General features: G+C 38.5%; 2 protein-coding genes and 1 non-coding gene across 6 annotated transcripts; 1 reads left to right on the top strand and 2 right to left on the bottom strand.

The window, feature by feature from the left end:
- On the top strand, window positions 9,288-9,359 carry TRNAW-CCA. Its single transcript has one exon. It is a non-coding gene; the product is annotated as a tRNA-Trp (tRNA).
- On the bottom strand, window positions 16,363-27,381 carry LOC109227288 (E3 ubiquitin-protein ligase RKP). 4 transcript variants are annotated; one of them, XM_019392395.1, is made up of 11 exons: window positions 27,063-27,381; window positions 24,945-26,646; window positions 22,930-23,745; window positions 21,646-21,806; window positions 21,365-21,503; window positions 20,619-20,702; window positions 19,841-20,125; window positions 19,586-19,717; window positions 18,605-18,804; window positions 17,625-17,826; window positions 16,363-17,205 (listed from the first exon to the last, which is right to left on the bottom strand). In XM_019392395.1, exons 2-11 carry the CDS (start codon window positions 26,445-26,447, stop codon window positions 16,903-16,905), a joined length of 3,825 nt encoding a protein of 1,274 aa, XP_019247940.1. In that variant the 5' UTR covers window positions 26,448-26,646; window positions 27,063-27,381; the 3' UTR covers window positions 16,363-16,902. The 4 variants fall into 4 exon arrangements, with proteins under 4 accessions (XP_019247940.1, XP_019247942.1, XP_019247941.1 ...); XM_019392397.1 differs by having other exon boundaries at window positions 27,083-27,381; XM_019392396.1 differs by having other exon boundaries at window positions 27,112-27,381.
- LOC109227287 (glucose-6-phosphate isomerase 1, chloroplastic) lies at window positions 50,883-57,699 on the bottom strand. Its single transcript, XM_019392394.1, has 14 exons — window positions 57,025-57,699; window positions 56,490-56,606; window positions 55,511-55,609; window positions 55,323-55,406; window positions 54,877-55,020; window positions 54,221-54,286; window positions 53,943-54,011; window positions 53,737-53,844; window positions 52,741-52,793; window positions 52,447-52,585; window positions 51,854-52,010; window positions 51,545-51,623; window positions 51,357-51,423; window positions 50,883-51,262 (listed from the first exon to the last, which is right to left on the bottom strand). The coding sequence occupies exons 1-14, from the start codon at window positions 57,562-57,564 to the stop codon at window positions 51,128-51,130; spliced, it is 1,857 nt and encodes a 618-aa protein (XP_019247939.1). The 5' UTR covers window positions 57,565-57,699; the 3' UTR covers window positions 50,883-51,127.

The raw sequence follows: 72,089 nt of genomic DNA, 5'->3' as shown, positions 1-72,089 counted from the left end.
GCGCACCATTCAGATATTGGAGGATATGTTACGCGCTTGTGTTATTGATTTCGGCGGGTCATGGGATCAGTTCCTACCACTTGCGGAGTTTGCTTATAATAACAGCTACCAGTCGAGTATTCAGATGGCTCCATATGAGGCTTTGTATGGGAGATGGTGTAGATTTCCAGTTGGTTGGTTTGAGCCGGGCGAGGCCAGGCTATTGGGTACAGATTTGGTGCAGGATGCTTTAGACAAGGTGAAGATGATTCAGGAGAGACTTCGTACAGCGCAGTCGAGACAAAAGAGCTATACTGACAGGAAGGTTCGTGATGTGTCCTATATGGTTGGTGAGAAGGTTCTATTGAAGGTTTCACCCATGAAGGGTGTTATGAGGTTTGGAAAGAAGGGTAAATTGAGTCCACGGTTCATTGGACCTTTAGAGGTACTTCAGAGGGTTGGGGAGGTGGCATATGAGCTTGCTTTGCCACCCAGCATGTCAGGTGTGCACCCAGTATTCCATGTTTCTATGCTCCGGAAGTATATTGGAGACCCGTCTCATGTTCTGGATTTCAGCGCGGTTCAGTTGGAGGGTGATCTGACTTATGATGTGGAACCAACAGTTATTTTGGAGCGTCAGGTTCGTAAGTTGAGATCAAAAGATATAGCTTCAGTGAAAGTGCAGTGGAGAGGTCGGCCCGTGGAGGAGGCTACCTGGGAGACCGAGCAGGAGATGCGGAGCAGATATCCTCACCTATTCGAGGCTTCAGGTACGTTCTTGACTCGTTCGAGGACGAACATTTGTTTAAGAGGGGGAGGATGTGACGACCCGGCCGGTCATCTCATGAGTTACCGCCCCGTTTTCCCCATTTCTGCTTCTATTTGCCTTAATTATTGGTTTTATATATGATCGGGTTGGTTGGCTCGGGTTCGGAAAGGTTTTGAGAAGGTTTGAGACACTTAGTCTCTTTTAAGAAGGCTTAAGTTAGAAAAGTCAACTGGATGTTGACTTATGTTTTAGAGGGCTCGGACGTGAGTTCCGACAGTTCGGATAGCTTCGGGAGATGATTTGGGACTTAGGAGCGTGATAAAAATGTGTTCTGGAGGTCCGGAGTAGATTTAGGCTTGAATTGGCGAAATGGAGTTTTTGGCATTTTCCGGTTGATAGGTGAGATTTTGATATAGGGGTCGGAATGGAATTTCGGAAGTTGCAGTAGCTTCGTTATGTCATTTGGGATGTGTATGCAAAATTTCAGGTCATTTGGACGTGGTTTGGTTGGGTTTTTTATCAAAAGCGGAATGAGGAAGAATTTAGAACCTTAGGCTTGAATTTGATGAGTTTTCGTGATTTTTGATGTGGTTTGAGGTGTTTTGAAGAATGGTGCAAGTTTGAATAAGGTTATGGAATATGTTTGTGCTTTTGGTTGAGGTCCCGGGGGCCTCGGGGTGATTTCGGATGGTTGATGGGGAGTTTGGAGAATTATGCAGCTGCTGTATTTTTGCTGCTTCTGGTATTTCCGCACCTGCGGATAGGTGACCGCAGGTGCGGCACCGCACATGCGAAGGAAGAGCCGCAGAAGCGGCTAGAGGCACGATTGGTCAGGAACCGCAGAAGCGGCTAGGAGTACCGCATCTGCGACTCCGCAGATGCGGGAGTGTAACCCCAGATGCGGGCAACGGGGAAACTTAAGTGATTTCCGCAGAAGCTGACCATGAAACCGCAAATGCGGTACCGCAGATGCGGTTGGAGGACTGCAGATGCGAAAATGTCTGGTCAGATTATATTAAATTCTTCCTTCGCGATTTTCAGAGGGTTTCTCACTTTTAAAACGAAATTTTGAAGCTTTGGACGATTTTGAAGAGAGGAAATCATTGTTCTTTGTTGAGGTAAGGATTTTGGACCCTAAAACTTGATTATTTGTGATTAAGGAACGAAAATATCAGTGTAAATTCATGAAAATCAGTAGAAAAAGGTGGAGTTAGGGCTTGAGATTATGAGACCTTTCAGGGATGATTTGAGGGGTCAAACGAACTCCGATTTTCGAGTTCTTTATATGTACGGACTCATTAGATGATGAAGAACATTTTGGTATAAAGTTTGTCCAGTTCCGGAACATGGGCCCGGGGGTCGGGTTTTGATTGATTTCGGGTTTTGTGCTTAAAATCGATATTTTTCAATTGGAATTCATTCGTTTAGCATAATTTAATGTAAAAATCTGAACTTGGTAGATTTGGAGCACTCGGAAGTCATTTCGAAGGGAAAAGGCGTTGCAAGCTAGATTTCGGGCCGGATTGAGGTGAGTAATGATTTTAAATGTTGTTCTGAGGGTATGAAACCCCGGAATTTCACAGCGTACGGCTATGTTGAGGTGACTTACACGCTAGATGACGAGCGTGGGGTAGAGCACCGCTGGGGATTGTGACCTAGTCCATCCCGAATGATTATTTTACTGTGTATTTGATAGTTAATTATTTAATATTATTATATTTTGGGCTAAATGCCATATGTGGGCTTCGTGCCAGCTGTTTGAACCCGTAGGGGATTTTTAAATGATATTTTCCTCACTGATTGATTTTCTACTGGTGCTCAGTCATACTATATTTTACTATTTTAAAGACTCAGCTATATTATTCTGATTTAAACACATTAAATGATATTTTTAAAGGTATTTGAGCTGAGCTTCATATTTTACTGTGGCCCGAGGGGCTTATGAGATTCTGACTGAGTAAGGCCGAGGGCCTGTGTTGTGAGGATACATTGGGGTCTGGTTGTACGCCGCAGCAGTGATACATTGATTATGATAATGAGGCCGAGGGCCTGAGATTGTACGCCACGAGGTGACTTGAGATTTATATGAGGCCAAGAGCCTATTTATGATGCCACGAGATGGCTTGATTATGCGCTTGGGCCGTAAGGAGCCCCTCCCGGAGTCTGTACACCCCCAGTGAGCGCAGGTACCCATTGTGATTTGAGATATAGCCCGAGGGGCTGGTATTGTTCTGTGACATTGCCCGAGGGGATGATTCTGTTGTTACTGTGCCTGAGGGGCAGTTATTATGTGTTTACCTTTTTTAGTTGTTTTTCTTGTATGTTGTTTAACTGTTTAAAAGAGGTTATGAGATTTCACTGCTTAATTAATTTACTGATTTATTATGCCTCTTGTAGCTTAATGTTGTGCCTTACGTGGTTTCATATTACTCAGTCTTCATTTATTTTTATTACTCACTGAGTTGGAGTACTCACTTTACTCCCTGCACCCCTGTGTGCAGGGCACTACAGGTCCTGCTCCTGAAGTTTGATAGTTCCAGCAGGTCTTCGGAGATTACTAGGTAGCTGCTTGGCAATTCGCAGCCCAGTGCATTCTCCCTCTATTTCATTTTCCTTTTGATTCAAATTTGTAGTAGTGGATTAGACTCTAGAATTTTAGTATTATTTTAGATGCTCATGACTGGTGACACCCCGATGTCGGGCTGTGTTGGTTTTTATTTCCGCAACTTATATTGCTATTTTTGGGATTTATTTCTATTAAAGACCTTGGTTTATGATTTTTAACTGCTTTACGTGAATTGGAAGTGTGTCGGCTGGCCTTGTCTTCACGAGAGGCGCCATCACGACTGGTTTAGGTTTAGGATCGTGACAAGATATTTTCATTTTTATGCATGTTAATGTGTCGAGAAAGAAACTTTAATGGATTTTCTTTTCAGAATTTCGAGTATAATTCTTCTTTTGCTACTTGATATCATCTTATGACTCCAAATTTTTTCAGTTGATGTTTCTTATTGGAAAATTTATGCTTCTTTTCTATTCTTTATGCACAAATTTATTCATCTTGCACTAAACTTTGTGGAAGTACTGATACTTAAATTTGGATGTGCAGTAGGACAAACTAGCTCCTTTTTGCAGAAGTACAACAAATTGTGTTATTTCCATGTCTGCATGTTGTTCTTTTCTCTTGAAATTGCTTTGTTTATTGTTAATATACAGGATTTGTTCATTTTATCCATTTCAGGTCTTCTTAATCATAATCAGACGCACTATCAATTCATTTTAGGTCTTCTCTCAAAGTTTGATTATGTAATTATACAGTATATTGTATGTTTACATAAGTTGTTTTGTTTGATATATGCCAATGAAATTCATTTTAACTTTTATGTATTGTATATCCATACTAATCAATGTTAAAAATGCAGTTAAAATTTGAGTTTAGCATCTTTTTCAAGCCTTGATCTTTAGAAAAATATTCGGGGCTTGAAGCAGCTAATAGGGCTTTTTTAACACTATTTTGTCGCGAAAAAATGGTCACTTAGTTGAATTTATTTTTATAATGTACAAGTTCAGTTGTATGTATTAATGATGGTAACTTATCTGGCAGTACTTCTTTCTGCGTATGTATTATTTTTTAATATTTTCTGTTTTTATCCAATTCTACTATCTTAAAGGATTAGTACTAAAGGGTGCATGATCTATTCCGAGTCCTTTAGAAATCGGCCCCTCTCTATGCTAATATAGACCTAACTGAATCTAGAAACTTTTGGGTTCTGTTGATGTGGTGATTGCTTGTACAGCTCCATCTAAAGTAAAACAGAAATTCTCCACAAGTTGAAATTTCAGAAACTTTTATAAAGATGGAAATATTTATAGAAATGCAACGTAAGTCAAACCTAGGACTCCAGCGGCAATTAGTAAATGTTAGGCACATAAACAGAACACCCAACATGTTAGCCTAATGAAAGTTAGCACAAGGTGATAGCACTCTGAAAACCCACCAAAACCTAAAAGCATTGTCTTAAAATTTTGAGATAGACCCATCCTATGCTAAAACAAATGAATACCGAAATTCCCTCTATATGATTTGCTAAACAATCTTGCTGGTTTAGCGCTTTCTTTCTAGAATCGAGAAAATAAGGTCACATCAAATTGATTTATTTCTTGTTTACTAAAGTATATAATACTCCTTAATGAGCACTGCAATTGTTTTGGAGGAGAGGGAAGAGTTAGAGTTTTAAAATTCCCTTTTTGGTTAGTGTACGTATATTTTATTTCTGTGATCATGTAATTTATTTTTGACAGTTCTAGCCATATCAGCAATACCCTTGTGTCGTTAAGTCTGTTTGGCAGCTATTTTAGCTAAATAAATAAAAATTCGATGTTAAATGTGTACAAGGATAAAGATGGTCTTAAGTCACCATCTATGGTTATGTCTTAAATAAAAGGTGGACAAGAACAACAAGGTGATTGTGCAGCCAGGGACTAGGATTCAGCAGCTCGTGGATGACAGATCAAGAAGTCAGGTATTCTGATGATATCTGCATTTGAAACAAGTATAGGAGTTTCACTATTTTATGATTCACGTCACCATAATCCTCAGCTTGAATATCTCGACCGGATCTTTAATTTATCTACATTGTTCAAAATGCGCTATAGATTATAGAAGTAACTATATTGAAGTTACTCATTTTTAATAGAGTATTTTTGCTATAACTGCAAAAAAAAAAATTTATTTTATGATCATATACTTTGTTTAAAAGGAACAAAGCACTCTCTTTTCCTTGTTTCCCCTGTCTTCTTTTCGCCCCTTGCCCCAAACTTTAGTCTTAGCATTCTTTGGATCTTCAATTACTTACATTGTGTTGAGGTTAATCTTTCTTGAATTTAACAGCGATTGACTTGAAGAGAATAAGTTGCAAACTAGAGAGACTTTGTCTGATTTGATGTTTTGGCCAGAATACCAAATGGTGAGCGATTAAATGAATTTCATATTACTATTTTTATTAATTATTTAAATTTTATTAATCAATTTATTCATTGAGTCATGTACTAATTTTCTGAGTATTAATTATAGGTAAAAATATATCGATGTATAATTTTTGAATGAATAATTTCAGAGAAGAATGAAATTTTACTCTCGGTTTCCCACTATCCGCTATGAAGCTGCTTGATGAGGATTTTCTTGTCCAGGGTCCCTCCCATCTTTCTTTCTTTTCTGTCCTGGAAGAAACTTTGCCAAACTGATATTGTAATTTTTACTGGATCCTACACACTAATCAAGATGAACATTTGGGCATCCTATTTACTAGATATATCTGTTCTTGGCTTCTTTTAGGTATGCTCCAAAACATACAATTTCTTAACTGATCAAAGAAAAACATAGAGTATAACTTATTAACATGTCGTATTCTGAGCTGTTGTTGTCCAAACTAAGCTGCAAGACGGATACTTGAATCTATTTTATATAAATGTAATGTATATTAACTTAGTATTTATCTTTCACTGTATTTTTCTAATCATTATTTAACTGGCAAAAGGCGCACGTCACTGGTAAGTTATTTGTCTAGCTTTTGACATGACATTTCATTTTCATTTCTTAACTTTTACAAATTCCGACTTACATGACAATATACTGCATAACATGTTACTTTTTTGTTCTCTGCTTTACCAAATTCTATATTGGTGGTTTGCTGCAAGTTCTCTACTCTGGCTATATTATGTGACAAGAATTGAGTTGGGCTAATGTGAAGAAAAAAAAATTACAGGTGACAATCAATCAAAATCTTTACATATCAATCTACATTGAATGATTAGTACAATTTGATTTCTACTTTTGATGGCAACTTTAAATACTTTCTGATTTTGTTTGATTGGTTGGAAAGTCTGTGTGACATTTGTTAGTATTCTTCCATTACGTAATTTCATTATTTTCTATCTTTATAATTCTCAACATTTTATTTTCTATCTTTATATTCTCAATTAATTTTCAACCATTTTTCAATCAAATATAGATTTAATTTTTGCTATCTACGTTTTTTTATTTGTTGGACTCTTCCACTAAGACAGTTTCTAGGGAAAAGGCAAAAGGTCTATATTTTAGATATAATATTCGTGTTTTTTTTATGTGAGGAGGTTTAGTAATTTTCTGGAGATCATAGCTATCCAGCAGGTGAAGTTTTGTGTTAATTTTAAGAGATTTAATTTTATATGATTATGTTGTCCGTGATTCAATGTATAATAATCTGAGTACCAAGAACTTAGTACGGGTCTGTGTTTAAAAATATGGTAACTGCATTATATACAGTGCAGTAATCAAATAGCACTTATAGGTAATTTATTTTTTCTTTAATTGTTATAATAAGAGATTGTGTGTGCGTTCCTAGCATTCTACTTTGAATTGTATGTGGATATGAATCTTAGGCTACAGTAAGGTCTGTAATTCATTTGCTACTTCTAAGAATTTCACTGGAGAAAATAGAGGATAAAGAAAAGTTACAGGTATCATTGATGATGGAAATAATGCCTAATTAGCAACATTGAAATATTTGTACTTCTTGAAAGCATATAGGTGTGCAAATGATACTTACATCTGCAATGAGATGTGACAAAAAATCGAAATGAAATTTATTAGCTTCAAGAAATAAAATTGTATGCAACAGATGAAGATGGACCACATAATACTTGAAGAATGGCTGAATATATATATATATATATATATATATATATATATATATATATATATATATATATATATATATATATATTAAACAGGCATATAAATGCTTAAAGTTTTCGAGCATGATTGGCCAAGGAAAATTTAATATTTAAGAAATACTAACAATTTTTATGCTTTTTTTAAATGTTTTGCAGGGAAATGGACAGAGGGCGAGGCTAACTTATGCCAATTCTGGAGCATGTCTTGAGTGCTAGAATAGAGTCGTTGATGCATATGATTTTGTATTATGCAAGTTAAATTGGACTGAACAGGGTGTAATAGTGGTTCCTTTCTTTACCTATGCACGTTTCCTCAAGGAAATCTCATGTTTTTGACATTCTATGTTACTTTTATGTGTTCTTGTATTACTTTATCATATCTGAATTTACATGTATTTTTCACTTTTTTTAAAGTAAAAATAAAACGTACCAATATATTTCATATGTCATATTTTATGAACCAATATATCGGGCTGGGGCCTAGCCCGGGCAACACAAATCTAGTAGTAAAATAGTTAAAGATTAAAGTTGGGCTTACTGAATGAACCTATGCTCTAGTTTCACTTGCTCCCCGGGTCCTTTTTTACAGTAAAAATACCACGGGCTGGCCAGTTTTCGGACTGGTCATTCAAAAATAGCCAATATTTGCCAAGTCATTGAAAAATAACCACTATTTTGCTGCAACAGAGACCGGTCCAGCATAATATGCTGGAGTTCGGTGCACCTGTGTAGGAACTTCCAGCATATTATGCTGGAACTCCAACACACGAAAAGTTCCACCATAATATACTAGAGATTCGAGCACTCGTGTATGAACTTCCAGCATATTATACTGGACCAGTATACTTTGCTGGAACTCCAGTATATTATGCTGGAGTTCTAGTGTACTTATGCTGGAACTCCATCATATTATGTTGGAGTTCCAGTATACTTATCCTGGAACTCCAGTATAACATGCTGGAGTTCAAGTATACTTATGCTGGAACTCCAGCATAATATACTGGCGTATTTTCCGAATTTTGAACAGTATTTTTGCTCAGATTTATCTTTACATGAAAAGTGGCTAAATTTCGATTACTTTTTAAAGCGTGGCTATTTTTGAATGATTGCTTGTAAATCTGCCTATTTTTGAATTTTTCCCTTTTTTACACGTGTCACTAATGGGCTAATTCAGGGGTCAGTTTGGGCAACTACTTGTTTGGTGGGTTGTTTTGGGCTAGCACAAATTAGACCATCAATAAACTGTATTGTGCTCAAATTCATTAAATCTTGGGTGGGTTGGGCAGGTTAGATGGATCTGACCTCGCCATCCTTAGAGGTCGTTTGGTATGCGGAATAAGCTGGGATAAAGTATGGCACTAAAACTATATCATGTTTGGTTGATGGTATAAATTTATTCCGGGACAAAATTATACCGTCAACCAAACATGATATAAACTTAGTCCTAGACTTAAACCTGGATATCCCATCAAACTTTGTATTATTTTATCCCACCTCCTAAGTGGGACAAATTAGTCTAGGGATTATAATCCCGTAATAATTTAATCCGTGTACCAGACGACCCCTAAGGGTAGCAGTACGGATACGTATTCCGGGTAGCAGTAAGGATACGTATTCCCGGTAGCAGTCACTTCCTTTTTTTCACTTGAACAATATATATAATTTAAGAAGTAAATATATAGATTCATACGTACTCGGTAAGAAGAATACCCCTCCTCCCAACCCCAAACACACCCACCATAAACCATGGAAAAAGTCAATGTTTCATGGGAAAGTATCAGACGAAAATTGATAAATACTTTTGGCAGCCAAAGTTGTCCATCCAGGATCCGTGGCGCAATGGTAGCGCGTCTGACTCCAGATCAGAAGGTTGCGTGTTCGATTCACGTCGGGTTCAATTTCCCCGATTCGATACGGATTCATCTTTTTTGTTTTCGTTAATCTCTTTTACTCTTTTTTTATTGTACAAATAAGTAGGCAAACCCAGAAAGGACGAGACTATTTTAGTCCTACCATCTAACAAAGAACTTGTTCGTAAATTCAAAAAGAAATATAAAAATAATCTAAGAAAAGGACATCAAACAATTTTACTAAAGAAAATCAAGTATATAATGAGAGAAGGGCAAACCCTCCCTAATCTATCTATATCTATATATATCTATATATATATATATATATATATATATATATAAAGCTGGGAATGAGAAAGGTGATGTGGCGCTACCTATGACCAGCACTGGTATTTATCTATTTTCTCCCTTTTTCTACAATTTCTTATTCATTCTACCACATATAACAAACATTCGGGAAAAGACTACAGTTTTGCTTCTGAAGGGTCGCATTGGTAACGTAAAACACTAACCATTTGCTTCTGAAAAGTCGCATTTGTAATCAATTCCATTTACGCTTCCGTTTCCAAAAGATAATTAATGGCCCCCCGATCTTTCACTGTCTTTTGTCCTCCTCTAATATCTACCCATGCAAAGTGCAACAATTATATTCTAAACAGACCGCACTATGGGTATGCCTCCAGCTTATTCTGTCTTGCAATATCCTTCTTCTTCATTTCCTAGAATTATTAACAATGATATAATTGGTTAAATTTATATAAGTATATTGCTATTATTCTTTGTTGCGCAGTTTTACTTTTGAAGAAATGAAGAGATTTGACCACCACCGGACATAAATTTCGTGGCAGATGCCCCCTCAGGTTCCGGATGCCCATGATACTGTTTTGACGTCTATTTATGGATACAACAATCATGTATGCGTATTCTCCCACTTGAGAATTCATGTTGCCTTAAAAATATTATAAATTGAAGTGTTGTTTGGAGAAAATTCTGTTTTAAAAGGCTAGATAAGTTATCCAGAATGATAATTGTCCGCCTCATTCTGTTGGAAAAATTGATAAAAAGGAAGTATCAGAAGTTGAAGTTAAAAAAATTGTGAAGTTAATGATATATATGCAGATATGAAATTCACCTGGCAATAGGATTCAAAAGAATCTCTCTCTTTTCTCTCTCTCTTATTTTACTGTTTCCTGGATAAGTGTTATAGCAAACTGAGTTTGCTCTTTTGTCATTGATGCATTCACACAGTGACTGGCAGAGTGGCAGTTGAAGAACTCGGAATATGAGATATGTGGGTGAAATTCTTTTTGCTTTAGTAAAAAATTTTCTTCTTCTTTTTTTCAATGTGAATTGAATAATTATTAACCTTCTTCATCTTTCTACTCTTTATTTAACCGTTTAATGTTTTTTTATTTTCAAGTACAAAATAATACTTAGGTAATGTATCAGTTATGGTGAGCCAAAAATCAAAAAGTTTTTGCTGTTCTCCTGCGAGATTGAACACATCTATTGGGATATTCAGGAACGACGGTAGCTTAAATTTTGGCCTACGTTGCGAGAATTATATTTGATCTAATTTTTTTTTCGTATGGAATGAATTAATCATACAACTTTTAGCCTACTTTGCGAGACTTATGGTCTCATGTGGAGTGTGACAAAAGTCTTAAGTTGATCAGAATTAGGAGTAATTAAGGTATGTTTTTACGTTATAAGAATTCCATTTCTTTTTCGTTCATGATCAGATAATTGAACGAAGAGAGATACTACATGTTCGGCGAGTGTATTCATCTTCAACAGTTATCTTTATGAAATTGTCTTGTATCCACTATAACTGGGAAGCAAGCCATCAAAGACTTATTCTTCTGGCACATTAACTTCTCATGCCTGTGTTGATCCTCCAATTTATGGTAATTTCTGGAATACATATATAGTTGGGTGCTGAGAGAAAAGGTCGTTAAGTTTTTGCATCTGAACATTTCTTCAGCACATGATATATAATGCAATCCTACATACATGACAAGACGATTCATTCAAATTCTTTTGCATTGAAAAATGAATAAATTAAATTATATCGCCAATCAATTCCCTGTATCGGCTCATTAGTTCTTTGAGTCTCTTTACTTGCATACTATTTTTGTGCTTAAGTCTCTTTAGTTACTTTCATTACTGGGAAGTTACCGAGGAAGAAAGAAAAGGAAGATTTGGAAAAAGCAAAATATTCTCAAGTGATTAAAATTAGAGAAACAAGTTATAAAAAGAATTTAAACTTGAAATATATTCCGCATTTGGACTTAAGGACTAATTTTTTTAAATACTCAGATATTATAGAAAAAAAATTTTTCTTTTTACGATCGCGCGAAGCACGGACAAATTTGCTAGTTCTCTATAAAAGAGTTTATCATGGGCTCTTGTGGGAGATGGTTAAGACATAAATTAAAGTAAATTGATATGTGTTTTATTACTATTAATTAACTATGATTCAATTTAATGGTTTGTGCAAGCATCGGATGCGGATAAATTTTTACTAGCTAATCCACAAACAAATGACACCTTGATAGTTAACATTCTCGAGCGTGCTGTAATAATTAACATACTATAGTTTAAACCTTAACGCCATTATCGTTAGCCTGGTCTCTCTCTATATATATAGACCATAACTTACGTCATAGCTTTGATGTACATCCTTTTTTTCTTTCCCTTACGCCATAAGCCTACACCACTTCAAAGGGGTGGTTTGTCTCTCCTTTTCTGTTTTTCTACTTGGAACTAGAAAGAGCCCGAGTCACACTTATTTCGGAAAAGGGTTAGATATGTTTCTGTACTATTACAAATTAGTTATAGATACCCTCCGTTATACTATTCTTCATTATCTAGCCCTGTCGTTATACTTTTTAATATTTATGCCCCTACATCTAACGGGCCTATTTTTAAGTACACGTAGTACGATTTTAAACAGTCTAACCATCTATCCTTTTACCCTAGCCATTCATCCCCAACCCAATAGCCTCCGAACGCCCACAAAAAGACCTGAACTTGTTTTTTTCTCCAAAACTAGGGGGTTGCCTCACCTGTTGCGAGTTCCCTCTGTTTTCTCTCTTCACCTCTATTTTTTTTTCAATTAGCTAATTGTTTGTGTAGCTTTCAAACAATCCAACACAAGTCCTCTGCTGCATTTTATTTACTCCTTAAATTCTTTCACGTTCTGAAGAGAAATACTCCCTCCGTTTCATATTAAATGAGGTACTTTCCTTTTTAGTCTATTCCAAAACAAATGACTCATTTCTAAATTTGGAAATAATTCAACTTTAAACTCTTCATTTTACCCTTTTTGCCCTTAATGAAAAGCTTTTATAGCCACACAAATTGCAGGCCCGACGAACCTTTTACCCTTAAGCTTTTAAGACCACAAGTTTCAAAAGTCTTCTTCTTCTTTTTTCTTAAACTCCGTGCCGAGTCAAACTATCTCAAATAATATGAAACGGAGGGAGTATTACTTTTGTTCGAAATGCATCTTAGATTTTCCTCTGTTACTCCCTATCCCTTTCTCAACTTTATGTTGGTCGACAATTTATTCCTTCCCTAAATTATCAAGGGGTGCCTGATATTAGTGCTTTGAATACCTTGTTAATGCACATATTTTTTCTTATCACCCCCCCGAAACTTGTCACGGGCTATTAGTTACAGCCTTAAACTATTCATGGTCTTAGTTACCCTGCTCAACTAGGCCTTTTGGGAGCCATTACCCCTCTGGATGCTGATGTGAAAAATTATGTGGGTGCACTCACCTGCCACGTGAATTTTTCTGTAAATGTGGCATTTTTTTGAAAAATAAAATATATTTTTACCTTTTTAAGTATGTTACTTTTTAGATAATTTTTTCCGAATACAATTTATAATAGAACTTGGATAGAACTACATTATTTAGGCTAAATTTTTTTATTTGGCTAAAAGTAATAAAGTTTTAGTTAATCTTTTTTTTTCAATTTGACCTGAAAATAAAGATTTATACAATTGAAATAAATAATCAAGGCATCTAAAAAGTTACAAAAATACATAGTTTGAAATTAATTATTTTGGCTATAATTTTTTATATACTCTAAATTATGGTGCTCTAAAAATATAATTTTAACTTTACCTGAAAAAGTAAAATACACAATTGAAATAAATAGTCATTGCATCAAAAGAAGAAATAAAAAGAGTGAACAATTGCAAGAAATGACTTATTATTTCTAACATACTTATTTTTCTAAAAAATACTTATTGCAGAAATGCATGGTAAGGCTGTGTAAGATAGACCCTTGTGGTCCGGCCTTTTTCCGGACCCCGCGCTTAGCGGGAGCTTAGTGCACCGGGCTCCCCTTTTTTTTATTGCTCAAAAAATTTATCCATAGAGTAAGTTATTTTTTGTAATTGTACACTCTTTTAATTTCTTCTTTTGATACCGACTATTTATTTTAACTGTGTATTTTTACTTTTTTCAGGTAAATCTGTATTTAAAAAAAATTAGAGCACCATAATTTAGAGCTATATAAAAAATTATAGCCAAAATAATTAATTTCAAACTATGTATTTTTATAACTTTTTAGATGCCTTGACTATTTATTNTTCTTTTAAGTTTTAAGGTACTAAAAAATTTAAAAAAAAATTAGCACTTTAAAATTTTATTATTTTTAGCTAAATAAAAAGATTTAGCCTAAATAATGTAGTTCTATCCAAGTTTAATTATAAATTATATTCGAAAAAAATTATCTACAAAAGTAACATACTTAAAAAGGTTAAAATATATTTCATTTTTCAAAAAAATGCAACACAATTTGCCACATCAGCGTCCAGGTAGGTAATGGCTCTCAAAAGGCCTAGTTGAGGGGATAATTAAGACCACGAATGTCTAAGGGTGTAACTAATAATTCGTGACAAGTTTGGGGGGGGGGGGGTTTAAGGGGTTATTTGCCCTCCTTTTTTGTTTTTCTACTTGGAACTAGGAAGAGCTCGAGTCATACTTATTTCGGAAAAGGGCTAGATATGTTCCTATACTATCATAAATTAGTTATAGGTACCCTCCGTTATATTATTCTTCATTATCTACCCCTGCCGTTACACTTTTTAATATTTATGTCCCTGCATCTAATACGCCTATTTTTAAGTACACGTGGTACGACTTTAAACAGTCTAACCATCTATCCTTTTACCCTAGCCATTCAGCCTTGACCCAATAGCCTCCAATTCGCCCACAAAAAGACCTAAACTTGTTTTCTTCTCCAAAACTAGGGGGTTGCCTCATCTGTTGCGATTTCCCTCTGCTTTCTCTCTTCACCTCCATTTTTTTTCAATTAGCTAATTGTTTGTGCAGCTTTCAAACAATCCACCACAAGTCCTCTGCTGCATTTTATTTACTCCTTAAGTCCTTTCACGTTCTGAAGAGAAATATCACTTTTACTCGAAATGCATCTTAGATTTTCCTCTGTTACCCCCTATCCCTTTTTCAACTTTATGTTGGTCGACAATTTATTCCTTCCCTAAATTAAAGGGGTGCCTGGTATTAGAACTTTGAATACCTTGTTAATGCACATATTTTTTCTTTTACGTACTACATATCTGATACAGATGTGTAGTATCTCATATTTGACATTCAAATGAATTTATAAGACCTTATTTTACTGTACTCAATTATTTAATACTCAAATAGTTTCACAATGTGCTTTATATCTACTTTTAATTATGAAATTTATGGTTTAAGAATGAGTGATCCCGAAGTAATAACAATATTTCATCGAACTTGACACTTTTTTAGCCTTTGATCTTCAAGACAAATTAGAAGATCTGGATATGGTTCTTTTTGATAATATTTTTTGTATTAACTGTTGAAATCAAAAGAAATGAATACTATGTTATATCAACGTCATCCTAACCTTTTAACCAAACAAAGCACTGCAACTTACTTTCCTCTCTTCAAAGCCATGACAGTGTTCACCGACACTAATGGAGCCTTGACTTGACGGTCATCATCGCAAATGAAAGAATTAAAATTATAAAGTGATATGAAAAAAGAATTGAAATAAATGTAAAGAAGAATAAGTTTCACCTATGAGTGAGAAAAATCGTTTTTATCTTTTAATAGAAATATATGAAAAAGAAATTAAAATAAGTGTAAAGAAAATCAGTTTCATCTATTGCTGAAAACATTATTTCCCTCTTCCGCTAATCAAATACCAGTAAAGTTTTCTTTTTTAAAATGATGGGGCCAAACCCTAGTTTTGAAGAAGAAAACAAGCTTAGGTCTTTTTGTGGGCAAATCAGAGGCTATTGGGTCGGGGCTGGACGGGTAGGGCAAAAGGGTAGATGGTTAGGCTGTTTAAAATCGTGTCACGTGTCCTTAAAAATGGGTCCGTTAGATGCAGGGGCATAAATATCAAAATGTGTAACGATAGTGGTAGATAGTAAAGAATAGTATAACGGAGGGTACTATAACTAATTCCTGATAGTACAAGGACACATTTAGCCCTTTTGCGTACTTATTTAGCAAACTCATAGCAACATCATCATCGGTAGCCTGGCTTTTCGAATCTCTTAGTCCAAAAGCATTTTTCTCCAAAATTAAAAGACACTTACCGTCTTTTCAGAGAAATACAAGGCTAAGGGGAAGCCAAAAGGATTTACATGGTTAAACACCCACATGGTCGTTCGGCAGAATGCAGGAGGCTTCACAAACCACGGTTCTAAGCAATCCTTCTTAATCCTCTTTGCAGAAACCAAACATGACTTAGAGCCTGTTTGGATGGACTTGTTTTAAGTGACTTTTAAGCCAAAAATAGCTTTTAAGTCATAAGTTAGGAATTCTAACTTTTGGCTTTTGGCTTGTTTTTGCCATTTTAGCTTAAAAACAAGTGCTTAAAAGTACTTTTTTACTTTATCCGAACACTACAAAATGGCTTAAAAGCTATTTTGCCTTAAAAGCACTTAAAACAAGCCAATCCAAACGGGCTCTTACAATGTTCAGATTTTTCACCAACCTTTGCTGCTGAAAACAGGTCTTAGAAAGAAGCAAGATGGTTAAAAATACGAACATAATTTTACTCCATGTGTGTCTTTCCTTGTGAACCCTTGAAGTTTTCTATGCTTTGTAGCTCTACCTACCCCCTCTCTTGTATAAATTATTTCCCAGCTTGTACAAACAAGCTCGAGCCAAAATTGTGCAAAAGTGCAAAACAAAGGAAAAAAAATTGAACAAAAGAACATGATTTTCTTCAAATTGACACCTCATATATTCACAAAACAATGCCCTTGCCTCCACTACAAAAACTTTTACCCAGAGCGACGCTGCCCTACCATTCCATCTTCTCTGATAGATATATACCTAGCTTATGACTTCTATTCTAAATTGTAGAGCCTAAAAAATAACTTACCTGAAGGTATACGCCTTATACTAGGATCTTTCTTGCATCTCTATGGAACTTATCCAGCAAAATTCACAGCTCGGAGCCCTCAGCTGACAGCTGAGTACTTGCCTATATCTAACCAAGTCACCAATCACCGGGAAAAAGAAACCCACCTATTAGTCCGTCCTTGCTTTTCCAAGTTCGAGAAATGACCTCAATCTGCATTTACATCAGTCCTCAGAACTTCTAAAACTGATGCATTGCAAAAGAAACATCTCTCACAATTCAGGAGGTGTCTGGAAATGCAGCCGAAGCAAGAAACATGAGAACAGGGCACAAATTGAGCATTTGCTTGACATGCATAACAGATGCAGCAGATGCTGTCATCATAATCTGTTTCGTCCCCATATCCTATTCTCTCAAGTTCTACTACCTCTGACTGACAGATTAGCAGACTTGAAAATTTCTCCAGTTGCCTGATTTTCTTCAGATAATCATCTCCCCTGAATAAGCTAGCCTGAAATTCGTGAAAAGAAAGTTAGAATACAGATTAGGCAACCCAACAATTAATATTGAAACCCTTAAAAACACATTCGCATATATAAGCAGTCACCAAAAACAGCAAATGAGCACAGAGATGTCATTTACTTCAGGGACTTTAGTAGGGATATCTAGTCAGAGAAGCAGAAAAAGCCACCTAATCTTTGGATCTTCGATGCAAAATTATCTCATGTAGGCCTAGGTGATTTCTCCCTCTCTCCCTCCCTTCATCCCTCCCTTAGTTTTTTGCTTTTTAATTTCCAAATCTAAAACCATAGACCCAGGACAATAAAAATGTAAGCAATTTTGTTGGCTCTAAACCCATTTTTCATACCAGTGTGAAACTGGAAGTAGCCTAGGGAATTATCAAATTAATGAAGTGGAATAGCGACTAACCCAATTGTACTCCAAAAGATACTGGAATCCAGAGACTACAGTATCAGGGCAGTCCATACTGGCAAAAATCCCAACCATGTCATTCTGTCCAGTTTCTGATTCCCTGCTAGCATCGATCAAATTAAGAATGATTCCAGCAAGGGGTGCTAAAATCATCCCTTTACTGACTTTCTCTGGGGACTGACCTGGACGCCTTAGGAATCTGCAAGAATAACACAACTGAATACCAAAAACAAAAAAAGGAAACAACACACAAGCACACACACACATAGAGAGAAGGGCTCAACAGTCAATACCATGCTAACAGGCAAACATCTCATTTTGGTGAAAATAAATGCAAAGAACCAACTACATTTTGATAATGCAGAGCTAAGATGAAGGCAAGCACAGAATTTTTAGGTCAACGCAAGTCTGCAAATTGAAAATTATTTTTTTCTTGTCAGAAGTATCGTGTTTCAGTCTTCTCTCTCCTAATATCAATCTCATTGCTCGGCCCACGGTGCTTTGATTCAAAGGTAAAGCAAGTAAAGCGTTAGATGTGCGATAAAAGCACAACATCAATTCAAACCACGCCGCTGATTAAGGCCTAGTATATAAATAGGAGAAGGGTCGAGGGACGGGCGATACTCCACCGAGTTCCATTCCAAAATGCCAACTAGCGATGGGCCAGCTAACCCATAGGGATTTCTCGGTTATCGAGAAAAGGTATCAATCTCATTACTTGAGATGGTGGCTGCCAATTTACTATTTGTAGGTGAGTCAACTAATTCAGAAAAGAAAAGATCTCATAAAGGAGCAGCTCAACTCGTCCGGAGAATAAATCAATGTTTTCATTCAAATAAGGATTCATCTTTGGTTGTTTTGGAGACAAACAAAATAAGCAGGAAACAATTAACTCCATACTCCCTCACTCGAAAGATACCTTATAAATATATAAAATCAAAATGCTAAAGGTGTTTAACATAAATGATGAAACTTACAGGTCTAAAAGATCAGGATCAGCTGCAGAAATTAAGTGGTTCAGTATAAAGACGATAACTTCAGTCAGCCTTCGCAAATTTGTATCTGCTCCAGAGAGAAATGCTCGAGGGATCTCATGGGTACAAAACTCCAACACCCTAGCAAGATTGCATGATAGGTCAAATATGACGCTGCATTTCCTTTGCTGAAACTCCAACACCTAAAAAGCACAATTGACACATTTTAATACAGACATAAGAAAAAAACAGTAACAAAAGATTTCTTCAATCCATAAAACTACTATTCCACCTGCGTAGACAGTATGCAAAAAGTCGCCTTCACTTAAAAACACCCCCCCCCCCCCCGGTACTACAAATATCTTCTAAAATGTAGGTAGACACTATAAACTGATGTGATGAAAATTAAGTTCTTTTTTATTTCAGAACTGTTGAGAATATTCCTTTTTTTACAGGTACAATATTATACTAGATGACTTTCATTAAAGAAACCATGATCAGAATATCGTCAGAAGCAATTCACTAAGTATACCCTAAAAAAATTCCGGAGGTAAATAAAACATGCAGGGTTAACCCTTTAATTTGTATCCATACTCTGTCATATAGAACACAACCTCTCAAACATATCAGAAAATTACAAAAGCTATTACCACGGGCAAATTAGAAATGACATACAACAAAAAGACAATGTAATAGAAGTCAAATACACAGAAATTCCTCAGTGTGGTCGGGTGAAAAGAGAAGGATAAGAGGAGGGGAAGTAAAAGTAGAAGGCTAATTGTTTGGTTAAAAGAGAAGGAGTATGAATATGAACTTTTCCAAACTACCTGAAATAGGACAAACAGGACATCATTTTGGTGTACATAGCACTACCACAAAACAACCGTAGGTAAATGATTAATCAATGAGCTGTACCCTCTCTAGATCCCCTCTTCTTCATTGATCCAAACATAAAAGGATATTAGATTCTGAATGGAATAATACCTTGTAAGTTTCCTGCATCTCGCGAATCGAAACTGAGAATTCTGTCATTGCCCAGCTCAGAGTGTTGAACAAACGATTCAGAAAAGTAGAAAATAATTCTTCATCATGACAGCAAACCTCCCGCAATAATTTCTTCACATTAACAAAGCAGCAGAGTTAGATCTACGAGCTACTCTAATTTTTTCCTGGGAAGGAGGGATAAGCAGGATAAAAATGATGACTGTCTAGACAAAAGATAAATTATCACCAAGTCACCTGATATATAACTGATGAAGAGGAAGATGATTCGCCACGTTTTGATGAACCAAAACCTGAACCCTTGCACAACCGGAGAAGTATATTTGTTACAGGAATCCAAGATCTATTGTCAAAAGCAGACAGTAGTGCTTTAGGCATTCTCTGCGTTGCGGCTTCATTGCATTCAAAAGTAGCCAAGAACTCCTTGTACTGCACTAAGACAGAAATAGACTGCAGAAGAAGATCTCGCATCTCCGCACTGGATATCCTTGGATCATTGAAGTGGGTGACAGCGAAAGTAACCTGAAGAAGGAAAAATTAATAGCAAATACACGTAAAAGAAATGAAGCTAAATAAACTCGCACATAACAGGAAACAAGTACCAAAAGAAATCTAGCATTAATCATGTGGATCATTTCGGAACCAACCAAGCAGCTATAGTAAGAAAATCTTTTTGTGCAAATATTTTTTCTTATAAACACTTCTCTTTTGTTACGTTAGCTTTAGAGGGTGTTGATGCGTTCTATTTCAGCATATTAAAATAAGCAACTATGCAAATACCACTGGCATTATAGACTTAGTCCTAAAAGTACCATAGGAAAAAAAAAAAGCATGTGACTAGAGCTATGTTGCTCGGACTCTCCGAAAATGTCGCCGGGTGCGTGTCGGATCCTCCAAAAGTAGTGTATTTTTGGAGGATCCAACATGGGTGCGGCAACATTTTGGAGAGTCCGCGCAACATAGGACTAGAATGAGAGACAGAGAGACGAACAAGAGATGGAGAATCAAGACATACAAACGACGTAAGTCCTTGCTTGAGAAATATTGTGGCAGGGACGAAAGGAGGGTCACTTTTACGAAGCACATGGAAGCAGTCCACCTGTCATTGAGACAAAAGAAAGCAAGATTACTTTCAAACATTGTGGCAACTAACAAACCGACCAAATAAATGACATGAAAATAGCTGGCAAAACATTTGCTAATGATGAGCACTTGAAAGCATAAAGCATTTTCCATATTTCTATGCCCGGAAATACAGCTACATATAGACAACAGTTTAAACTTTTTTCTCCAAGCTCTTCCTTTCTCTTTGCAGGTCGGTACACAAATGGACATGAAAAAGAAAGTAAGGGAAAAAACAGAATGTACAAATACCACAATGTACATTATATAAGATACGTCAGGTTGTTCGATCCATTCATGCCCATTATCCTAAAACTACCAAACACAGCAGCCTAGTAATGAAAGGTGCAGAGACAGAAAGGCAGATGGAAGCAAGGATGGAAGGAAACCGGTAGGCAAGAAAAAGCTTTGGTTCACTTGGCTACTGTCTTTCACGAAAAGTTGTAGGTCCTTCTCGGCTTCGCTATCCACACCTGAAGAAAGTCAAGTGGCACTAGCAAAGAGGTAGAGAAAAATTCATGCTCAAAATAAGAAGTGCAGTAAAGCATATGCACAAACGATGAGTCACTCTTTGATACAAGAAAAGGGCCAATTATGGTGGAGTTCCAAAATAGCATGCAGAGTAGGAAATTTTATTACCAAGGTTTCCAAATAGTACTCAGGAGTATAGATGAAGACAGAGTCCTCTTTGCTAAGAATTAAAAGCAACTGAACAATCCACATGCATGCTGCATACATCCCCCTCTGCTTCCACCGAGAAAATAGAGAAACACGATACCTGTTAGATGATAGACAGCAAAAACTAAGCTATACCTCCTTGAAAGCAGACAGCAGCTACTCATTTAATATGGAAATATACTGATGCATGATAGCCAAAACATTATTTGGAAATACAACAAAACATGTGATGATCATATTACCAAGCACAATGTCTGACACAATCCATTACTTCTTCTCTGTATACGCTACGAGCCTCCTTCAGACGTTTTACATGTTCCCCGCAAACTTTTTCTCTGATCTGCTTATCAGTTTCTTCTAGAAGAGAGATCGACTGTGATTGCCGAGACATATACGATGACGCCTACAATTGAAATAAGAGAATCACTCAAATATGATGTAAATCCATGAAACATGACAAGGAAGAAAGCGTTCTTCCGCAGCAATGAATTCAAGTGACGTCAGAATGGAATAAGAAAAGAAAGGTCGATTGAACTGGCAGGACAGAAACATATTAACCAAAACAACAACAACATCCCAGTTTATTCCCGTAAGTGGAGTCTGGGGAGGGTAGGATGTACGCAGCCTTACCCCTACCTTGGAAGGCAAAGAGACTGTTTTCGGAAGACCCTCGGCAAACATGTGAACCAAAAATGAGGAAAAATATCAGGAGCCATGTCCTCACACAAGAGAAAAGCAGATAGAACTAGTTCCGCACCTACCATATCAATCAAGTATGCCTTAATCTCATATTTGCATGAATCCGTCAATCTCATATTTGCATGAATCTATCATATGAATCCTCTATGTCCACTCTGTTCAATTTATGTCCTTCTATTTGGTATCAGAGAATTCATCATGGTTAGACTAATTTTACACTGGCCGTCAACCTACCTGAATCCTGCTCCCACTATTTGCTAGGGCCGTCAACCTCGCCACTATTTTGAAACCTACCATATCATGAAATACATTCTCATGAAGAGAGACAGCACGTATAACTGATCTAACATCCAGCACATAAAACATGAAATTTGACTTCTGGCCATCTCCCTCAGGCAGTACACTATCAAATTCACATATAACACCTTAACTAGGGGGACAACATAAATAGATGAGATCGCTCATCATTGCATTGGACATTAATTTCAAACAAGCAGGACAACTTAGAAATATGTGATCATTGATCATTAATCATATACAGGACATTATTTTGCAAGGCCAAATGTTGATCAGGTGGTTGCTTTTAATACTTTACTCGGGCCAAAAGGAGGTGCAATGCACATCAAAGGCCACTACCTTAGCTTACGGTTCGCAAAGTAGCTTAATTAAACGCCACCAACATAAATCCCTTCATTTCATGAAGTGCCAATAGGGAACAGCCAAGAGATCAAAATCATGGTGCCTTTACCTTATCTGCACCACTCAAATATTATATGCAAAAAAGGTAGCTTAATCACTACATTTTAGTAAGGGGAAAATCTAGTCACCTGCTTGAAGTTGGGTGCAAGACCTAAATGATACAGCAAGAGCATGGCATCAAGTAGCTCCTCTTCTTTCAGTGTTGCTGAAGAAATGCTGTTCTCTCTGGAAACATATCTCATTTGCTGCATAGGACGGAAGCCAAAGTCTGATTCAGACTGGTCACTTGTGCTTGGTTTATCCGCTATGTCATCGTTCAAACTACTGGTGCTGCATTCTGCAGCAACATGGGCAGACCTCTCACCAATAGAGCTGCAATGTCCCCGAGAACCTTTTGTCATGTGTCTGATAGGAGCTTTTGATATTCTTGTAAAATCAGCATCATAAGTAGAACAACAGCATGGCTTCTGCTTACTTAGATGTGTAACCCTATCTTCTTCATCATCCATACACCCTTCTTCCCACCGAATTACTTCCTCCTGCTGCTCACTACCAATAGGATGGGACTTTGCTAGGTGATTATATGAACCACCAAGCCTAGGAATATCAACCCGATGAGGATCATTCTTGAGAAACAAGCCTACAGGAAAAGTTTGCTGGCCTCCTCTGTGTAGAAAACCAACATCAGATGCTCCAGAGTCCTTCATCCAACCACAATTATCCCCAAACCCTTCAGACAAGAAATGGAGTATGACACTAAACACAGAAACAAGCACAGAATTGCTTGAAACACCAGGAGGCGGCAAATTTCGATCTGCACCCCTGTTTTTAATTAGAATGTTTTGTAAAAGTGTCCTGAATACAGAGCCAGGTAGCTGAGGAGGTGCTGTAGGTGGCATGAACTGCATTACCAGGCGGCAGAGGTCCCTCTGCTTCTCTTCAACCTGCAGAAGGAATAGGTTGAATTTGCTTGTGGATGAAGAAATATATAACGAAATAGCAAGCCTTTCTAGACTTTCTAGTAGAAGGGATGGGCATGTGTGATGCAATGATTCTTTGATGAAACATGATCAGCAAAAACTGGTTGATGCACTTAGCACAGGAACCAAGGCAATTTCAAAAGCCAGCTAAACAGAAAAGCTGGACAAAAAGATGATCCATATATACACTAAAATCCATCATATCATTGTCCAAATGTATGATTAAAAAAGAGTAGCCAAGCAACTATAATATTATGAAGAACGTTAGACTTTAGCCATCCAAAATCATGCAGGACTACGTGGTGCAGTTTGTTACTTGCATAGCCTTATTGGGAAGATACACATATAATTTAAGGAACTACATGGAAAAGTTTGAATACAAATGACTAATGACTTGATGTTTTTAATCTAAAAATGCCACCTTTTGCCAACAAAAAGACCAAGCAACATAAAAAAGAATTGTCAAGGCTCCAAAAGGTTAGATTTCTTGTCTGTTTTTATGTGCGTCATGGAGAAATATTTTTACTTAGGAAGTCCGAAGCCAGCTTTATGGATGAAGATTCAGTACAATTTCCTGAGCAAGACAACCAAAAAATTTTCTCTTTATTCTGACCGGTTCAACTCAGTGCAAAAACTGGATCAAGTAGGAGTGCTACAATTCAAGTTAGAGCTCTAGAACATCTGGCTGAAAGAATTGCAATAATTTCCAAATTGCTGGATGGATAAATGGTCCTATTAAACTTGATCAAGTGAGGAAATATCAGTTTTAATAGTCAAGTCATGCTTTTGGCTGACAGGTTGGAGTAGTTTTTAAATTGCTACATCCAAAAATTTTGGTGTTATTCCTCCTCAGCAAGCAGTTCAATCATAATAGTGAAACTGGAATAGGACATCAACCTTCAGCTGCTCCTTACATTGCTGACTACCATATTAAAGGATTAAAGCTTCCATTTCAACAAACAATATTCTGTTCACGTATCCTTTAAAGACATTATAGAACAAAATGATCATGTTTAACTTGTTACAGGACCTTCTTGGGATATCCACCATATTATTCAAGTATAACGTACTAAGAACCAACATGAGAATGGAACGGCATAGGACGAGGAGAGAAGCACATAAAAATGCCAACATAAGTTCAGTTCCATCCACAAATAGAATACCTTGTTAATTGCTTCTGACAAAGCGGTTGTAGTCAGGACCAGGCTAGCCTCATTTGACATATCCTCACACGAGCCAGGCCACCATACAGAAGGCATCAGACCTTGAAGATCCTGCTTATTAGGACTCTTCCGAGACAAAAAACCTTCAAACAAATGGTCAAAATCTGAAGATTTCCACCATAGTATCATCATTTCTTCCCGCCTTAAGATGTGGCATGCCAAGGCCAGATATGTATATGAACCTGAATAAGGACAGTCTGTGAGGCTCAACAGTGCTGTTTTACATAAGGTCGAAAGTGCACTTATAATATGTTCAAACAAAATTCTTGACTCGGAGAATTCTAGCAAAGAGTCGAGTATGCTGTCCAAACTCATATAGTCATGTGGAGGATGTATCCTAAAGACCTCCATTATAAGTGATAAAAGTGGACCACAAGCTATGTACTTTGTGCTTCCATCTTCAGCAGCAAGTGCAGAGAATAACTCCTCGCATATCCCACGAGAGACAGGATGAGAAAGTTTTTCAAATGACACAAACCTCTTCAATCTTCGCAATTTTTCAACAGAACTGAACTCTGCCCTTCCCACACGCTGCATTTCAATTAGCCTTCCAAAACAATTAAGTAAATCAGTAGCAAGTGAACTACTGGTTGGTGGAGGCTGAATGGGAAGAAAACCTTTCACTGGGTACCTGAAAGGAATTTCCCCAAAGTTTAACTCACAACGTTCACCTTGAGAAAGAGAAATTGCTGGATAATATCCCAATCCAGGTACCATCTTACGAATACCAATAAATGCTACACCAAGAGAAACTCCATTTCGGTAAAATGATATCTCATCACCATCCAAATCAATACAACATCCAATCACATCACCAACAACCCATGGCTGACCATAACACTGAGCTTCCTTATTCCATTTACTGACCCTTTTTCCATCATATGCATATGAATCGTCAGCGTCACCCACACCCTTATGATCAGTGAATGGGCAGGAAAGAGTCGCCCAGCCTAGCTGTTGTATACCAGAAGTTTCAAGAGTTACTTCATACATCCATTTCCCTTTCCAGACACAAGCATTGGCCCTTGCACTGCTGAATAAAGAATGACTCTCCACGAGCAAGGGCGGTTTGACTATCCGAAGATCACCACATATGCTCGATTCTTCTATTTGAATAACCTGATGTTTACAACCATCAGCAGCAGTCAAAACCCCTTCTCTTTTTCTCTCCATACCAGCCTTCAGATTCATTTGGTACTTCAGGAATTCATTCTTTATGACTGAACGAACCACTTTAGCATCTATTGCACTAGAAAGTGGTTTGATAGATTTGTACGGAAGATCAAAGATGTGCTCAAGGGTTCTCTCCACAGATTGATCGCCAAAATTATCACAATACGAAATAAGACGAGTTTTCTGGGAACTCTCCTTCCTATTTTCGCCATTCAATACCACAGCCAACCCAGAAGAAAGGCCACCAATACGTAGGCTGTCTTCTGCCATTAGCAACAATAGTACTCCAACAGCAATCAATCTTCACTCGCCCCAACCGCGAAACAGCATCAAAAGTCTCCAGTCAAAACCGAGAAGCAGAGATATCAATCATTCAACTGCCTAACGAAAAATCCAAATCTCGAAATGGAAAGGAAACTAATCCACTAAATATTTCCCTAGAAGCAATAAAACTTACAGCTCCTTTCTCCTACAAAAGCAAAACAAACAAACTCAGAAAACTGATAAATCAAAAATAAAGGCTCTAAACTCCAATTAGAATTAAATTTTGAGCTTTGACCTCCAGTTAATTGCAACTTTAACCTCTAATGATTGTTCAAACAGACTAAATACCTAATAGCAGTATTGTCAATACGATTTTGCATATTCTCATCTCACTCCACCGCTTAAATTCCAAGAAATCATAACCAGAAATCAAAACTTAAATCGTACTAGCAATTTCGAATTCAATTCACAACTCATACTGTACAAAATACCACAAATAAATTAAAACAAATATGAATAAATATATAAATAAAACAGTATAAGCTATCATAGAGGAAACAGAAATAACGGAAGTTCAAAATTGAACGCCAAAAAAAAAATGAAAATAGTAGAACTACATACAGGTAGAGAAGATACTATACATATATACAAAGCAAAAGGCTTTTTTTACTTTAAGCTGTGGTGGTTCGAAGAAATAGAAGCGGCGGCTGAAGAACAGTGGGGTTATTCAAGTACGCCATTGATAAATGAAGAGAGAGAAAGCAGACGAGTTTTCTTTTTTTTTTTTTTTGGTTAGAGAGAGAAGAGGAAATGAAGAGTTAGGATTTGATTTTGATTTTGGTTTTGTTTTTTCCACTTTCTGTTTTGGTGGTTTTTTTTGTGTGTGTGTTTTGCTTGCCAAAAACTTGGGAAGTAAGAAGAAAATGAACCTACGGGGGAGGGGGCACAGACCATACGGCAATAATCCCCAACCCCTGGCCGCTAGGAGCAGGTGGTCAGTGGTGGCCCGACTCATATAATTTTATTCAAACTTTACTTTTCATGAATAGTAATTTTATTTTTCGTACACCAATTGTATTGTTTGATGGTCAAAAACATGAAACATTATAATGACTTATAATATTTAATCATTATATCATATCATACTATATTAAAAGTATGCACACCTAAACTGAAATGTAAAAGACGAAAAGATTCTTTTATGTAAAGATACTTATAGTGTTTAATTTTTAATAGCAATCATCCTCTATAATAATATTTAACTCGAATGATCAAGTTTTTTCATATTAATTTTTCATGTTTATGTTCTCTATTACAGTTTCGCTCTAGCAGCCAAAATATTCAGAGTAAACGAAGTTTTTATGTAGAAATTTCAGTTTTTATCTTATTTTCTTTAAGAATATAATTTTAAAATGTGATTAAACGATGAAAATTATGATTCCTATAGTGTCACGAGTTGAATTTGATGTCAATGATCATCTTTTTCTCTTCTTCATGAATATCAGTCTAAGTGTACAATGAAAAGATAATGAAATTGTGATTCAAAATCATGGTGTAATGAACATAAAGCCAAAGCAAAATAATAGAAAAAGGAAATGAGAATGTAAAGGAGGACCATAGACCGAATGTGGGGGGCTAGGTGTTTAACAGCCCAACTTGCCCTGGTCCTGTTTCGGCGCGTTTACTGCACAAGCCCTAGGAATGTATGGAAACACGTGGCAAATAAAAAGAGGGACTTAACTAAAATATATCCGTTACTTAACTTTTTAAAATATTGTGGTACTCGTGTAAAATCTTCCAAAAATACACTATTTTAAAAAATTCGATACACACCCGATTATATTTTCAAAGAGTTCGAACGACATAGTTGGTTGTCTAAACTACCCAACAGTGGCTATGGGTGACGACCTTAGCGAATCACTAACCGATAACCCCGAGTCAATTTGGTTTGATGTTAACCTACGGGATAGATTAGTTACGATTCTGATTCTCTCGCAAACGAAAGGCTGTGCACTTTTCTTCTTCTATCAACACGTGGCACTTGCACTGGATAATTGAATCTGTTTATGAATGGTTTAAATTTTCTGTTTAGTTAGCTGACCGAAAGTACTCGAGGAGTATCAAAACAGTTTTGAATCTGATAATAAGTAGGAGTAATATATATTGGAAATTACAAAATATTATAAAAATAATAGAGTTCCAAATAAGTCGGGGTTGGATATATGACCACAACCTCAAAAATTTCTGTCGTTTTTATGATTATTTTGTGCCTTTCAATTCCTAAAAAAAGTTTGACGAGAGAAAAAATTCGTGCAGCTAGTGTGGGAAGTGCCTTGTTTTTTCCTAACAGCATATAGCTTGAGAAGCTCAAATTCGATTAAGATGGGTTTAATTCTAGTTATATATTTCCTTTATAGGTTATCCTTTTTTTCTTTTTCGTGGTAATCCACTACTATTAGTTTGGCTGTTTGGGAAAATAGGGAAAGTTAGTTCTATGTAGACTGTTTCAAGTTTGGTCCAGTTTGTGTTTCTAAGCAAACCTATAGGGAAAGTTAGTTCCAATTTTGGTCCGGTTGCAGGCATGCAAAATTTATTGAATTTAAATTTAATAAAATAATTTGGGCTATATTTTAAATTCAAGATATATTGGTCCAAATAAATACTATGGGCTAATATAATTGAATTAATTATATAAGTCCAAATACATATGGATTAAATAAATACCTTAATCCATTGGGCTAGCCCATTTAACTGGGCTAATGTGATGAGCTCACTTCGTTAAGCCTAAGATGCCATCCTCCTAGAGGCCCAGTTTGGTGCCACGTGTCAAATGACGTGGCGCGCCAAGTCAAGCGGAAGAGCCAACAGGACCATGCCACGTGCCAAAATGACAAGGCATGCCAACTCACATTAAAAGGCCAATAAAATCGTGCCACGCATGCAAGTGACATGTTCTGGCCAATCAAATTCAGCCATGTCACACTTCAATTTGATTGGTCGGAAAGAGTTTGTTCTTATCACAACTCTTCCCTTCCACAACTATAAATAGGGGTCTTCATAACTCAGAAAAGAGACCAGAAGTTATAACAAGAAGCAAGAAACAGTTTGTGGATCAAACGCTGCAAATTCCTCCACAAGTTTCAAGCTTCAAGTTCAAGTTCAAGGAATCAAGCATCAAGTTTAAGTTCAAGGAATCAAGGTCAGGTTCAAGCAATCAAGCTCAAACTCAAGAACAAGATCATCGTTCGAGGCAACAAATGCATATTCAAGATCAAGCTCAAAGGCCCTTGAATTTATTTGCTACTGAAAAGAAGAATCAGAGGATTCATAGAGATTGTAACACTCAAATATTTAAAATAAAATACTACAATTGTTGCGATATTTTTCGGTCTTGATTTTATTTTTTCGACGCAAATTTATTGTCTACACGACCATTACTACCTTACTGGCGTGCATTTAATGTTTTGGGGATGTGAACCGACGGGATATTCCGGTCACTTGAAGCACCTACGTCATAGGAATGACATCATCATAAGAGGTTCCGGAGAATCGAGGTTCAAATTGTTTCTTATCATCTTACTCTAAGAAATGCGGGGACTATCTATATACGGCCGAAATCAGGTATGCCGGATTTTCCGAGCTCGAGTGGTCGCTTTAAGCCCGAGTTTAGATAAGGTCGAGTTCAAGCTCGATGGACCAGACTGGAGCTCGAAGACAGAGTGCAATGCGCGAAAATTGAAGTACGATGGATACCGAAGCCGAGTATGCTCGACCCCGAAATAATACCGTTATGGGTTTGTAACAGAATGAGCGAGATTCCTGCCACATCCCCAAAATCATGGCGCAAATCCCGAAATAGAATTGTACGATTCCGTACTAGGCGGTTAGACAGTTGTCCCAATAAGATTCCTTACTGTAAATGGAAATGTACCTTATTTAGGGCTCCCCTATTATATAAAGGGGACCCCAATTATTTTGTAGACATCATCTAATCATTGGCAAAGAATATATTCTCTACTTTTCGCTCATTGTTCATCAGAATTGTACTTTAACTTTATTGTTCTTGCTTTACTGTTCTTGCTTCATCTCGAGGTCACTGAGCTCGAGGTCGATACTGCCTAAGTAACACTGGTTTGATTCACTTATTTATTTCATCTATATTTTATACTTCTTGATTATTAATTGGTATTGAACTAAATCACATATCTTTAAAACCACAAATCAAATTTAATTGTTACTCGTATTTTCGAAGTAAACATTACCAAATTAATGTCTTGACTTCATGGTACCAGTTCAATTAATATCCAGCAAAGTAATACAAAGGATAATTGTGGGAATTAATGTGAAGAATACTACTATAGAATAAGGGATTTCTAGTTGGGAAAATAACCAAATTTATTTATGTACTATTCAGATTTGTTTAATTTCGTATCTTATTACACTTTTGGTCCATTTAGGTTGCTACCATTAACAAATTGTCTCCTATTTATCTTTGTAACTAACCGAGCTCCAGCCTGAAATAGGTAGATTCCACGTATTTAAATAACTGGATGCTTTGAAAATTTTGCCTATTTTTTTAAAATTTATACGGGCAATGCATTTCATGAGCAAGAAATACAACAATAATAATAACAAAACAAAAAATGTTAGTAAAATTTCATAAGTGAGGTATGTGAAGGTAATGTGTACACAGTCTTTACTCCTACCTGATGAAGTTAAAGAAGTTATTTCGATAGACCCTCGATTCAATATCCATGAACAAGAAATAAAGAAGCAAAATAGTAGCTAAATGCAGTCTTAAATGAGGATATAATGTTAGCTTTAAAGAAATAAATAGTAATTGTTGGGTTGACTTAGGAGTGGAGCCTCAACGGTTACAACAATCCTTATCATGCTTGTAACACTTGGTAACCATATCAACCATAAAATAGTTGTGGACGAATTTAAAATTGTCATGACTATGGGCAATTTTGGAAATAATTCAAATATACAACGGTACTTTTGTTAGAAGACTTGGGGAGAAAAAAAGCAAAAGAAATCAACTGAGAGAGAATGTTGGTACTAGATAATGGAGTACGTGACTTAGTAAAAGACAAACAAAATGAAATATTTAAATAAAATAGAACACACTAAACAAGGTTAGGCATACAAGACTTGAGAGCTCCTTGAAGTTTGCAAATTTTACTCTTTTGCATAGTTTGATATTTACCAAGATGTCCTCTAATTTCCGTCTGAGAAGTAACACTACTAGAAATAAAGTTTTTCAGTGTGATGACAAAGCACATACAATGGGACAACCAACAACAAATACCAGCTCACTATAGTGAACACGCACTGAATAGTAGTACTAGTTCTAGAGGCAATAACTCCTGTATTGATGAAATACTTTTAATCTCTAACATAGATGCAATAGCATCACCTCCTCTGTACCAACACTTTATATTTAATGCAATTATCTTTTCAACCAAAAAAAAAAAAGACTTCTTTAGTCGCCACAAAAGATAAATGTCACGTACATACCACCTAAAGTATATTTTCTAGCGTATTTGTTTAGTTTTCTGACGAGTTAGTCACCGCAAAAGCTAATAATAAAATAAATTATCTTTTGTATTGATTAAGCTCGTCACAAAAAGTAAACAAATACATCAAAATAGATCTAAGGTCCCTATTCAAACCGACGACATGTAGGTCGCTACTAAAATTTTGTGGCGACATCATCACTGAAAATCTAATTTTCTATAATACAAGCAGTTATCTTAATAAACTCCAACTGTAGTATAGGAAGTTGTATAATTGTATTATAATAGTCGTTTAAAGTATAAATAATAATAATATAACATGAGATAATCAATTGTTAAATATTGTAAGTTTCTAATTTAACAATTTTCTGATATAAAATAAATAGAAAGGAATTTATGAGATAACAACTTTATAATTAATGTGTCCGTACTGATGACACATTAAATTAGATTAAAAGTTTAAAAAAAGTAAAAGAACAATAACTGTGGTAAATTAATGATGCAATGATATGAGATGCAAATGGGTGAAGTGCACAACAATTTCTTTTTTTCTTTTTATAATACTAGTGTTCGAGTTAGTTTGGGCGTACTTTGATTATTTCACCATGTAAGTGCTATCTCTCATATATAGAAGTATTGAGTAAATACATCATCAATATTAACCAAATATGAAAAAATTACCTTATAGTTCTCGTCTCTGCTAGAAATGAGCACAAATCTCTCATAATTTTCTTCAACTCCATTGATCGTGTAGGTCATGCGGATGCACATGCAAATACAAATGAACGAGCAATTTTAAATTTGTATTACTTGAATTAACAAGTTGTTTACCTCAAAAATACGAGTAACAATTTAAATTTGATTTGTGATTTTAAAGATATGTGATTTAGTTCAATACCAATTAATAATAAAGAAGTATAAAGTAAAAATGAAAGAAATGAGTGAATCAAACCAGTGTTACTAAGCGGTATCGATCTCGAGCCCAGTGACCTCGAGATGGATCAAAAACAGTAAAGCAAGAATAATAAAGCTAAAGGACAATTCTGATGAACAATGAGCGAGAAAAGCAAGAGAGTATAATTTTGCCAATGATTAGATGATCCTTACAAATGATTGGGTTCCCCTTTATATAATAGGGGAACCCTAAATAAGGTACATTTCTATTTACAGTAAAGAATCTTATCGGGCCAGATGTCTAACCGCCTAGTACGGATTCGTACAAATCTATTCCGGAATTTACGCCATGATTTTGGGGACGTGGCAGGAATCTTGCTCATTCTGTTACAAATCTGTAACGGCATTATCTCGGGGTTGAGCACACTCGGTTTTGATACTCATCGTACTTCGATCCTCGGACATTGCATTCTATCTTCGAGCTCGAGTCTGGTCCATCGAGCTCGAACTCGACCTTGCCTGAACTCGGCCTTATGACGACTCCTCGAGCCCGGAAAATCAAGCATACCTGATTTAGACCGTATACATATAACCCCGCGTTTCTTAAAGTAAGACGATAAGAAACGGTTTGATCTTCGATGTTCAGATACCTTGATTATGATGTTAATCTCGTGATGTCAGCAGCTGAAGTGATTGAAAAGTCGTTTCTACATAGTTCCCAAGGTCATTAATTGGAGGCGGCTGATGGTTGGCTATTTGGCTTCCCCAACACGCTTAAGTGGCTCTATAAATAGGCCAACTTCACGATTTTTGCAATCCTTACTTCTCAAATCATTCTTAAAATCCCTTTAACTCCTTCAACTTCTTTGATTCACCCTTCTCTCAATTTGCTCTTACTACAGCATCTACTCATTCTCTTCTCTTGAATTTACAAACCGCAATGGCTAAAACATCTAAAACTGTCCCTCAAAAAGAATAAGCTTCTTCATCATCGCGGTCGGCCAGAGGTAGAGCAGTGGTGCCACCTCTTATTGAGGAGTGTATTCCCCCGCCGTGCGAGCTAACTTCCGATTTCAAAATCAACAAACCTGCATCGACACCAGGCCGATGTGAGCTCATGTCCCGATACATCTGCTTGATAACCGAAAATGAGCTCGAGCAGGTGAAAGAGGACTGCAACTGGAAGAACAAAGATGTAGTGATCCCTACCCCTGAAGAGGACATCACTACTCATAAGGCAAGGTACTTAAGCGTGTATACCTACCCATTCACGTTAGGTCCTGTAGATCTAGCTCTGGGTCCCATTGACCCAGTGATTCTTGATTTTTCCCAATAATACCAAGTGACGCTTGGCCAAATCTACCCTTCATTCTGGCGCATCGTTAACCTAATAGATACTTCTCGAGCTTGGTCGAGGGGATGCCTTTCACCCTCCACCACCTGATCAAGCTATATAGGCCTCGCCTTTATCGAGGTGGTCTAATAAAACTACAACACCGATCCACGAAATCTCTCTTCTCCAGCATCGATGAGGACAAGGACCGAGGATGGATGGGTCGGTTTGTCCAAATCGGGACCTCCGACTGATTCCTGCTGAGAGGATGCCATTCCTCAAGGAATGGAACATGAAACGTAAGTACAGGTTTATAGATAGTGACTTTACTTTCTGCTTTCCCTATTCTCTCTCGACCTCATCCTCTTCTCGATCTAATCCCTTTCTGATGATGTAGCTGTTGCTTGGTTTCCTGGTGTGGTCCCTGACCTTGAAGGTTGGGTTCGGCATCTGGCCTCTACTTCTTCATACGCGGAACGCAACTGGCGTGACCTGGCCAAGGGTCGATGGGAGGCTAAAAACCATGGTGAGTTCTCTTGTTTGCATACTTATGTTTCTTAGTGAAATACTTAATTTATCTTTATGCAGGCCTCGGAAACGTCGTTGCTATGTGCCCCCCCCCCGCCCCCGGTGAAGAAGAAATCCAAAGCCCTCCAAGGAAACGAAAAGAAAGAGGGAGTCGCCTGAAAATTCTCCGAAGCCAAAGAAAAGCAAGGCTCGAAAGCCTAAGGCCGATACAATGGCCCTGTCCCCAGAAACGGCCCAATGCCTTCGGGATAAGGTTGAAGAGGGGGAAGATGACGACTGCCTGTTGGTAGTTTCGAAAAGAGGAAGCACTGACGCTTCAAAAACAACTGAACCGATGCGGTTCATTCTCGAACTGAAGAAATCTTGGAGGGGAGTTCGAGCAAAGTCCCCGAGCCATCGGGCAGCAAAAGAGCACCTCGTCTTGGAGGTCATTTGGAGGGTGCGACCGAGGGGCCCGATTCCGAGGCCCTCCAAAGAGAAGAGAATGTCCCTAGTGGATCGCTTGGGATAATCAACGTAGATGAATCGCCGCCTGGTCCTGAGTTCTCCGAGGGACAATTCCGAGATGCCCGGAACATGAGAACTCCCGATGTGGGAATGAGCCACGAAGGGAATGATATCTTCCGAGAGTGCCTTGCGGGGGTCTAAGATGGTCCTGACCCAGATTCTTTATTTATTTTGGATGAGGCCCAGCGGATTTTCAAACAAGTAAGTTTCTGCCCTTAAAATTACGCCTGCGCTTTATCCTTGCTGTTTTGAGTCTAACTTTTCCCTTTTGTGAAGGCTATGATGCTCCATCGAGAAGCGTTTTCCAAGTCTCTCACCGAGATTGCTCGATGTGAGGCCGAGCTCAAGAAGCTCACGGAAGAGAGGGATGGCCTTAAGCGCCTTTATGTATAGAAAGAGAAGGGGTCAGGGATCTCCGAGTTGAGTTGGCGAAGGCTCATCGAGAACAGATCGAGCTTATTAAAACGGTAATATACCCTTTGAGGATTTGTTATGCATTTATCCGATTAGGTGACTAACACTTCAACTTTGCAAGCCCAGCAGAAGGGCGAGCTGGTGGAGCAGCTCCGAGAGGAGCTCAAGATGAAGGATGCCGAGACCCTGCGATGGAAGCAATGTATGAACCTTCTCGCCTCCGAGAAAGATACTCTTCGGGAGCAGCTAAATTCCATTGAACTCCAACTTCAAAGTGTAAAGGAGGAAAGCCTGGCCCGAAGCTGCAAAATCGATGAGCTCGAAGCTAAATTCGTTGCTGAGCTTGCAAAGGCCAAATCTGATGCAGAGGTATTCGTGTCTTCGTACCGAGCTGACGCTGAAGCAGCTAATATTCGGGCACAGGATATCTCTACTATGGCCGAAGTTAAGTTATCATGTGCTCTCGACCATGCCAGGCGACAGTCCCGGAGAGAAACCCCCGAGGAAGTGCACGCTCGTGGCTTCGACCTCTCAGCGTACATTGAAAATGCAAAGACTTTGGAGGAAGAGGTTGTCGCTTTGCTCTCTGATGATGAGGATTCTTCTAGTGGCTCCGAGAGCGGAGGAGATGAAGATGAAGTCCCCGAGGAGGAGGTTCCCGAAGACGCGGCTCCCGGAGATGTAGTTCTCGAGGATGTGGCCCCGAAGTAGATTAGGTTCCTTTATTTTGTTTTTGTGTTTTTGTGCAAGGGCCCCTCGTGGGTATTGTAAATATCTTTTGTAAACATCTCTTATAAAAATAAAGAATCTCTTTGCTTCATCTTCGATTTGTATTGGATTCTGTTTCGTCTTCATTTGTGAAATATTTGATGTTATAACTCTAATGATCAGCTCGAATATTGGCTTGGACTCAGAATATAATAAAACCTTTGGTTTTTTATTGATCAATGGGCGAGCTTTATAATAGAATACCTCTTATGGTTTTTGTTAATCCTCGAGCTAAGCTTAAGTCGATTTGATACGAGCTCGGGATGATGGGACTCTTGAGTCCAAGTTGAGTGAGAGTAAGGTCTCGAACTCCGCATGCTTCGACCCTTAGGATCTTTTATATTGGCCCTTAGGCTCTTTTTGGTCGGCCCTTAGGCTCTTTAAGTTGGGCCAATTCGTCCTCTAAAGCGGCTATAAATTTTCACTCTTTTCGGCTAAAAGACTTAGTGAAAATTTTTCTATGCCTTAGCATGTGTTTTTTGTACCCGTTGGGTTTTTTGAAGGTTCGATCGATTGGAACCTCATTTGTAATTCGCTTGTGCAAGGTTAATCAAATACCTCTTGAGGTTTTTTCGAAGGCTGATGTTATCGAAGCCTTTAAATTATTCGAGGGTTGATTTTGTCGAAGCCCTTTATCATTTGCTTTTGCCGAGGGTAGCCTGATTTAACCGGTTTTTTAGAGTGTTTGAAGGCCTTTAATTTTATGGCGGAAATCAGACGTCTCTGAGCCGCATTATTTTGGCCTTAGACTTTTTATATGACCATAATATTTAATATGGCTGTAGCCTTTAACATAGCCGTAGACTTCAGGTTTGTCTCTTGGACTTGTTTCCTGATAACCTTTCGAACTTGTTTGAAAGGTTAGTCCCTGAGTATGATGGCCTTAGCCTTTGTATCGAGAGGATGCCTCTTTGAGGTCTTATGAGTTCGAGTTTTTGATGACTCGGATGTGTTGACGGTCAATGAAAGTCCTCAAGTATTCGGGGTGCATTTGCGTTCTGGCTCTTGAGCCGTTTCTCGTAGAATTATAAGTATGAAGTTCGTATAATATTATACTTCTTTGATACACAAATTGTTTTGATATAGGAAGAATGCTTCTTTGAATAATTGATACATGCGTACATGTTTTGCCGTCGGGGCTCGACTATTCTACATGGACACGGTTCATCTGACCGTTTGGCCCCTTACAAAGTTCTCCTATCGAGGCCCTCTTAGGCGTGAAGTATTTTCCTCGAAAATATAACCTACGAGGGTGATGCCCCCCAGTATTCGAGGTTGATTGAAAAGAAGCCTTGGATATTGTTAAGTTCTCCGAGGGTGATGCCCCCCAGTATTCGAGATTGATTGAAAAGAAGCCTTGGATACTGTTAAGTTCTCCTTAGGTAGCATATAGTTGTTGCATCGTTAAAAACCTCCCCGGTAAACCCATTTGGGACAAAATTCGACCTAAGGGAAAAAGAGTGCAACGCGTGCTTTAAAACCTAAGGCCTTCGCGTAGAAAGGTGTCTTCGATATCTTCGATCGATCACCTGCAATGGATTAGTTTCAGATTCAAATGGACAAAAGGAGAAAGTCATACCTTAGCAATAATATCGTTTGAGTAGTGATACGTTCCAATTGTTTGGCAGTTGTTCGCCTTCCATTGTGCTAAGTTTGTAAGATCCTTTACCGACGACTCCGATGACACGGTACGGTCCTTCCCAATTTAGGCCTAGTTTCTCTTCATTGGGGTCTCGAGTATTGAGGGTAACTTTCCGTAGAACTAAGTCCCGGATTCCAAAGTGTCGAAGGTTGGTCCTTCTATTGTAGTATCTCTCGAATCTTTGCTTCTGCGCGGCCATCCGAACAAGTGCTGCCTCTCATTTTTCATCTCATAGCTCGAGGCTAGTGTTCATAGCCTTGTGATTTGACTCCTCCGAGGCATGTAGAAACCTGGAGCTGGGTTCTCCGACCTCGACAGGGATAAAGGCCTCAGAGCCATATACCAAAGAAAACGGAGTAGCCCCCGTGCTAGACTTAGATGTTTTCCGATATGCCCAAAGGACCTCAGGTAGAACTTCTCTCCATTTTCCCTTTGCATCGTCCAATCTTTTCTTTAAGTTTTGGATGATAGTTTTGTTTGTTGACTCGGCCTGTCCATTCCCAGTCGGTTGATGTGGTGTTGATAAGATCCTCTTTATTTTGTGCGCTTCGAGGAACTCCGTCACCTTGCTGCCGACGAATTGCTTTCCATTGTCACATATAATCTCGGCGGGCATCCCGAATCGACATATGATGTGGTCCCAGATGAAGTTAATAACTTCCTTTTCTCTGACCTTCTCGAAGGCATGTGCTTCCACCCATTTAGAAAAATAATCAATCATGAACAAAATGAATTTAGCCTTACCTGGGGTCGTTGGTAGAGCGCCGACTATGTCCACTCCCCATTTCATGAAAGGCCATGGGGATAGGACCGAGTGGAGTTGTTCTCCGAGCTGATAGATCATCGGTGCAAACCGTTGGCACCTATCACATTTTTTGACAAACTCCTTAGTATCTTTTTCCATGCTATCCCAATAATACCCTACTCTAATAATTTTGCGAATCAAAAACTCGGCGCCGGAGTGATTCCCATAAGTACCTTCGTGGATTTCTCGTAGACCATGATCTGTGTCCCCCGTCCCTAAACATACCGCTAATGGTCCATCGAACGTCCTCCTGTACAATGTTCCATCTCCATCTAACGCGAACCTAGCAGCCTTGGTTCGTAGGGCCTTTGATTCTTTGTGGTCCGATGGGAGTTTTCAATTTTTCAAATATCGATATACTTGTTCCTCCAATCCTAAGTCAGACTTGTAGAATTTATCTCGGCATGACCCTCTTCAACCACAGACCTCGATAATAGGAAGACAGTCCTCGGGACGATATCATCTTCTTCAACCGAGGATCCCAAGTTAGCAAGTGCATCGGCCTCACTATTTTGTTCTCGAAGCACATGATCCAGAGTCTACTCCTTGAAGCGGTGCAAAGTTACCTACAGCTATCCAAGTACCGTTGCATCCTATCTTCTCGAACTTCAAAACTTTATTTTACTTGGTTTACCACCAGCAGTGAATCGCACTTTGCTTCAATGACTTCTGCTCCCAATCTCTTAGCTAGATCGAGACCTGCAATCATGGACTCATACTCGGCCTCATTAGTGGTCAACCTAGAAGTTTTGATAGATTGTCTAATGGTACTGCCTGTAGGTGGCTTCAAGACAATACCAAGCCCGGACTCTTTCACATTCGAGGCACCATCCATGAAAAGGGTCCATACCCACGATGATGTACCCGATCTTAGCAGGAGTTCTTTCTCCACTTTGGGTACGAGGGTCGGCGTAAAATCGACCACGAAGTCAGCTAGGATTTGGGACTTGATGACCTTTCGGGGTCAATATTTGATATCGTACCCGCTATGTTCGATGACCCATTTTGGCCAACCGACCTGATAGCTCGGGCTTATGCAAAACATTTCAAAGGGGATAATTACTTAATACACATATGGGATGATACTGAAAATATGGATTTAGCTTTCTATATGCGCTTATCAATGCAAGTGCTAATTTTTCCAAGTAAGGGTATCTAGTTTCAGCATCTCCTAGAGTTTGGCTTACATAATAAACAGGGAATTGCGTACCTTGCTCTTCTCGAACTAGTACCCCACTTACCGCTATCTCGGATACTGCCAAATATAAGTAAAGCTTTTCATCTACCTTCGGGGTGTGAAGCAAAGGCGGGCTCGATAAGCATCGCTTCAATTCTTCCAAGGCTTGCTGGCATTCAGCGGTCCATGCGAAATCCTCCTTCTTTTTGAGCAAATAAAAGAACCTATGACTTCGATTTGATGACCTCGAAATGAACCGACCCAAGGCAGCTATTCGTCCTGTTAGCCTTTACACGGCCTTCACACTATCCACGACCGTGATATCCTCGATGGCATTGATCTTGTCGAGGTTAATTTTGATACCCCGATTCAACACTGTGAAGCCGAGGAACTTACCCGAGCGGACTCCGAAGGCACATTTTTCCGGTTTAAGCTTCATGTTGTACTTCCTCAAGATTTTGAATGTTTCCTGCAAATGAGTTAAATGGTCCTCTGCGCGCAGGGACTTAACCAACATATCATCAATGTAAACTTCCATCGTTTTTACCTATTTGTTCCTCGAACATTCTTTAACTAGGCGTTGGTATGTAGCTCCTGCATTTTTTAGCCCGAAGGGCATTAGTTGTAACAATAAGTTCCAAATTTAGTAATAAACGAGGTCTTTTCCTAGTCCTCCGAGTTCATCTGAATTTGATTGTACCCAGAGTAGGCGTCGAGAAAAGTTAGGATCTCGTGGCCGGTTGTGGCATCGATCATACAATCGATGTTGGGCAGTGGGAAAGAGTCTTTTGGGCATGCTTTGTTTAAATCCTTGTAATCTACGCACATTCTAAGTTTGTTTCCTTTTTTAGGAACTACAACTACGTTGGCTAACCATTCGGGGTATTTTACCTCCCGAATAGACCCTATTTTAAGAAGTTTGGTTACCTCGTCCTTTACGAATGCATGCTTCACTTCAGACTGGGGCCTCCTTTTTTGCTTTACCGATTTGAACTTGGGGTCGAGGCTTAACCGGTGTGTTGTTATTTCCGATGGAGTCCCTGTCATATCTAAATGGGACCAAGCAAAGCAATCCATATTATAATTAGAAATTGAATAAGTTTTTTCTTGAGTTCGAGGGTTAATCCCGTTCCCAGGTATACTATTCTCTCGGGCATGTATTCGATCAGTATGACCTGCTCCAATTCCTCGACCATTGACTTTGTTTCATCGGACTCTTCGGGAATGACGAAAGTTCGAGGAGTAAGGAAATCCTCTTCTTCGTCTTCGATTACTTGTTGCTCCGATTCCGTCGAGGCTGGAGGCGGTGATTGATATTTAGCCGCCTGCTTACCTTTGGTGTTCGACTGTTTTGAGGTCGAAGGCTCTGGTATTGGCATCACTTAATTAACTGCAAACATTTCCTTTTCAGCGTGTTGCTCTCCGTAAACCGTTTTCACTCCATCCTCTGTTGGGAACTTCATCATCTTCAAAACATTTCAAAGGGGATAATTACTTAATACACATATGGGATGATACTGAAAATATGGATTTAGCTTTCTATATGCGCTTATCAATGCAAGTGCTAATTTTTCCAAGTAAGGGTATCTAGTTTCAGCATCTCCTAGAGTTTGGCTTACATAATAAACAGGGAATTGCGTACCTTGCTCTTCTCGAACTAGTACCCCACTTACCGCTATCTCGGATACTGCCAAATATAAGTAAAGCTTTTCATCTACCTTCGGGGTGTGAAGCAAAGGCGGGCTCGATAAGCATCGCTTCAATTCTTCCAAGGCTTGCTGGCATTCAGCGGTCCATGCGAAATCCTCCTTCTTTTTGAGCAAATAAAAGAACCTATGACTTCGATTTGATGACCTCGAAATGAACCGACCCAAGGCAGCTATTCGTCCTGTTAGCCTTTACACGGCCTTCACACTATCCACGACCGTGATATCCTCGATGGCATTGATCTTGTCGAGGTTAATTTTGATACCCCGATTCAACACTGTGAAGCCGAGGAACTTACCCGAGCGGACTCCGAAGGCACATTTTTCCGGTTTAAGCTTCATGTTGTACTTCCTCAAGATTTTGAATATTTCCTGCAAATGAGTTAAATGGTCCTCTGCGCGCAGGGACTTAACTAACATATCATCAATGTAAACTTCCATCGTTTTTACCTATTTGTTCCTCGAACATTCTTTAACTAGGCGTTGGTATGTAGCTCCTGCATTTTTTAGCCCGAAGGGCATTAGTTGTAACAATAAGTTCCAAATTTAGTAATAAACGAGGTCTTTTCCTAGTCCTCCGAGTTCATCTGAATTTGATTGTACCCAGAGTAGGCGTCGAGAAAAGTTAGGATCTCGTGGCCGGTTGTGGCATCGATCATACAATCGATGTTGGGCAGTGGGAAAGAGTCTTTTGGGCATGCTTTGTTTAAATCCTTGTAATCTACGCACATTCTAAGTTTGTTTCCTTTTTTAGGAACTACAACTACGTTGGCTAACCATTCGGGGTATTTTACCTCCCGAATAGACCCTATTTTAAGAAGTTTGGTTACCTCGTCCTTTACGAATGCATGCTTCACTTCAGACTGGGGCCTCCTTTTTTGCTTTACCGATTTGAACTTGGGGTCGAGGCTTAACCGGTGTGTTGTTATTTCCGATGGAGTCCCTGTCATATCTAAATGGGACCAAGCAAAGCAATCCATATTATAATTAGAAATTGAATAAGTTTTTTCTTGAGTTCGAGGGTTAATCCCGTTCCCAGGTATACTATTCTCTCGGGCATGTATTCGATCAGTATGACCTGCTCCAATTCCTCGACCATTGACTTTGTTTCATCGGACTCTTCGGGAATGACGAAGTTCGAGGAGTAAGGAAATCCTCTTCTTCGTCTTCGATTACTTGTTGCTCCGATTCCGTCGAGGCTGGAGGCGGTGATTGATATTTAGCCGCCTGCTTACCTTTGGTGTTCGACTGTTTTGAGGTCGAAGGCTCTGGTATTGGCATCACTTAATTAACTGCAAACATTTCCTTTTCAGCGTGTTGCTCTCCGTAAACCGTTTTCACTCCATCCTCTGTTGGGAACTTCATCATCTTATGAAGAGTTGAAGGTACTGCCCTCATGTTATGTATCCATGGTCTCCCGAGGAGTGCATTATACCTCATGTCGCCTTCGATGACATGGAATTTCGTATCTTGCATGGTCCCGACTACGTTTACTGGGAGGATTATCTCCCCCTTTGTTGTTTTTCTTGCCATGTAGAAGCCATTTAGGACCCGGGATGCAGGTACAATCTGATCCTGTAGGCCGAGTTGTTCTACGACCCTCTATCTGATTATGTTTGCTGAGCTAACTGGATCCACTAGAACATGTTTAACTTGAATTTTATTTAAAAGAATAGAAATTACCAGGGCATCATTGTGCGGCTGAGATACGCCTTCTGCTTCCTCGTCCTAGAATGATAGGACGTCCTCGGGCACATAGCTCCGAGTCCGTTTTTCTCCGGTGATCGACACCTTGGTGCGCTTGAATACAGGTCCTTATGGGACATTGACACCGCCAACAATCATGTGGATTACATGTTGTGGTTCTTCCTGCTCGTTTTTTCTGCTTGCATCTCTCTCCCTGAAGTGATTCTTGGATCGATTACTGAGAAATTCTCGAAGGTGACCCTCGTTGAACAACCGAGTTACCTCCTCCCTTAGCTGCCTGTAGTCTTAGGTTCTATGGCCATGTGTTCCATGATACTTACACCTCAAGTTTGGATTCCTTTGAGAAGGATCGGTTTGTACGGGCCTGGGCCACCTAGTATCTTTGATTCTTCCAATAGTTGAGACAATCCCTAATGCATCTATACTGAAATTATACTCCGACAATCGAGGTGCCTCCGCGGGGTCGGTATGTTTATCAAACCCATTCTTACTCATGAGTCCCCGAGAGCTTTGACCTCGATCGTTTCTCCGATCATTTCGTGGAGCATTACGACCCAAACCTTTGTTTTCTCTGATTGACATATGGCTGATACCGTTCCTTGTTTGATCTTGATTCCCTGTCTGTATCCCCCCGGGGCTTGGCTGCCAATCTATTAGGATGAACTAAACCTGAGGGGGCTCCCAACTGGTCGTCCTCGACCCTGATCTTCGATTGATAACGATATGCACGTCTGACCACGTCACAACTGGATACTCTATCAGATTCTGCTTTTATTGTCGAGACGCGATCGAACTCCGTTCATTCAAACCCTGCATAAAAGCCTGCACTGCCCATTCATCCGAGACCGGTGGTAATTTCATTCGCTCCATCTGAAATCTGGACACGAACTCCCTTAACATCTCGTCATTCCTATGTTTTATCTTAAAAACGTCCGATTTCCTCGTTGCCACCTTTATGGCCCCGACGTGTGCTTTCACGAAGGCGTCTGTTAACATAGCAAACGAATCAATAGAGTTCGGGGCAAGTTGTGGTACCAAAACATGGCTCCTTTCGACAAAGTTTCTCCAATTTTTTTCAACAATACTGACTCGATCTCATCATCATTCAGGTCGTTTCCTTTAATCTCGCAAGTATATGAGGTAATATGTTCATTAGGGTCGGTTATCCCGTTATATTTGGGTATATCGGGCATGCGAAACTTTTTAGGAATGAGCATCGGAGCCGCGCTATAAGGGAATGGTTTTTGTATGAACTTTTTGGCACCTAAACCTTTCAAAACCGGAGGTGCCCCCGGTATTTGGTCAACACGGGAGTTATAAGTTTCCACCTTTTTGTCATTGTCTTCAATCTTCTTTTCCCCGGACTCGATCCTCTTGGTGAGCTCTACGAGCATTCTCATAATGGTGGGGTCAATAGCCAAGCCATTTTCGTTTGACCTCTCTGGTGCTGGTTCAGCACGTCGAGTGTTTTCTGGTTCGGCTATACTCAGATTTTAGTCTGACTCTGAAGTTGAGCGATGGTAATCTGCTGAGCTTGCAGCATCTCGAATATCACTTGGAGGTTGAATCTCCCGTCTCCTATACCTTGTGTTCCTTGGCCCCCAGATCGGGCCTCCCTACGTACACTTCATCCGGGGTCTGTGCTTAAATCTGCATTCAAAGCAATGTGCGAACTAACATCAACTGGTTCCACATTTGGCACTTCCCTAGGGTTTATCGGTGGTACACCGACCCCTAGATTGTTGTTTTCCCCATGAAATCCAAGACATTCGTTGTCATGAACAGGTGCGTTTTGCGAGTATGACATGTTTAATCATGAGAATCAAAAATTCTTGACAAGAAAAAGTGTAAAAATAATGTGTGTTATGAGAATCAGTACTGAAATAATCACTATTATCTTTAGCCCCACGGTGGGCGCCAAACTGTTTACCTCGAAAATACGAGTACCAATTAAATTTGATTTGTGATTTTAAAGATATGTGATTTAGTTCAATACCAATTAATAATCAAGAAGTATAAAGTAAAAATGAAAGAAATGAGTGAATCAAACCAGTGTTACTAAGTAGTATCGACCTCAAGCCCAGTGACCTCGAGATGGATCAAGAACATTAAAGCAAGAATAATATAGCTAAAGGACAATTCTGATGAACAATGAGCGAGAAAAGCAAGAGAGTATATTCTTTGCCAATGATTAGATGATCCTTACAAATGATTGGGGTCCCCTTTATATAATAGGGAAAACCTAAATAAGGTACATTTCTATTTACAGTAAAGAATCTTATTGGGACAACTATCTAACCGCCTAATACGGATTCGTACAAATCTATTCCGGGATTTACGCCATGATTTTGGGGACGTGGCAGGGATCTTGCTCATTCTGTTACAAATCTGTAACGGTATTATCTCGGGGTTGAGCACACTCGATTTTGATACTCATCGTACTTCGATCCTCGAACATTGCACTCTGTCTTCGAGCTCGAGTCTGGTCCATCGAGCTCGAACTCGACCTTGCCTGAACTCGGGCTTATGGCGACTCCTCGAACCCGGAAAATCGAGCATACCTGATTTCGACGGTATACACAAGTTACTTATAAGGGAGAAATAAATACAAATTACTTTCAAGAGGATTCAAAGCCAACAACTTAACATGTCAATAATTCAGTTTTGCCACTAAACTAAAGCTTTGAGGCTTAATTGTGATAACCTATACTAGCATTATGGTGTTGACGCCTTTGACATTATACAAAATAAAAATCAAGAAACAACTTTAATTTGAATTTCGAAAGAAGCAGCAGATTTGTTAGTGGGTCCAAAATTTAGTTTGGTTCTTTATTAATACAACCATAAAGTGTGCCCTACATAAAAGGTTTAACACATAAACAAAGCTACAATTAATCTTTTCCAATGATACAACTCTTTTGTTGTTTTTTTGGAGTACGAGGAAAGTCTCGTCTTTGTTTATCCCGCTTTAACGTTACTCCCTCCGGTCCACAATAATTGACCAATTTGCTTTTTTATTTTGGTCCAAAATAAGTGTTTATTTGTATAGTCAAGAAAGAATTCAATTTGTTTTTACAAAATTACCCTTATGTACATATCCCTAAAAAGTTTTCTTACTCCTCACATTAAATATTTAATTAGGGGTAGTTTAGTCATACTAGGTATTTTTGTATAGAATTTAGTATTTTCTAAATGGGCGTGCCAAAAGCAAATTGGTCGCTTATTGTGGACCGGAGGGAGTATTCAGTTTTGGTTTGGGTATCTTTTTCAGCATAATTAACATTAAAGTGGGATATTCAACTTATCTTTACTCCCTTCGGTCCACAATAAGTGATCAATTTGACTTGGGCACACCGAGTAAGGAAATACTAAATTTTAGACAAAAATAGTTAGTGTGACTAAACTACCCTTAATTAAATATTGCGGCATAGTTAATGTGAGGAGTAAAAGACTTTTTAGGGATATGTGGAAAAACAAATTAAATTTTTTCTTGATTATATAAATGGACACTTATTTTGGACCAAAATAAAAAGGCAAAATGGTCACTTATTGTGGATCAGAGGGAGTATTATTTAACGGTTACTTGAATTCAAATTCATGATACTACAATTAATATTGTGGTAAAGTTAGGGGAAATGGCCATTTTCGTCCCTATGTTATTACCTAATTGCGTTTTTAGTCCCTATGATATTTGAGTTAGTGCGTCTAACCTTCAATTAATGAAAGTGAGTGATATTAGTCCTTTAACGCTGCAAACAGAAGTTTTGCTAGTACCAAGGGTAATTTGGGTATCATAACTAGAGCATCTGAAAAAATCAGAGGGACTAAGAGCACAATTAGGTAATAATACAGGGACGAAAACGGCCATTTCCCCTAAAATTTAAGTTGCAATTTTAGAAACTCTTTACGTCAAGTTCAAAATGCCTGCTCTCCACAGATTTATGTAACAGCTGTTCATGTCAGCATTGCTTTATTGCTTGCTTATGCTTTCCTGGAAGTTAATTAGAATGAATTACGTACTCGAAAAAAATTCAACTTTGCTGATAATGACATATCTACTGCATTAAGTGTCAATTTGGCGTATAAGGCAAATTGTTTAAATTTGATTATCTTCTTACAATATGGGATTATGGCATCTATTGCTGCCAAGGAGCCTATCCACTTCTTTATGTTTATCATATCACCTACAATACAAACATTTGAATATTTGATCACTGATTGGTCTATTCAAATTAAAGATCCCTTAATCATTTCTTCGTCGGTGTGAGTGTGACCGTGCCCAACAAAAAAAAAACAGTATCAGGAATTAAAGCCAAAAGAGAAAAATAATAAGGTTTGAGGAGGGGAGGGGGGTGGGGCGGTTTGGGGAGGGAGGGGTGGATAGTATTATGGAGAAATGAACTAGTTAATCGTAAAATTCTTCTTTAGGCTATCAAGTGTGATCACTCCTTTGTCACCATCCATTAAACTTCGGTACCCTTTGCATAGCTCGCTGATCAGTGCATCTCCTCCTAGATTTCTGGCCATAATTGGTAGCAAATCTTGAAATTCTGAATGCACCATCTTTGCTTTTCTTGCTTCCATTTTACCTCAATGACAAAAGCCAGACGTTGTGCTTATTGCAGATCGAGTTAATGAGTGGAAATTTATAGCATGGATGCAATATATTCTTAAGGAAGTTTTCTGGTGAATATTGGAAAGTCATATTCCAATTAAAGACTAAGTCAGATGAGGAATTTCTCTACCATTTCTTAGAACTTGCGTTCAAAGGTATGTTTGCTTGTTTGGAAATTCTACTTCAGACTTAGTCAGTCTTTTCATTCGTCAAAATGAGCTATTAAAGCACTGCCCAGATTGCTCAGAAATGCTTAACAGCAATCCAAAATGCTATGCATGTTGCTATATTGAACACTCTATAGCTGAAGTTTCCCTGTTACAAAGACAAAAACTTCAGCTCTTTCCCGGTTACAAAGACAAAAACTTCAGGTCTAGAGCTGAAGTTTCCCGGTTACAAAGACAAAAACTTCGCCAGCTATAAAATAAAAACTTCAGCTCCAAAATGCTATGCATGTTGCTATATTGAACACTCTATAGCTGAAGTTTCCCTGTTACAAAGACAAAAACTTCAGCTCTTTCCCGGTTACAAAGACAAAAACTTCAGCTCTAGAGCTGAAGTTTTCCGGTTACAAAACAAAAACTTCAGCTCTAGAGCTGAAGTTCGTCAGTTATAAAATAAAAACTTCAGCTCCCGGTTACAAAACAAAAAGTTCAGCTCTAGAGCTGAACTTCAGGCCCGGCTACTAAATGCTGAAGTTTTGCGTGATTGCCTTTGCTACTTCAGCCCCGTATGCTGAAGTTATGCGAAAAAGCGGGTACGCTTGTAATTTTTTTTGCAAAGCGGGCACAAGTTAAAACGTGACACAAAAAGTGGGTATAGATGCAAATGCCCCTAATTAATCCAGTTGCATAGAAATAGCGTGGGATAGTCACTTTTTAACATGGTATTTAGTTTTTATCTTGTATCTTTAATGTTGAGTAAAAATAGCCACTACTCTATTAAAATTAATATGAAAAGACGTTTTTACCCTTTCTTCATGAGTGCTGTGTAAATATTAAGGACATGGTGTCCTTAACATTTACACTACATACATGAAGTTAAGGACGCCATGTCCTTAACATTTACACTGCACATATGAAGTTAAGGACTTGACATGACACTTTGTCCTTAATATTTACACAGCATTCATGAAGTTAAGGACACTATTTCCTTAATATTTGCACAACACTCATAAAGGTAAGGACACTATGTCCTTAACATTTACAGTGCATATATGAAGTTACGGACATGAGGTCCTAAAGTTTAACAACAAAAGGTGCAAATACAAGTTAAGGACATTATGTCCTTAACATTTATACTGCACACATAAAGTTAAGGACACCATGTCCTTAACATTTACACTGCACATATGAAGTTAAGAACATATGACAGGACACCTTGTCCTTAATATTTACACAGCATTTATGAAGTTAAGGACATTATGTCCTTAATATTTACACAGCACCCATGTCAAGCACAGGGGTATTTTCGTCCGGGTGGATAAAAATTTATTAAGCACTGGAGTAAATACATTTTAAACAGTGGCTAAAGAGTAAAGACATCTCTAATTAGTAGCTAACTGTGCACTTCCCACTCCAGTTGCATCACTACAATGATAGACGTAGTGGGATGGTAGTGAACTAGTGATCTGTCATCTATTAACCAAAAAAAATTGGGCTTTTTTTTACTTTTTGCCCGTACCAGAAAGTATTTATATTCGGTATTCGAAAAAGTGTATAAAATTTATATATAACATGCATAATATATATATATATATATATATATATATTTTTTTTTTTTTTTTTTTTTGAGAGCGACTATACAATTTCATTTTTCCAAATTTTGAATTTGAAATCCGGGTATGAAAAACCTTCCGGGAAGGAGTGCATTGCCCCCTTTTAGTAAGCATTTACGTTATAAATCTGAATTATTCGAGTAAGTGAAAATAGAAAATGTCGTTACGAAGTTCTTGCACTTACGAAATTACAATTGTACAAGTAATTGATATAGTGATGTAACTTGGAGGTAGCTAGGCGACTATCAGTATGAAAAAAGCAGATTCAATCACTTCAATTGAACTTGTTGATACAAGTACCAAGTTACATCACAGTATCAATTAGTACATGTAATACTGTAATTATCTGGGATACTGACCTCTAACTTCTTGCCTATCGGAAACAGCCTCTATACTATATTACACTGGGTTTGTTGTTGTTGTTGTTATTGGGTCAGGTAGTTTCCTTGTTGAATATATCTCACAGCATTACAGGAGTAATCTACGGAGTTTGAACATCAAAATATTTATGGGAGAACCCAGTTTACCCTCACACTACCCAAACAATGCAATATTTTGAATCTGACCAAAGATGTACTCATTAGCTTGATTTGAGTTGTCGGTCCTTTTCTAACAAATATTTGGTGATCCGAGGCAGATACTGAGGAGGTACATCCAACAAGTTCAAATCAAACATGCTGGAATCGACACCAATTCACCAGTCCCTCATACCACAGTAGGGAAAAGGACTGCAAACAACAAGAACTGGACCACCAGCCAAGATTCCACCAACCATTCTTTGTAAAAACAAGTTAAAACAATCATGAATCAACAATAGAAATTGTGGAGCGCAACGCTTCTTTTTCCCCTTCCCACACAATGGGAATTCTTCTTCCACTTCTCCCTACTGATGGACCTATGGAACTTTTGGTACATTAAAATGGTTCGCGACAAGAATGCTAAAGATCACAATTGTATCAATGGAATGTCAAGTTTCACGCCATACCATCAAAATTGGTGGTATTAAATGTTTAATCAATAAGAAAAAAGAGGGTGAGCAGAGCAAATTATAAATAGGAGCTACACCAACAAACTTAGCTTACTGAAATTTATTTGATCATGGGGACGCTAATATGCTCGATACAGCCAATGCATGTGAACATGGTGCTTTGAAAGAAAAAAATTAGATTTTTATTGCTTAACAACAGCAGTTAGGAATCCCCCCCAATAATCAGCCACCACAAGGCCGGACCCAATCTCGGGCACAGATGTATTTCTCAGATGTGCAGAATCATAAGAATGTTTAATGCAAAATCTAGGCATATAACTCGTCAACATTGCACTCGCCCAGATAAACTTTTACACTCCGAGGAGAACCACAACTACCTTCGGCAATAAGAGCTCTGTCATTAGCAGCCATGTGTGCAATAATCTTATAGATCATTTCGATCTGCCAAATTTGCAAAGGGCAGTCAGCAAGTTGCATCATGTTGCATGTGTAAATAAAGAAAAATTGAAGAAAGACATAAAGAGATGGAACATACATCTTCTTCACAATGGCAACGCTCAGCTATTTCTTCTAGTGTAAGTGGTTCGACAGGCTCTTTACAGCTGGAGAAAGAAATAGCATAGTTAATAGCAGCCATCTCACCAAAGAGAGAATTTGAAAGAAAAGAATTTGCATCAGTATTTTCCAACCCAAGAAAGAGGAACTAAGATCTCATCAACATACCTGGCCTCATTGAGCACAGCAAGGACACGCTTTTGAAGCGCAAGAACTTCTCCAGCGGCTTTTTTGCCAGCTTCCACACCTGACAACATATTAGATGTTAGTCGGTCTTGAATGAAAACGACATATATTCACTTCAATTGAATAGCCAATGTTATATTCCTTGTCTGTAAAACGTATCTAATTATTATTCAACCATGATACAGGTAGATAAAGACTCGCGGTTTCAATTAGAGATGGTATACATAAACAAACATCAATAATTCAGCTCCTATTAAGTCCACGTAAAAAACAAAAGGCTAAAGGAAATACCAGGTTGATGATAAGCGTTAATGTTGACAAGTGAGGCATAAATCCCAACAGCTCGCTCATAGAGTGCCACCAGAGCTCCAACAGATCTAGGTGTCACTTCCTGCACAGTGACTGTGATGGACTCTCTATCGTTCGCATACAGAGCCGACCTTGTTCCCTGGCAAAACATGGATCAACCTTTTGAATAGGGAGAAAAAGAAAACAGAAAAGTAGAAAAAATCGTTAACTGTGGAGTGTGGAAGGAAAAAGTCTTTAACACAGCTCACAAAGGGTGTGATTCTGTTACAAAAAGATCCTAGGTCAAACTTTTTACAAATTAACCAGCAACGTATTCCTTTTCTAAACAGGGAAAATGCTAAAAGAATGAGTGTCATCTCAATTACCAGTACACTTATCTTCTGTTTATCAATACCAAATGCAAGTAGGTCAGTAACTGGCAATATGACGCAAAATTATAAAGTGATACCCATGTATGACCTCTCATTACATGAAGCCTTTTGTAAGCATCTTGCCTTTCTTGCACTAGACCTCCCCCTCCCCCTCCCCCTCCCCCTTCGGATCTTTCCACTTAACTAAAATATTAGAAGACAAACCTGTAACATTCCAAAGAGGTAGTCACCACAGGTAACACCAGGTTCAAGCTCCCAATCATGACCAGGGGGCCTATCACGCAATACTTCAATAAATGTTGCAAAGAAATTGTGCACGCCTTCTCGGAGTTGTTGAATATAGCTGGACACAAGAAAAAGAGTATAACTTTTTAAAGGTGAAATGACGACAGGTTTGCAAATACTTTAACAAACTTCAGAAAAAAGAACATCAGCTTTTTTTCATTTTCTTTTTTACGCTTTCCTTTTGTAATAAGTGAAAACACATTCTCAACTTACGCATGCTGATCTGTACTCCCTTTGTTTCCATAAACGCTGATCCCTTGATTCACCTGTGAATGGCAAAAAATGGATAAACATAAACGCCAGGAATCTTATTCACAACTGAAGTTCAGTCAACAGCCTAGATTAGTGAATGAAGGGAGATTTTATTCATAACTGAACTTCCTTTAACAGCTAGATAAGTAAACAAAGGACAAGGCAGGTACAGAAAAGATATTAAAGGATTTAAACAGAGGAAAATCGCATTACATTTCCAACAGCGCAAATTGTTTTTATTAAGAGTAAAATCTACAACAGAGGACAAGAAGAGTAATTTAAATGGTTCCTTTTACGTTGAGTTGGTGCATGTATGGTTAGATGAATAAGTGATAGGGACTGATAGGAACGCAGAAGAAACTTCCAGAGAAATGGATGCGGCAATGTACTACTGAGGCATTTCAGCTAGAGCTTTATTGATGCGGTGCGAGTGAACAGAAACTCTATGGCCAAAGTGGAAGGAAGGCTTTTCCGACAATTATAGAAGACTTTTACGGCAGTGATGGCACATGAAGCAACAGTAGTTCAGATAAATACTGGGACATCATGTTTTTTAGGAGAGAATAAGGATTCAAACTTGGTTCAGTTATAGGCTAATGACGGATAAGTATTAGCCACAGGTAGCTGCAATTTTAAAAAGAAACTCACGCGTACTCGTTGCCACAAATTACTGCCATTTACCTAGATAAACTCAGTTGGAATAAAATAAATAGGGAGTGGACAAGGACATGAATATACTAAGTTAATGCCAGCAATAACAGCAGAATTCCTCAACTACCAGACTAAAACCCTCTCTAATGACAAGGAGGAAAGGAAAGATGATATGCAAGACCATGGTCATGTATCACTTAAAGTTAATATTAGTTATCAGTTAGCATAAATCATAAGTGGAAATGCATCTATTAAGTCTGGTTTTCAACGACGAAAATGAAAAGCATGAGAAATATGGGAAAATACCAGGTTTCCGTCCAGGTCAAACTCTTTTCCAAGAGACTCCATGACAAGCTGCTGTAAATACCTACTGAATAGTAATAAACTGTCCTTGTACGGGAGGACAACCATATCCTGCAACACATAAGAAACAGCATATCCACCATCATAGTCAAATATACAACTATATGCTCCTCCGTCATCAGAAACACAAATTTGAAGGTGATTCAGACCTTCGATCCAACTCCATCAGTGGCCCAGTACCAACACAAAGCAAGTAGAGCTGCTGGGTTATCCCGAACCTGATGACAAATAATTTGTTAATCATCAATTTGTTCTAGCACCCCTCTCCACAAGTCAAACGAGAAAAATATAGCCCAAACAATTCCACAAAGAAATTTGTTCAATGCAATGTTCTTGGAAAAGTTTCAAGTTATTCTCAAAAATTCAAACTCTAAAGAGTCATACTTTTATTTGCCAAAAGAACATGAAAAAGGCCATATGGTCATACCACAGTTGTCCTGTTTGCTTCGTCCATCAATGCAGCACCAGTAAGCATCTCTCTAATATTAATTCCCTGGAGTGAAAAAAGAATATGAAGGCAAAATGTGATAGAAATGCTCTAAGCAAAGATGAAACAAGTTCCCTGTATCTCATCCTATGCGACATAGTCCCGCTGGCCTTGGATTATAATGAGCTAAGTCCTACCTATATAATACTTTCTTCTTCAGCTCGGTGCACAAAGCATCCCACATTCACGCAGGGACCGGGGAAAGGCCGCACGCCAGGGGTGTGATGTAGACAACCTACCCTAATGCAAGCACTAGTGGCCGCTTCCACGGCTCGAAGACGCGACCTATAGGTTACACGGAGACAACTTTACCGTTGCTCCAAGGTCAGGGCAGCTTACCTATATAGTACATGCTTGGTAAATTAAAAGTGTAAGCAAGTTCCGGAGGTTATACATAAATTAATTTGACAAAGACAAGATCAGACCAATCTTCACATTTCAATTACACATTTAATTGAATTTCTGAAACTTGTGAGAGGTACATGAAATATTCTTCCTTCTAAAATTGTGTCGAGAAGTTTGGCATGTTTAAAGTGGTTAAAAGTGTGATGTTTAAATAAAGAGTGGGAGTAGAAATTTGACGTTAGGAGACAAACCTGAAGTGCAGCCGGAAGTAAACCAACTGCAGACAATTCAGAGGTTCTTCCACCCACCCAATCAAACATAGGGAATCTGGCTAACCAACCCTCAATTCTAGCGGTGTTGTCGAGTAAAGAGTTCTCTTGTGTAATGGCAACACCCTGCACACGAATGGCAGTAAGCAACACTTATAATTATTTAAGAATAATGCTATGTACAACTGCAATCTAAACTAAAATAGAGATTGAACAAAAATGACAGAACCAGAGGATAACAGACCAGGCAGAAACTTTTATTCCTCAACCAGCAAACGCAGATTAAACAGAGGTAGACCAGTCATTATATTCTCTCAATTTCTTCCGTTGAACTTTTATTTGCTTAACTAGATACGACATTCATCAGAAAGCAACTCCGCACTATGGAGAAAATTATGAAAGCAGCAAAAAGAACCTGAGGTCAAAACCTGTTTTGCAAATTCCAGGCCAGCTTCACGAAAGGCCTTCTGAACTTCTAACAAGCCATTTCGGGTTTCTGGAGTGCCTCCACTCTAAGTAATATAAAGAGATTCACAAATAGTGTATCAGTCTATCAGAAAGGTCTCTATCTATGCTAAGAAAACAACAAAAAAGCAGAAAGTACATGCATAACCACCTTTGAAATAACAATAACAAGTGTTGAAGCCAGCTCAGGCCCAAGTTGTGCAATTTGATGATCAATGCCTGCTGGATCTGTGTTGTCGATGAATCTTATCTGCCAAGAGAAGATACAGAATGGTATAAGGGAAAAAAGGTAACTACAACAATGAAAATTCTGCAGCGAACAAAATGGATCTTGCAGCGAGAGAATCATTTACAACGTGGGAGAACGGACAAAAAGGCAAGGAAGAGTTCAACGCATGTTTACAACAAGGAAAGTCACCGTGTATATTTGTTATAAACAATGTAGAAGACAATCTATATTTCAAGTCCTTCTCATTAATTTTTTCTACACAAGTTATTTTGCATCATTTGACTTTATCTACACCGTTAATGAGAGGAAAACTGTTCCATGGACATATTCACTATTACTTCTTTTTGCGTGTGAAAAAATTCATTATTGCTTGACATGCCAGAGAAGCAATACCATGACAATCAATAGATATGAAAGAATAGAGGATAATATTAAGCCAAGGCACTTACATTGGCTTTGATGTTATGCGGTAAACTTCTGGACCATATAAAAGAGAAAACACCAGCTTGGCGAGATCAAAATATTTCATCAACTTTGATAGCCATGTTAAGTAAAGTACACACAGAACTTTTAATCCGATTTTACACCGTTGTACAAAAAACTAATTTAAGTAAAGGTGCACATTAGATGGTGAGGTACCATCAATTTTATGATATAGTAACTCACAGCATGTTCTATTTTACCTTATAAAAAGAAAAGGGTAATTGCACCATGTTGAGAAATATACTCGAGACACAAAGCTGACTGAAAAGACTTATTTCTTTTGATTTTCACAGGCTTTGAGTGTGAGGAACATTTGATAAAACCCCTTAACAGTTTACAGCTAAAAGAGTGAGTTTGGTTAACCCATAAATCTCACAACAGAACAATCACTGGTCTTTTGAACACAACTTCCAATTACCTTCAGAGGAGGGTTGTCAGGAGCCAATGCCTCAGCTACAAATTGCGGTCCAAGCGCTGAACCACCGATTCCAACAGAAAGAATTTGCGTAAATAGGCCACCAGAAGGAGTCTTGATCTGCAAAATAGATGTCGTAATTCACACTAGGTTGATTAAAGCGCCACAGATATAACAACCAATAACCAATTCCAGAAGTGGCAAAATATTCTTTTGGAGGATAAAGAAATAAAAACTCAAGAAGAAGTGCTTTCACAACTTAGAAGTTAGGAACCAACATTACATTTCTTAAGCATTTTCTCATAGGCTTAATATCCTAAGTTCCTTATTTTCAAGTAACAATCACTGAACCATATTCCTCATATATTGACTTGAAATACCAATTGATTGATTAAAAAAATCATCAAATTGGGTAAAGTTAAGATTTTTAGAGATCAATATTATTCAAGCAAAACAGAAGGCTATCAAACTAATGAAGACCAATCAACTACACCTCAAGATGATTTAAAGTCAAAGAAAAGGGCTGACTTGAACTGACCTTACCACTGACGACATCATTAGCAAACTGACAAACAGATTCAAGAGTATTCTCAATCTGCAACCGGAGAAATGAGTTAGGAGCAAGATGAGGACTCCTCAGCCAATAATGACCCACCATTCTTCCCTCATCTGGGTTTGCAATTGCACCTTTTTCCAATTCCACCATGTCCTTAAACGCCTTCTGCAAACGGGGCTCCATTTCCTCAAGGAACTCGTCGGAGAACCCGACCCGACTGATATCCAAATACAAACCCAGCTCCTTATGCTGGTAAAGCCAGTCTACATATCTCTTCCATAGGGACTTTGGGTCTTTCTCTAACCCAATGTTCTCCTTCTTCTTCAATACGACGTCGTTGTTGCCGCCGGTGGACAATTCACGCGCCACCGCGTGAACATGGAATCTTGATTTTCCGGGCAGGGGGATTGAACCCAATTGGGAAGAAGTGATTTTGTGAATTGATTTCACTTCAGTTTTGAAAGATGAAGAAGAAGAAGAAGAAGAAGGGGAGTAGATGCTAGAGAGTGAAGAAGAAGCCATGAATTCATACACCAAATTATGAGAGATTTAGAAAATTCTGAGCGATATAAACTAGGAGAGAGAGAGAGAGATGAGAGAGATATCAAGAAGCCATTGAAGGGGTTGTTGAGCAGAACTGAATAAAAAGGCGCTTTTGGTTTATTTGGCTTTTGGAAGGTAAAGGGTTTTTTTTTTTTTTTTTTATTTGGTCCAAAATAACTGTCCATTCATATAATCAAGAAAGACTTCAATTTATTTTTACAAGATTATAGTTATGTACATATTCTTAAAAAAATTTCTTACTGCTCATATTAAATATTTAATTAAGGATAATTTAATTATACTAATATTTCTGTATAGAATTTAATATTTTTTTTAATGGGTTTGCCAAAAGCAAATTGATCCCATACTATTGTGGACCCGAGGGAGTAAATATAAAATAGAACAGAGTAAATCTATTTGATGGTCATTGTGGGTTGATATTATTCTTTGTATTTTGTGAAGGTCATTGTTGGTTGATATTTTATTGACTTGTATATAGGGTACGTGAGTGTATTAAATGTAAGTGTAAAACAAGAAGTTGATACTCGTGGGCTAGACAATTGGGAAGGAGCAAAATAGGGTTGGTGTGAATTAACAGGCTGAGATTGGTTGGAACTTGGGAGGGTATTGATACTATTTTGTGGTACTCCAAAGCTTCCTTGGATATTCTTCCTCCTCTTTGTTCTTTCATTCCTTCGGTACTCACACTAGCACAAATATCACGCCTCTTTTAATTTTTTCCGTTTTCGTATGGAGGCTGTAATTTTAATAAGCTTTCTATCAACTTCCTCTTATATCATACCTTTTCACCTTATTGTGTAGCGAGTGTTTTACATTCCTTTTTACTTGAGTTTGATTAGAAAGGTGTACAAAATAGTTCAAAGGCTCACATGTTGTACTTGATTGCACGGTTTAGTCAACGAGGTGACAACCCGTCAAAACCAGCTCAAAAAGGAGTGAAACATGCACAAGTACCAAGAACAAGTCCAAGCTCAGTATAACAGGACCAATGCGGCCGCACTCTATTCTGTGCGGTCCGCAAAGAGGAGGTTCAGAGAGTGCTCATTTCAGGCAGCCAAGCAATGCGGCCGCAAATCATTTCATGCGGACCGCATTGACTTCATTGCGGCCGCACTCGATTTTGTGCGGTCCGCAAAGCTCAAGTTCAGAGAGTTGCCAAGTTGGAGGAACATTACCAATGCGGTCCGAGATCCATTTTGTGCGGACTGCAACAGAAGCCACCGCGGCCGCGGTGCATTTTGTGTGGCCCGCGGTGGCCAAGTTCAGATAGCAGAAATTTCAGCCAAGAGCCTTAGTGCGGCCTTGATTTTGTGCGGTCCGCACTAGTCCCGCAGGGATATTTTTGTCCAGAATTTTTGGCTAGTATAAATAGTTTCTTTTCCATTTTTAGGTCATCAGTTATAATTTTAATCTGAGTTGCGCTCGTGAATAGTGTCCTTTTACCATTTTGAGTAATTTTACAATAGTTTTATCATTGAATCTTCAAGTTTTAGTTAGTAATTAAATATTATGGGTTTTTCTTCATCTATTTCTTTATTTTCCTCTATTATCATGAGTAGCTAGACCCATCAGCTAGGGTTGTGGCTCAACCCTAATGTGGGTAATTGATGGGTCTTGTGTTTTAAGGCTTCAATGTCTATGGGTGTTTGATATTTGGACTAATTTATGGTTTTAATGTTGAATTAGTGGTTGCAAACACTAGTTTATGCCTAGTTGACTAGGGCTCTTCTTGAGAAAGAGAGCCTAAGTCTATAAAAATTAGTCCAACAAGGAATTGGGGCGTACTCAAGATATTGATAGCCCCAATTAAAGGGTTAAACCTAGAGATAGTAATACCCGACTTGAACCTCAATTGCTTGCACAAATGATCATTACCCATTTGATCTTGAGAAAGTCAATTCGGGCAAAATCACTCGAACTACCGAGAGGAAATAGAGTGAGTAGAGTCGTGCAATGGTTATACCATAATCCCCAAATATGACAACCTAGCCTTAGACACGAGAACCCGTCAAGTATCCACCTAGGAGAAAGTCACTCCCCTAGTTCCTTTTAACTAATTAGACAACCTTCGATAGTTTACTCTTAGCTTAATTTAGCATTTTACTAGTATAATTTAGAAGTAATATCAAAACCAAACATGTTGAGAAGTGCAATTAGGAACAATTACGCAACTCCAATTTAGATAGAAACCCAATTCCAATATCTAGCTCCCTGTGAAAATCGATCCCGACCTTCTCGGGTAAAAGCTGCTTCGACCACTCTTGCTACTCTATAGTAGTACAGGGTTGGCATCGATCAAGTGTAAGGGGTTATTTGGTTGGATCCATCCCAGAAAATAATGTATGCATTAGCTTTTGATATTACAATTTCATTGTTTGGTATGCTTTTCCAATTTATGTATTACTAGTGCAAGTATTAGTTATACAACCTATTTGGTATTATCCTATATATAACTAATACATAGCAAACCATGGTATCAGCAATACCAAGGCTATTAATGCATGCATTACCATGGTTAAAGACAAAAAATTTCTTAAAGTCCATTAAAGCTAAATCATATGGAGGACATTTTTTTAAACAACTAATTTTCATAAAAATTATACAATGCATTTTAATTTTTAATACATCACACCAAACAGTGGATAAGAAATAGGCGAAATACATAAATAGCCCCTTTAAGTTGTCCATAAAAATCAAATAAACACCCCAACAGACCGATTTATCAAATAAACACCTCAAGTTATTTTCGGTCTGATCTCTTAAACCCTTCAAGTTGACATGGCAAAATGTGTGTATTACACTCACCTTGTGGCAGGTGAAACCTTTCGAAAGTATGTTTATCTTTATTTTTTTATTTAACTCGCGGATCCCACTTATCCTCCCTCTTTTTTCTGCAAAACTGTCTACCACCGTCCTCCCACCTCCACCTTAAATCACCTTCTGCCACAATGCCACTATTTTAAACCCCATAAATTCCACCATGAAAAATATCCACAGATGAGAGAAGGAATAGAAGGGTAAAGTGGTATGGCTTTGGCAAAATGACAGCAACGAAAACAAACCATTAAGAGCTTATACCCAATATAAAAAAACTATAAATTCAACATAAAAAAGATTTTAATTATGAGTCAATCCAAATATTTTCTTTGGATTTTGATCCTATGTATTTTAATTTGATGCAGAATTTTAGGTCAATATAGCTCCTACAACCAGACATTATTTTCTTAAGTAAGAACACCATTACTCGCCGCCCGCCTTCAAGTCACCGGCCGAATCTCTATTTTCTTCTCATCTTTTTTACACACCCAACTAGTGCCTTCTCACCATTTTTACTGACCACACTCTCAAAAGGCCCCAAAAAATTTAAGATTTTCTTTACTCACTAATAATATACAGAAAATCATTCCTCCACCACCTCTCTGCCGAATAACCACCAAACAACTACTCCCTTCAAGTCTCTTTACTATGATGGGTGATAAAGAAGGAGAAGAAGAAGTTAGGGGCTGGGGAGAGGGACGTAAAGGGGGTCCGATTTGGTGTAAAGGTGGTCGATGGGTGACGAAGAACAAGATTTGGGGGGGGGGGGGGTAGATGGGGGGAGGGAGAGGATGGGATCTGATTTATTTAGAAGGGGGTCCCATTAACTAATTATATGTAGTTTTTCTAAATAAATTACAGGTGTCACTTTTTGATTTGTTAGTTTGCCATATCATCCGCGAGTGTAACTCACATATAAGATCTATCGGCCACGAGTGTGCATAAGATCAGGCTGGAAATAACCTGAGGTGTTTATTTGGTAAATGGGTCAATTGGGGTGTTTATTTGATTTTTGTGGACAACTTAAATGGGCCATTTATGTATTTCGCCTAAGAAATAATATGTGCATAACTAATGCTTGCATTACTAACCCATATATTACTAATCATGCATTACTAATACACCTTATTCAGCATTTTTCTTAAAAATCCTACCAAACAACCCCTAAGAGCTTTGACTCTGTTGATTATTATTGGAGTTTGAACCGAATGCAGTCTTAATTAAGCCGCTATTTTGCAAGCTAGAGCTCGACTGTGTTTTAGTTTTTCTACTATGAATATCAACTTGAATAGGCATGAGGGGAAGTAGTTGTCACTGTAGAATGTGCTTCAATTGAGTTTCAATGAAAAGCAACAAGGTAGAACAGAAATAGCAATAGAGAGAGAGAGAGAGAGAGAGAGAGAGAGGAATAACTGTTCAAATTCTTCCTTTTGCATTATGAGCCACAACCACTCAACTTGCTCTAGCTTGTAATTATTTACCCGTAAAACAGTACAGTTAAATTTGTTACGTGCTTTATAGACAAGCGAACCGGTTTGATCCCAAAATGATAAATAAATTAAATAAAATGTAAGATTTAGCGTTGAAATCGAGATAAGACAGCAAATAGCTTGATTCCGGGAGGCTTCCGAAGACAGCAATAAGAATATCAAAAGCTAGAAAAAAAGTATTATTGAGCTTAGAACAATGTGTAGAATAAATTTCTCAAAAATTTCATCCCTTACTATGGTTGTTGACGTCACTATAGCTACACCTAGAGGAACAAGGTCCTAGGATCAAGCCCCTCTTAAATTACAATTATGGGGCCATTGATGAATGTGTAACGGCAGGCTATGAATGCCAAAATTCTCTCTAACGGATTGTGTATTTAATACTGAAGAATATTCTTCATTGAATGTCATCGGGTGGCAAACATTCGTTTGCCTTCGTTAGCAATATTCCCTTCGGGGTCTGCCCAGTGCCAATCGAGAATGCCGTCCACGATCTTGGTTTCCACTTGCCTCTCTTTTCGTCTGTCTCGGTTCCACGCGTCGCTATATTATTCGAGTATTTAATACGAATCGATTTTACCCTATATAGGTAGACCCCTGCTTTCCGGTGGCACATCTTTGTGTCATCGGGAAGTTGGTGAAGATACCTCTCTTGGCGGAAAATTTTCTGATCCCTTTTGTAAAGTTTCTAACGTTTGATTAGACGCACGTCTCTCCGTATTTAATGCCCCGAACACGCGTCACTCCACGATGTAGCAATACTTTCATCGGTTCTCGAGGTGATCATGTCCATTATTTTAGCTGCCTATTACTTTACTTAACGCCTCATTCTTCTTCTTTTACACTTCACGGTTTTTCAAACTCTCTCAACTTCTTTGCATTCAACTCTTTCTTGCTTTCACTCTTCTTTAGTCTTCTTCTTCAAAGAAATCTTATTACCTTTTGCTAACCATGGATTCCTCCTCCAAGAACTCAAGTTCTCTGAAAAACAAAGAAAGCACCGATGATGTTGACCCTCTTACGGTAAGCACTATTGTTACCAAAAGACTCAGCACAACCAAGAACTTCGAAAAGAAGTTTCCTTCTACAAGCTCTCGTACATGGGTTGTTGGAGTGTACCCTTCTTCCATCCGTCCTTCTAGCATTCCTGTTGTGAATGAGGATTGTGGTTGCCATGACCTGAACATCATTGCTCCTAAACTAGTGGAGCGAGTAACCTTTCCTAAGAAGGATTTTAGTAGGTTTATACGTACCCCGTCACTTTTGGGCCATTCTCATTAAGCGGGGGACTTGAACCCGTGATCTTGGAGTGCTGCCCCTGGTATCAAGTCTGCTTGGCAAAAGTAGGCCCCTCTGTGTAGCGAACGGTAGCCTATCTACAACGGCTGAGCCAGGAGATGAGGGAAGAGCTCACCTTGGCTCGTAAGATGAACCTCTACTCCCCCAAGATTTTCCGTGGGGGAGTACTAAACTTTGCTCACCAGCATGGATGATGACAACGAACGTGGATAGATGGAGCGTTTCGTTTTTGTTGCCGCCAGGGATATCATCCCGGTCACACTCCATCTTTCCCTGAGTCATGGACTCGTACGCTGTTTACCGTGAAAATGATAATAACAATTAAATTTGTTGATGGGACTCAAAAAATACGTGATCTACTTTTATGCTAGTTGTTAAGCAGTTGATGTTATGCTATAAAGTTTAAGGACGAAATGCGAGCTAAAATAGAGTTATAATCGAACCGATGAGTTAGCTGTTCAGGGTCTCGAGCTAGTCGATTTGGGGCCTCGAGGTCGATTCCCGGGCTCGGGCTATTAGGGGCAATGGGGGAAGGGCTAACAGTCGTGATATAATTAAAGGAGGCTCTTTATGGCCAATGATAAGCAATAAATGAAGAACAAGTATGAAGATAGTAAATAAGAGCAACAATATCGAGAGAGTAGGTTATAGAGAAAAGAGAGAGAGAGAGTTAGCATATATTTCGTGTAAAATAGTTGGAGCAACATCCGTTGTCTACAAAATGGTAAGAATCCCCTTTATATAGAAGGAGAAACCTTATATGGTACGACATACATTAATTTGTAAAGATATGGGGATGGGATAGCTAGATGTGACACCCTAATTCGGGTTCAGAGTAGGCCGGCTAGGCTTTATCAGACTTAGCCGTGTGTCTTGGGAACTCCCCATTTTTACTCTAGCCTCGGTCGATATTCTCTTCAGGCCGGGTGTCGACGAGATCCAAGGAAGGAGACTTGAGCGCATATTTTGCAGCCTCGAGGCTTCGAGGTGATCTTCCGAAACGCCTTAATGACGGGAAATCGGACCCTTCGATTCTGCCGCATACAGATAGTCTCCGCGTTTCCTAGAACGAAGTGATAGGAATCGATCTTGATGCCCGACTCTTAGGGCTTCCTACGATGACGGTGTACTGATGGTGCTAACTAATGATGCCGACCTTTACGATAACCGGGGCATCCCCATAGACTTGTCTTTTCAACGTCGTTCAGTATGCTGCCAATCTCAATCTTCAAGGTCATAATACCGCCGTCGACTCATTTTTCAATGACGCATTGATTGTCGCCTGCCGATCCATTTTTCAAAGGCGTTGATGGCCGTGTTATCACCCCATATAAATGGGGGCATTCTGGCACTATCTCTTTGTCTAAGTGTCTTCATATATTTACCACATCTTCCTTTCTTTCCATCCTCAACTATCGTTTGCCATGATTGAGGCCCATGGCCTCGCGATCATCTAGTCGTGCTTATATCGGCCGCGCCAGGGTTTACCCCTTGAACTTCCCCTAGTTGGGCGAGATTTTGTTGTTTCGCCGTTGTTGTTGTTGTCGTTCTGAGACGTCGATACAGGGACGACCGACTTCTTCCGGTCTAGAAGGACGTTCTGACTCTACACCGCTGCTCATGAGGGCGCTCGGACTATACTCCACTGCTCACCTTCCTGTCCCGGCTCGGCGCACTACACCCCTTTTGGATTCCTTGGGGTGTGGTAGCGCTTGTCTACTAACTGCTGCATCCCGTGCCGGGGCGACGTTCCGAGAAGTGGCTTTATAATAGTAGTGCTGGCGTAGTTCACATCAGCCAGATTTTTCACCCAGCCACTTCTTCACTCCTTTCGGTTTCTCCTTCGTCATTTTGCTCTTCTCCATCGCTTTCCCCTTCTACATATTCCCTTTTGAAGATGTCATTCTGTGGGTTCGAGGTAAGGCTTCAAGGGGATGGCACTTTGGAAGATATTGTCTTTGCGGTCATGCGCCCGAGGGGAAGATATCTGAAGATGCTGATGTCGAGGTCGCACCCTTGAGAATAGGCTAGGCTCTAGGCTTTTATTTCATGTGTCCCCTTTTGCCTATTTGTTTCTGTGTAAGAACCCCTCGCGGGTTGTTGTAACAAAACGTTTATGAATATAAGAATATTTTCTCGACTTTAGTCTTTGATGTTTGCCATTTTCTTTAACACTTGTGGAGACTTTGGATGTATGCCTCTGTTGTCTGTTGCGCCCCCTTTTTCTCGCGAAATCGGGTTTATGACATTTGGGAGGACAACTCACTCCTTTTGGGAATTGGGTTTGCTTTGAAGAGTCGCCACCTAATGATCAGGGTGCATTAGGACACCAAGGAGATTTGATTTGAGTACCAGAGATTGGGTAAGGGCTTGAAATCATTCTAAGGGGAAGGTGTTAGGCACCCCTCAGAATCCACTAGTGTGGTTCCCGGCCAGACTATTATTGTGAATTTGGGTACAATTAACATACAAACAAATAGGGATCAAATAGGAGGGGATTTCATCACATAAAGGTTTGAAAGTAAACAAGGTTTGAAAGAATAATTAGAAAAGCTGATTTTAAAAACAAAGAGTCAAAAAATTAAAAATAAAGAATAAAGGGAGAGGGGTCCTAGGTTTGTTAACAATATGGATCACCCCACACAATGCCCGGTGATTGCTCCTCAATGAGGGGCTACACGTGACATTATCGCGTGGTCATCATATCCATATCTACCCTTCCCACCCCGTTAAGGTATTAAAGCGCGGAATGGTCTCGTTTACCTATTGCATGCTATTACCCGTCCCGATCCTATCAGTCCCGAAGGTATTAGGACTACTAATCCTAAAGGAAAGGGATGTCAGGCTTATTTATGGTTTCAAAGGGGAAAATTCTAAGGCGACATACAAAACACGTACAACAAGTTGGGGAAAAGCACATAACAAGCAAAGGCTCAAATATACCCCCTTTCAACAAAGAAATACGTAATTAGCATGACTTACACGTACTGTTTAGGGTCTAATTGAATACTAAATGTGAAATAACTTAAAGGTTGAGGCAGACTGATTTATTACAATATCAGATAAGAAGCCCGAATCAGGCCTGCCTGCTGGTTGTAATTAATAGAACTGATTCAGTTTATAACTTTTACCCTAAGGCTTGCCTAAGTGTTGGACAAGGATCCTATAGGCATGGTATCTATTGAATTCAGAAAGCAACGAAGTAACAGGGTTTGAAGTGAACTGGACACATACTAATTAAAAGAGGAATCAGATTGTTAAATGAAAGGCCATTTTTTAACGAAGATTATAAGTTCTACAGCTAATAGTACCTGTTGTTACTGATTTTAGTTCCATATGTGAATGAGGCGATTCGGATTCGATTAGGAATTCCTATAGGCATGCTTTCTACACGTAGTTGATTTGAACGTGGTATTAAATGCAGAAGACTCGCTTTAAACTTATGAACATGATATCTAGGTGCTGAATTTTGTTTAAGACCTATGAACATGATATCTAAGTGCAGAATTTATTTAGGACCTATGAACATGATATCTAGGTGCGAAATTTGTTTAAGACCTATGAACATGATATCTAGGTGCGATTGAACGTACAGATTTGGATAATCCTGTAAGCATGATTTCTATATGAATGTAGTAATCCTATGATCATGATTTCTATGTGAATGATGGGTATACAGAATTCAAAGGACCTATAGGCATGATTTCTATGTGCATATGCAGAATTCAAAATTCCTATGGGCATGATATCTACCCTTTTGTATACATAGTTACCCGTCCCTTTTCACTAACCATCCCCAAGAGTTTATTACAAGTTATTACAGCTCGGAATAAAGTAACAATACATCAGAAAACAAATAATTAAAAGCACAACCAAGGAGAGCCTGATTCAGACTTCATGTCTGAAATACGAGGTAAACCAACTCCAGGAGATCATGATCCAAAGCCTTCCTCTCATTTGAGTGTGTCAAAGTTCCCTAAGAGCCTCGAAGGGACTCCGGGCAATGCTCACAGCCAAATGTATGATTAGATTGGGACAGCTACAGATAAGCACACACAAGGGAATTCAGGGGAAAAGAGCTTGTTACTTAGGCAAAGGCAGACTTTAGGCATGCTCAGCAATGGGGAGTGCTAGCACACCTATAAGCCTGCCAGAACACATACTGTTAGAGGCTAGGATCCCCAGGGGATCAAGTTCAATTCATGGACAATAACTTGCATATTGCCATGCCTTAAACCATAGCTTAAACACATAGGGGGGCAGGGGTTTGGGATTTATAATAGAACAGGCAGAAAGAAATCAACAAGCTAGAACGAGTGTTGAACTATACATAAGCAGTGAATAGGGATACCAAAAGCAGTAAATAAACACATTGTTGTGGTGCTGAAACTTAAATCGGGGCATACCAGTTTCAATGAAACAAATAAAGAAAAGTAGGCAGTAGGTCTTGTAAACAGGCCACAGTATAAGCAACAAGAAAGAGAATACTTTTGGAGTGTAAGTGTATGTTTTTGAAAGACTACCAGTGATTTTTTATGTCAATGAAAAGGTCGTGTATTTATAGTGTGAAAAACAGGCTAAAAATAAGGTAAGAAAATAATTAAGGAACTGGATATCAATTAAGAATCAAGACTTCCTTTAATTAAGGGATTCAGACTCAAACGGGAAAACTATTTAAGGAAAGAAATCAAATAAACATCTTGTGCAAAGTAGGTAATTAGGGGTAAATACATAGGAGTTTAATTAAGGGAAGAAGTTTGAAGTACACGGTTAAAACAAATAAGGCAAGAGTTAACCAGTATACAGTAAATCAAGAGGTCGGAGATTTTGTAAATATTGGTCCATGAATGAACCAAGCCAGAAAGCTAAGGAGAGTTTTGACTCAAATCGAGTAACAGGGAAATCAGCAAACAAGGAAAGAAAATCAATCAAACTTATACAAAAAAGGGAGTCTGAAATCAATCAAAATTGAAAGCCATTTTTAGAGGGAGGTTCAACACATATAAAGAGCATACAAGTATTAGGCATACGCAGCTAGGTTTAGGACACAAAAGAAGAAGTGTCATGCAATTGTAAAATCAGTAAAAGAGAAATAGTATCAAATAGCATACAAGGGTCCAGCATAAAGACCTTGGAAGAGTTTTAGTGGAAAATCAGAATCGCTTAAAGAAACAGAGATTTCCAGACTCAGTTAACAAATTCAGAAAACTCGAAGTAGGTCCAAAAGAGTTAGGTTTTCTGAAATCAAACAAGCTCAAAGATGAAGAGCAAGCAAANAGAAGCCAGAACGTTTGTGTGGATCGGGCATCCAGTCCAAGAGGCATGTCATGTTCATCTGAAGCCAGCATGTACACCCCAGATAAGTCCTTCTTTTCCTCGAAAGGGATACTTCTCTTTACACTCATCTGATTGCCTTTCTGCATACTTCTCTTTGAGTCCCTTTCGGTTAGCTCTGATTCTGTAACTAACACGAAGAAAAGGTGGCAGAACTGGTTTCACTGGGCTCCGCCCGGTCAGAGTCAAAGAAATACCCAGCCTCAGCGAGTGCGTCAGGCCCATCTCAACTGACCATGTTGTTTAATGCTTTCAAAGCAAAAACATTGAAAAAGGGAAGTCCAAGGCAAAAGTCCCAAGGGCAGAATAAAGTGAAAAGGCTAGAGCCCACACGGGCAAGTTGTCATGAAGTCCTGAGTTTGAACCCGGTCAGTTTCGAAAAGAGATTCACCCTCAAGGCAAACGAGCAGCAAGTTCTCAACGGAAATGGGGCCGGGATCAAGCAATTGAGATGATCAAGGCCACAAAACCAATCACCGTTTCGCACTAACAAATTGCTCTTTGTTGAAAACAGGTTTAATTCAAAGCAACCGTGCAAGAAGCAGGTGCAGTCCAAAAGAAGTGAAATGCGCAAGTGCTAAAACAACTTTGCAGCAGGAAAACGACCAAAAAGGAAGTTTCCCCTCCCCAAGTTTTTTTTCATGTGTTTTGCTAAATAAAAGGAAAACATAAAAGAGGAAAACGAAAGAAGAAGAAGAAAGAAGAAAAGAAATAAAAACGAAAATCCCAAAAGAAAAAAACAAATCACGGTAGCATAGGAGCTTTTTCTTTTCAAATCCCGGAACAAAAACCGAGGATCTCCCGGAACAAAAACCGTGGAGCTTTTTCTTTTCAAATCCCGGAACAAAAACCGAGGATCTCCCGGAACAAAAACCGTGGAGCTTTTTCTTTTCAAATCCCGGAACAAAAACCGAGGATCTCCCGGAACAAAACCGTGGAGCTTTTTCTTTTCAAATCCAGGAACAAAAACCGAGGATCTCCCGGAACAAAAACCGTGGAGCTTTTTCTTTTCAAATCCCGGAACAAAAACCGAGGATCTCCCGGCCACAAAAACCGTGGAGCTTTTTCTTTCCAAATCCCGGAACAAAAACCGAGGATCTCCCGGCACAAACACCGTGGAGTATTTTTTTTTCTTTCCCAAAATCCCGGAACAAAAACCGAGGATCCCTTTGCACATTCCCAATTTGATTAGATATGTGTCACAACTAACTCACGAAATTTTCCTAGTGAAAACTGGGGCAGAAAATTTCGTTCGTTTGTTTGTTTTGGTATCCTAAGCAGGTCAATCTCAAGACCCAAGGTGCGAGATGACCAATGGAATAAATCTCAATTGAGAATCAAGAAAAGAGAAAAGAACAAAAGATGAACTATAGTGTGAAGCAAGCAAGGGCGCGGATTGCTCAAAATCTGATTGAGGTCAAGCTCTGTTGACCCTGTTTTAATTCAATGCTGCATGAGAAAGTAAAACACCTACAGCTTGAGAGCATCAAGATTCAGATCGAAGTCCACAGCAAAATCAGCTAAGACTCAAGATCAAGTTCCAAGGCAATCATAGATAGGAATCTTGTAACTCACAGTTGATAGGCATAGCTATGTTTAGTTTTTGATTTTCTTTTGGTGTAATAAGGAGGTCAGCAAGCAGTAGCAGCAGCAACAGCAGTGAGATCATAGCCCCAGTAGTCCCAGCTACCAGACCCTCCAGAACTACACTGACCTGATTCCTTTATAGCCAAGGATATGTAGGCAACCTTTGAAGCAGGGTTCGGTCAGACGGTTTTCAAAATGCTTCTCCTGGAGTGCCGAGCTGGCAAAAATCCTTCATGTTGCTCACTTATCTTTGCCCGAAAACCCTTCGTGTCTTCGAGCAAAGAGGGGCAGCTGTGAGCATGTGATTTTTGCCTCGCACGAATTACTCCTACAGATTTCTTAGGTTTAGGATTTCTTTTCTTTTAATTCTCTAATTTGTAGGAATTTCACAATTTTTCGTGTTTTAGGATTTAATCTCATATATTTTAGATTAATTAGTAATTAGGATTTCATAGAAATATAAAAATCACAAAAAATGATTTATTTTGCTTTGTTAATTTTTAGCTTTGATTTTGGTTAGATTTCCTTTAAATTTGGTATTTAATCAAATGTGTCAATTATTAAATAAATTGGGTAGGTNTACTTTGCAGTGTATGTGAAGTTTTTTTTTTGAAAGACTACCAGTGATTCTGTAATGTCAATGAAAAGGTCGTGTATTTATAGTGTGAAAAACAGGCAAAAATAAGGTAAGAAAATAATTAAGGAACTGGATATCAATTAAGAATCAAGACTTCCTTTAATTAAGGGATTCAGACTCAAACGGGAAAACTATTTAAGGAAAGAAATCAAATAAACATCTTGTGCAAAGTAGGCAATTAGGGGTAAATACATAGGAGTTTAATTAAGGGAAGAAGTTTGAAGTACACGGTTAAAACAAATAAGGCAAGAGTTAACCAGTATACAGTAAATCAAGAGGTCAGAGATTTTGTAAATATTGGTCCATGAATGAACCAAGCCAGAAAGCTAAGGAGAGTTTTGACTCAAATCGAGTAACAGGGAAATCAGCAAACAAGGAAAGAAAATCAATCAAACTTATACAAAAAAGGGAGTCTGAAATCAATCAAAATTGAAAGCCATTTTTAGAGGGAGGTTCAGCACATATAAAGAGCATACAAGTATTAGGCATACGCAGCTAGGTTTAGGACACAAAAGAAGAAGTGTCATGCAATTGTAAAATCAGTAAAAGAGAAATAGTATCAAATAGCATACAAGGGTCCAGCACAAAGACCTTAGAAGAGTTTTAGTAGAAAATCAGAATCGCTTAAAGAAACAGAGATTTCCAGACTCAGTTAACAAATTCAGAAAACTCGAAGTAGGTCCAAAAGAGTTAGGTTTTCTGAAATCAAACAAACTCAAAGATGAAGAGCAAGCAAATCACGTAGCCAAGGGTCTCAAAACTCGGATGAACCTCCAAATTTAGGGTTCTTGCCATTAACCGAGTGCAGAGACGAAAGGGCAAGTGATTAAGGGAAAAGATACTAATTGAAACAGGTTCAGAGGTCTCAGAAAGGAACTGAGCCTTTAGCATGCTCTTTTAGTAGTAGGAACTCATGATAAGCATAGTAAAAGAACAACATGCGAAACCAGTAGAAGAACTAGTATAAGAAACAAATAGGAACATGGTGAAAAAACTTAACAAGAACACAGTAGGAGAAAACAAGGTAGACGGAATGAACAAAGAACACAGTAGGACAAACATGGTAGAATAAACAAGAACAGAGGATAAAATTAGAGAAACACACAAGAGAAAAAGAAAATCAGAGAAACATAACTCAAAAACCCTAGATCGGAAAAATAAAGGTTTTGAAAGCATGGTTCTAAAAGAAATATCAAGAAGTCGTTTTAAAAGTTTAGGGAAACCTGGATCTAGAACAGATCTAAAGAAATCATAAGAACCACAGAAGCTAGGGTTTCAGAGGAACCCAAACGGTGAGAAAGACTTGGATCGTTGTTGAT

Source organism: Nicotiana attenuata, chromosome 6 (assembly GCF_001879085.1).
Source record: "Nicotiana attenuata strain UT chromosome 6, NIATTr2, whole genome shotgun sequence".
In the NCBI taxonomy this organism is placed as follows: Eukaryota; Viridiplantae; Streptophyta; class Magnoliopsida; order Solanales; family Solanaceae; genus Nicotiana; species Nicotiana attenuata.
This window is presented reverse-complemented; position numbering and strand designations above follow the sequence as displayed.

Excerpts from the sequence above, each read along its gene's own strand:
- LOC109227288 (XM_019392395.1), bottom strand. The coding sequence starts at position 26,447 with ATGGCAGAAGACAGCCTACGTATTGGTGGCCTTTCTTCTGGGTTGGCT. Across the intron at positions 23,746-24,944 it reads TGTCAGAAGCAATTAACAAG|GTTGAAGAGAAGCAGAGGGA; the intron begins GTATTCTATTTG and ends TTCCTTCTGCAG. Across the intron at positions 21,504-21,645 it reads TGTGTCAGACATTGTGCTTG|GTATCGTGTTTCTCTATTTT; the intron begins GTAATATGATCA and ends ATCATCTAACAG.
- LOC109227287 (XM_019392394.1), bottom strand. The coding sequence starts at position 57,564 with ATGGCTTCTTCTTCACTCTCTAGCATCTACTCCCCTTCTTCTTCTTCT. Across the intron at positions 53,845-53,942 it reads CTGATGGAGTTGGATCGAAG|GATATGGTTGTCCTCCCGTA; the intron begins GTCTGAATCACC and ends TATGTGTTGCAG. Across the intron at positions 52,586-52,740 it reads GGGAGTACAGATCAGCATGC|CTATATTCAACAACTCCGAG; the intron begins GTAAGTTGAGAA and ends TCTTGTGTCCAG.